At 33.8% G+C, this 72,089-nt stretch overlaps 2 protein-coding genes across 2 annotated transcripts; one reads left to right on the top strand and one right to left on the bottom strand.

The window, feature by feature from the left end:
* Positions 1-29,726: 29,726 nt before the first annotated feature.
* Positions 29,727-30,863, top strand: LOC141659750 (uncharacterized). The gene is made up of 2 exons (XM_074466679.1): positions 29,727-30,139; positions 30,482-30,863. Exons 1-2 carry the CDS (start codon positions 29,727-29,729, stop codon positions 30,861-30,863), a joined length of 795 nt encoding a protein of 264 aa, XP_074322780.1.
* A 14,489-nt stretch (positions 30,864-45,352) lies between these two features.
* LOC141659749 (uncharacterized) lies at positions 45,353-46,162 on the bottom strand. The gene has a single exon (XM_074466677.1). It carries the CDS (start codon positions 46,160-46,162, stop codon positions 45,353-45,355), a length of 810 nt encoding a protein of 269 aa, XP_074322778.1.
* Between the last annotated feature and the right edge of the window lie 25,927 nt (positions 46,163-72,089).

Raw genomic sequence — 72,089 nt, 5'->3', positions numbered from 1 at the left:
GTGGTTGCCGTTGTTTCTTTCTTTCCAAATACATGGGCCCTTAAATGTTGTACTCTTTGAAAAACCTCTTCTCCGGTTAATGGAACAGGGGCGACCCCCTTCTCCACAGTGTTATCAAAAGCTGATTTCTGCCTTCTATAACGATGATTACGGGGCAACCATCTTCGATGCCTCATAATCACCGTCTTACGGTAATTAACCAACCTAGTAGCTTTTGTTTCATCAATACAAATAGTACATGCATTATACCCTTTAATAACATTTCCTGACAAGTTCCCTAAGGCAGGATAATCACTTATTGTCCATAATAAAATGCCCCTAAGCATGAAAGACTCTTTCTTATAAGCGTCGTACATTTGTTTCCCACGCCACAACTCTTGCAGATCTTCTATTAGTGGTTGAAGGAACACGTCGATATCATTTCCAGGCTCAGTCGGTCCAGATATTAACAAGCAGAGCATAATATACCTTCTCTTCATACAAAGCCATGGAGGAAGGTTATAAATTGATAGGAAAACAGGCCATCTTGAGTAATCAGTACGGTTTCCATGAAAAGGATTGAAACCATCGGAAGATAAAGCTAATCGAAGGTTCCTAGTCTCTGATGCAAAATCAGGCCATTTTTGGTCGACATCCTTCCATGTTATTGAATCAGCCGGATGCCTCATTTTACCATCCTTTTGTCGCTCGGTGTCATGCCACGTCATGTCCTTTGCAATATGAGGTGTATTGAATAAATTTCGTAATCTTGGTATCAGCGGGAAATACCGTAGAACTTTAGCAGGGACCCCTTCAAGTTCATCTCCTTTTTTGTTCAATTTCCATATAGAGGCCTTACATACGCGACAAGTAGTTTATTCTTCATCTAAATTACCACAGTATAAGAGACAATTATTCGGATATGCGTGTATCTTTTTATACCCCATTCCTAATGCACATAAGGTTTTTTTTGCTTCATTGAAGGAAGAAGGGATGTTGTTGCCTTCTGGAAGTAAAGAGCCAAGTAATAATAGAATATCACGGAAGCATGAATCAGACATACCATGTTTCACTTTCAAGTTGTATAACTGGACCAGAGCTTTCATCTTAGTGTACCTCTCACATCCAGGATAAAGAGGTTGATGTTCACCTTTAACATGGTTAATGAAATCAGAAGTGTCGGTTTTGTCAGAACTTTCGTCAGAAGATATATCATCGCCGTCGTCCTCGTCACGTTCACCCAATCTTGAGGTGCCTTGATTGATAGATTCCGAAGTGTCGATTTCATTAGAACTTTCTACAGAATTATTCTCCCCGTGCCATATCCAACATGTATAAGTTTGATCAATACCATTTTGAAAAAGATGGTTTTTAACTATCTGCGCTCTCCATGATTTACTATGTGCACAGTTTACACATGGACAACTAATTTTTTCTGCATTATAACCATTCTCAAATGCAAATATTAACAAATCTTCCACTCCTTTTTTGAACTCTTTTGTTCTTCTATCCGCTTTTAACCATGACCTATCCATCTTTTAAAAGTCTGAATAGAACCTCAAATTCATACTAAATTATGAAATCTTTATATTTCCCCAAAATCTTTATAACTGAACCCTAATTAAAGTAAAAAAAGCATCAAAATGAATTCAAAACAGAGGACTTATATAACCAAAATGCATAAATTAAATACTTACATGTCCTTATAGCTTCTTAAAAATGAATTGTGAAGTCTTTATATTTCCCCCAAATCAATATGAACCCTAGTTCAGAATCACAAAAGAATGAAATCATCAAAATGAATTCAAAAGAGAGTACATATAAACCCGACTTTATAAAAGACTGTACTTACTTGTTCAAGTGTGAAAAGAAATTTAAAACCCGAGTTCTTGATGTCTTGGAATCTTGATGTGACATGGATTTGATATCTAGATTTGAGGACTTGAGGGTATGAGCACGATTTTGAGCATAGATTTGAGAGTATTAGCACGAATTTGATCATAGATTTGAGAGTATTATGGATTTGAGAGCACATGGACATGGATGAACGGCCTAACTACCATGTAAATAAATGTGTTCTTGTTCCGACATATACATATGCCTGAACAAATATATGTCTGAAATAAAAAGTAATTAATAATATGTTTAAGTCTCAACTAAATTATTATATAAGAATTACATGGCTCATAAATTAAAATATTTTGAATAATATTAATTCATTTATTTTCTAGGACCACAATAATTTGGATTTTATGTATTTGAATAAATTAATATAGAGGAATAAATTATATAATTTATTAAAAAATAAATAATCACAAATTATTTTAATGAAATAGTATGTCGGTAATAAGAATATCGAATTTATATTACACGAAAAATTGTGAAGTTGTTCTTTAATAGATATTAGTGTAGTTTGAATCGTTTAGAATGTCTTTTTTATCATTTTCAATTTCAATATTTTTTATATTATTAGTGTTAAACGATCGGTAAATAAATCATCTAATTATCTTTAGTTTGTTATTTCTTTTTACAACTTGATCGTATCGACAATTGGGAGTTCCGAACTATATATTGTTTTACACAATGGTGTTTTTGAAAAACTATTGCCCAACACTAGATTATATAGTTGTTTTGTAAACTATTACATATAACTCACTAGTGATAAGTTCGACTTTTTGGAGTTGATATCCCCTGTTTATCGATATTTTCTAAATTTGTAAATATTTTCGACGATCCAATTGTAAGGATGTTTAAATCACCCTTTCAATGATCCAAACATATGGATGTGCTTCGAATATGAATATGATTATCATATACAATATTGATACCTTTTCTATAAAAAGATGTTTCGATGTGTTTTTATATTAATTGAATCTTTCTTATTATGCATATTCATCAAGTATTCTAAACATTATACATTAAACCCTTTCTTAACCCCGAATAATTTTTTTTTATTGTAGGTAACCCGCAGCCGCTACCCTTCAGGTGCGCACTGGGTAAACCCTACGGGCTCACGCAATAGTCTGCAAACCACGTGAACCAAGGTAAACCGCATTTAGCGACAGACTCTAACTCAGGATGCATAATCATAAATTCTCCTCCCGTGGGATTCGAACCTGTGACCAAGAGGATAGTTATCCCCTCTTTAACCAGCTGAGCCAACCCTTGCGGGCAACCCCGAACAATTTAGAAAATTACTCTTTCAACTACTTTGTTAAACTAATTTGTTAACCCCTAGTGATCCTTATATCGTAACCGTAACCCCTTATAAGTCACCTTATCAGTCGACCCTACTTATAAGTTGAATTTACGACTTATAAGCTGATAAGTTGAATGTTAGTAACGACGTACTTTATTCTGAATATATTTTGATTTTTTCTTCTTCATCAACTTTATTTTATAAAGTTATGTTTCAAGATATCAATCTACAGTAGAATCAGATCTCAACGATAGTAATTCTTTTTTCTTATGAATGAAAGTCTTTTTCAGCTTTCAATAAAATAGCTTTACATTTATTTTCACTAAAATCATAATTCAACAATTTAACATCTAATTAAAATTAATGAATTTTGATTAGATTGACATCTTGAAACATAACTTACTTATCAACTTATAAGTCGTAAATTCAACTTATAATTATTAAATATTAAAATTAAGGACATACGGTTTTAGTTTCAGTTTTGGCCAAAAAATGTCCCGAACCAAACCGTGCTCCACCCTAGTTACAACTCCATCTTTAATTATTTTTAAATTTTACAAAGAGAAACTTAATATCCTTAATTATTATTTGTTTAATAAATTTTTATTCACAAACATCTCTGTTAGCGTAATCTACGTTTGTTTATAGTAATATTCTTAATTATTATTATTATTTGTTTATAGTGATATGATCGAAGTGTTCAAATCATATTATCAAACTTTTAAGGTACCAAAAATTTAACTTTTATGGATTACGTCAAATGTTTTATCAACATATGTGCACTCGCAAACATCGAACATTTAAAAATTAAAAGTTTTACAATAGATTAATCTTATTTTTGTTTTAGATTATAGACAACGGTTTAGGACAAAAAACTCTTGTTGGAAAATATATGAGACAACGGTTTCTGTAAGAAACTGTTACACAACTACTATTTAAATAATATAGCATACGATAATGGTATCCTGTAAGAACCGTTATGTGATAGTTGATCTTACAACAGTTACTATATCTCCAAATATATGGATAATTTATCTATATTTTAATTTTTGATTTTTAGGTTTTAAAAAAATTAAATAATAACAGATTTTGTTGATCGTTGGATTAAACAAGATCTGTATCTAGGCCGTTGGTTTGAATTGAATTTTTTTCATTTTCCCTCCCTTTTAAATTTTATCTCCCCCTTTATTTTTTTAGTATCCCCCCGAAATATCCCCCCAAAAACTTTACTCCCCAACAAAATTCTTCCCCATCAGTTACTCCTCGTCATAACTCCCCAACCCACTTCTTCCCCATCAGTTACTCTTCTTCACGGTGATTTTCTTCACACAATCTTCTTCCTCTTCTTCACACAATCTTCTTCCTCTTCTTCCATTCGATTATACTAGTATATTTCTAATTCAATTAGAGACCGTAAAGCCCTCATTTATATTTGGGGGTTTTTGAGTTTTACATGTTTTTAATAAGTTTCTAAAATGCTATTCAATTTATTTGGGGTTTTTTGATTTATTTTAGAACTCTAAAACCCTCTTCAATTTATGTTGGGGTTTTTTATTTTTAACTCAATATTTTATGAGATTTAAATGTTGCATGCAATGTTTATGGTATTGTGGAGTGTCTTTACTTTATGGAATGTTATATGCAATGTTTGATGGTATTGTGGAGTGTCTTTGATTTGTTTTATTATGTAAATTTTGCATGCAATTGTGGAGTGTTGAGTGTTGATGATGAAACCCCTGTTTTTAAACTATAATTATCTCATGATGAAACCCCTGGTTCTTGCTATTCTCTTGTTTTTTGTTCCAAATGGATATTAACAGGGTGCTAATTTCTGTTTGAAATCTTGTAACTATGTTAATTTCTTATTTTTTGTTTCATGATTCTATTGACTTTTGAGATGAAATTACTGGTTTGTTTGTTACTCTCTGCAGTCGATTAGTTAGTTGAATGTGCCCTGTGCTACTGTCCTATAATAAATGGATAATTTATCTTTATTCACATGCCGTAAGTTGTACGATTATAAGCTAGATTTTATTGTTGGTTGAATGTTTGTTTGTGTATATCTCTGGTTAGTTTAGGCACTCAAAGTGTGTCATTTTAAGTAAAATTTATAATATGCTTTTAAGTTGGAAAGTTAAGATATCTCAGATGGTTATTCTTTGGTTGTTTTTAGGTTCTTTTACCTGTAATGTCTTTGAGTTTTATTGAGTTTACTGTCATGTTAATGTTGTACTTATTCCTTGTTTGTGTACTTTATAGGTTATGGCTACTCCTAAGAAGAAGACCAAGGCAGATAAGGGAAATTTGAAAAACAAAGCGTCTCACAGGAATGGGTTCAAAAAGACACGATCTTCACCCCATCCAAGGACAATGAGTGTGCTAATGGCTTTAAGAAAGATAAAGTCCACGAATTGCGAGACCTCCACTCCATTGAGTTCTCCCCCAAAAACTGTGAAGAAGGCCATTTCTGAAAACTTACAAAAGAAAATATCAAAGAAAAGAAAATGAGAAAAAGTTGTTACCAAACCGGACAATACTCGAGGACTAAAACTATTGAAGCGAGGCTGTGTAACGATGCACCGAATTGTGAAACGCAAGATCCGAGGGATCAAACTTACTGTGTCTTTTAATGCAAAAGGAGAGCCATATGGTGAAGTAGGTAAAGAGATGCAATCATATATTGGAGTTTTGGCAAGAACCAAAACCCCGATCTGGCATGATTCTTGGAAATGTGTTCCTAAAGAGACAAAGACAAAAATTTGGGACTGTGTGCACGTAAAATGAATATAAATAACTTCCATCATTTTAACTTTTATTTTTATTATTTGTTCTTTATTAACTAGCACCTTTTAACTTTAAATTTGTTGGTATATGTACGTAGATGGCTTATGTAGTACCTAAGTCTGCAAAAAAGTTGGTATTCAGATCGGCCGGGGCAAAATGGAGGGAATTTAAATGTCGGATGACCAAGTACTACATTCTTCCTTATCTGGATCAACCTCAATTTTTTGCACATCCTCCTGCAGATTTTACTTTTATAGAAAAATCACAATGGGACATATTTGTTGCTGATCGCACGTCGCCTGAGTTTCTGGTATATTTCTACTTAGCTTTATTCATTTTAATATTTACTTACTTATGATCTTCTAACCTTATTACTGCTTTTTATGAAGAAAATTCATAAAGAACAACAAGAAATAAGGAAGCTGAGTAAATATCCACATCGAATGTCTCGAAAAGGTTATGCTAATCTCGAGAATGAATGGGTTAGTGAAATGAAACAACATGCACATTTTTTGCTTCATATTAATTTTACAAGCAAGTTTATGTTATTACTAAGGTGATCCTTTACATGTAAATGTAGACTGAATCTCATCCAGATTCAGAGGAAGTAGATCGGTCGGACACTTGGATCCTAGCAATGATGGACGAAGATGGTAATTTTTTAAATGATGAAGTTGCAGAAAAAGCTAAGGAAATTGTAAGTTATTAATATAATTGTCCATTCTATTTCATGCACATATTTGTGTATAATTTTAATAAATTATATACACATGAAGCCTTTCTATAGTTTATTTTTTTCTATTACAATGTATAATTCGAATTAGTGGTCTCTAGTTTAACTTAGTATTTATTTGTATGCCTTTACTGCTAGTAGCATGTTGATTGTATCATATTTAATATTAGTAATTAATTATATATTTTAATAATCCCCTGTTCAATAAGATAGTCAAATACACATGTTTACATTGAAAATTGGTTCATAATATTAAATGTCTAGATTTTGTATTATGTGTTGGTTAATATTTTATTTTAATATTTTTTATCCTTGGATTAGTTTGTCAATGAATGTACTTACTAGGTCCCCTATACCACCAAGTAAACTAAGTTGTCTCTTGTGCTTGCAATTGAATCTATTAAATTAAATATATTAAAGGATGAATGTGCTTATAACTAGTAAAAACAAATTGTTGTTAGTTGTGTAATATTTTAATTAAAGGATGAATGTGCTTAAATGATGTATGTGCTTATGGTAAAAACTGTTACTGAATTTTTTGTAGAAAAAGATGAAGGAGGAGGTTAAGGAAGGAAAGCTTAAAGCTGAAGGTACTAATGATGTGTTAACAATGGCGCTCGGTAAGCCTGAGCACGGAGGCAGAGTACGTGGTCAGGGAATTCATGTGAAGCAGTCGTTTATTTTGATATTCCGAGGGAAAAAAAGCGAGGACAGTGGAAGAAAGGGTACGTGAGGCAATTCAAAAGTACATGACATAGGAGACTCCAAAAATTATTAAAGAGAGAGATGCATTTTGGGCTGCTGAATTTGAAAAATACAATGAACATTCATCGAAAAATGGTGTACAACATGATGGTAGTCCGAAACCAAATTCCCAGCAGGCAAGCTGTCACTCTAAGGGTGGGGTTGATGTGGATGTGGATGTAGGTGATCATAAAAATGTGACATTGATAGATAATTTGTTTGTGGATTTAGCGGCGGAGCTTGAGGATAATAAAAAGGTGGCGGGTGAGGATGATAATGGAAGGGTTGTTGAGGAAATGAAAGTGGATTCTTCGGGTGGTTCTGTATGCCGATTGACTGTTGGATCGTTGAGCAACATTGTTGCTTGTGCAATAATTGATGAAGTACGCGTTCCCGAAGGACATGAGAAGACTATGCATGGAGTAAGTCTTGGAGAAAAGAACGCAAGGGTGTCTATCACTAAAGTCATTCAAGGAGATGCTAAGATTCCCTTCCCTATCGGGGATGAAATTTTGATTGTTCAAGAAGCCATGGGAACTTTTATTGCATGGCCGAGAAACATGATAATTCCAGGAAACAATAGCAGTACTTCTCATGTTTTGGCCGCCAAGGTCAGAATGCTTTTTTAGTATGGTTAATATATGTACTATGTGTTTGTTTAGTCTAATTTTTAATTAATTTTATTTGCAATTGTTTTAGAAAACCAAGAAAGCCCGTGCTAAGAAAATGAAGAAGACGTATAAAGTAATTGAAGATGTTGAACCAGAGCATGTTGTTCAAATTATTCCAAATTATCCTTCTGCAATGAAACGTTTGTGGACATGGGCAAAGGAAGCCTTGAGTGGTGGCCGAACAATTTCTTTTGACCTAAGCAAAGAAGCATTTGGCTTTACAAAGTGGCAAATCATGTTTTTATCTGATATACATGCAGTGTGCTCTGGAGGTGAAATGGCCGGCTCTGTCATTTGCCTTTTTATTGAGTAAGCTTTTCATTCAAAGTTTTTTTTTCAGAGTATGTAGCCTTGGAATAAATATGACAATCTTTACTAAGGACTGCTTAATTTAATTTGTACCTTCTTGAATGAATATGTGAAGAAACATAAGATGGTCAACATGATTAGCTTTGTAGATCCGGGCACAATCGGTGCCATTGGATGTGGTAGTGCAGTGCAGAGGTCGCGTGAATTATGTACATGATTTAAAGATTCTAGGAAAGGGCAGCATTTTCTCCTGCCGTACAATGATGTATAAGTATTTTTACTATCCCAAGCTATTAAGCTGTTAAGCCTTGCCAGTTTTTATTAATTTTTTTCAAGAATTTGGCTTTTATTTTTAAGGAATGGGTTCAATTGTATAGTTAAACTCGATAATATTTGTTGTTGAAATTTATATTAATTGCACTGGTTCAGTATAAACGTAATCAAATGCCTTGACAGTTTTGAAGTTAATATAAAAGTAGTCAAATGGCTTACAGTATTTAATTGATTTTATTACTAGATGTTAGGTTTGTTTCTAAGACGGGGGAAATTGTATAGTTCAACCTCATAATATCTGAAGTTCAAATTTGATGATAATTGTATAGGTTCGGTTTTAAAGTTGATTTATTTACCGGAATTTAAATTTTATCAGTATGAGCCTTCAATTTTTGATGTTATACCTGATCATGTTTATTACAGTAAATTACACTCTACTAGTATCACATTTTGGATTATTTTTCAAAAATAGTGAGTTTAAATAATTTTTAGGTTGATTTTAATTCAATAGAAATGTAATTTTTTTTATGATATTTAAGTTGTTTGAGTGACAAAAAAACATCAAATTTAGGCTTTACTATTTAACAAGCACCTCTGTTTATTTTTCGTAGCAACCACTGGACCCTGACAGTTGTCAATCCAGACGCATAGGTAGTCTACTCTATGGACCATCTTAAACGCCGAATTGCAAATAGAGAATGGGTGGATGTTGTCGACAAGTAAGAGTTCAGGTTATAAAATTTGATTATTAAGTCTTGACTTATAAATCTTGTCCGACCATATTTTGTAGTGGTTATTTTATGTTTTGATATATCTCGTTTTGGTTACAGTGCCATTAAAATGTACAAGGAGGATTTGAAAAAGGTTCCGAAGAAGAAAGTATTGTGGGAGAACATGGCGGTATTTATTTATTTTTGTGATCATATATTAATTATATTATTAAAGGAGACTGGATATTTTAAATGAATTTTTGTTTGATATTTTAGGGAGTTCCAGTGCAGACCGGGAACAAGGATTGTGGCCTGTATGTGATGCGATACATGATGGAAATCATTCATGATAAGGAGCTGGACTTTGCTAATAAGGTGACAATTGACTATCTATGGGCCTTTTCATCCACTTTGTATTTACTCTTATAAGGGCAGAACATGTTACTTATACAAAATTTTGGATGATATTTCAGTGGCTGCGTAGATCAAACCTGGTTTACACTGAGGATGACATCAACGAGATCAGGGTTGAGTTTGCAAAATATTTTTTGAATCATTGTGCAAGCTAGGTCCTCGCCTTTCTTTTCTTTTGAACTTATCGTAAACTGGATGTTTTAAGTATGTAGTTGGTGACAAGTAGACTCGTTTGAACTTATCGTATATTGACAAGTAGACTCGTTTGAACTTATCGTATGTTGACAAGTAGACTCATTTGAACTTATCGTAAAGTGGATGTTTTATGTATGTAGTTGGTGATAACTAGACTTGCGATAATGTATTTTGTGTTCGGTGGATTGCTGGTAGTTTGGTAGGTAGCTCTGGTTGTTTTGGATTGTTGAACGGATGGATTATGGTATGGTATGGATTATGGTATGGTAGTGAATTGGTTTTGTTTTGGCGGGGGCCTAGATTATGGTATGATTTTGTTTTGGATTATGGTATGGATTATGGTATTTTTATTTTGGCAGGGGACTATTTTTTGTGGTTTTTTATGTAGCTGGTTTTAATTAAATATGAAATTGATATGCAAAATGCATATACCTAATAAGATAATGGTTTTTTAAAACAAAAGTAAGCATTGTATCATTTTCGGACAACGGTTACCTCAAGTACATAATTTTGTCAAAATATAAGTCATTGTCTAAACAACAATTTAATAACACTAGTTAGTTATTAACTGTTGTTTGAACTATGAAGACATGACTTAGAATATAATATAAAAAGAATTGGTTTAAAAGGTTTTACATAACTGTTGCTTTAGATAAACCATTGCTTAAATAATAAGGAATTGGTTTTGAACTTTTTCTTGCCATTAACTCCCTGTTGTCTATTACTTAGTAAACTGTTGTGTTACAAATGTTTCTTCAATTGTTCCCGAAAAGTAATCCGTTATCTCTTTTGCAATATAACACCACCCTAAAACTGTTATCTAAAAGATACTTATATTACTACCTCTGAAAATAATTGTTGTTGTTCTGTTATATAAATAATAGATGGATAAAATAACTGTTGTTTGGAAAAGATATTTAAAATTGGAAAGAAAATTTAGAACTTTCTCTTGATGTAAATAAACCGTTGTTTATTACTAAGAAAACTGTCATGTTAAAAATATTCCAACAATAGTTTTTCTAAAACAACCGTTGTGTCATCTAGATTGTAACCAGTGTTAAACACTGTTGTTGAATCTCCCTTATTACAACTGTATTAACAACCGTTGTCCAACCTTCGATCACACGAGTGTTGGATAGACAACGGAAAAACTACCTTTCAGACAACGAAAAAAACAGTTGAATGATTGAAAAAATGTTATAGTGTATCGTATTCGTAGCTTCACGTCAACACTTTCATACTGGTAATGCTCCCGTTATCAACTTTACAGTCGTAAAGTGGAACAGGTTATCCAATAGTCAATAAGTCCACTGACGACACATCACATTGTTATTACAAATATATCACATCGTCATAATACCATTATCTAACTTCAAGAAATCTCCAGATCCATAATCTCCTCTAATTCCCTTTTCAATACTCATCTAATCCATCCCACAACTAATCACGGGAGACCTAATCACTAATAGCTTCTTGTAACCTGATAACAGCTATCCTCCGGAACACTTGAATCTTTTTCCTAAACTTCTTCTTACCTTTATTTGTATCTCAATACTCACCATTCACTGCAACTCCCGAATCCATACTGATAGGTACAATTGCTTTATAGGACAAGTTCTAAACTGGGGGTATAGAACAGGGTGTAGAGTAAACTGAAGAGATACACTCACAACCGAATGTCTAGTAAAATAAGAATAAACGAATAGAGGTTCTTAAATAGGTAGTCTCATAACAAGAGGTGGTAGAATAGCGTAGAATAACTTAAAGAGGTGCATTGTCATAACAGAAGGTAGTACAATTAATGCGGGTGGAGGAACAAGGTGTAAATCCAATCTGAGAGAAGATGACGATCCTCGAACAGAAAGCTCCAAACGATCAAATAACACCGGGAAATCAAGATCCGCCATTGTCGTTGTCTGGAAATCACGTCGCAAGCTGAGAATCCCGAATCGCAATACGAATCATGCCGGAGACCTACTATACCATCGCACTCAACCTCACAATGTCTTATCTTTCTATTTCCTATTCCTAATCCTAACCCTCTACCCAATCCCGACAATCTAGGCTTGTTTCAGTGACTTATAACCTATAGCTATGATACCAACCTGTGGCGCCCTCCAAACCCGGGTCAGAAGTTTGGGGTCCACAACACAAATACAATATATCAACCTGCATATGAAATATTAATTGCAATGACCCTGCTTTATATAACCACGGATCGCAACAGGTTAAAGTATGAAATCAAGCCACGACCTTAACTTTTATTACAACGTACCAAATCCCAACTAATTTAACTTACAACTGACAATAAAATTATCCTTACAATCTTACTATTTCACTACCGCAATAAGCTCCTGCTAGCTCGATCCAACTCAATTTGGAATCCTAGCTCGTACATTGAACTGGGAAACCTCGCTATCAACCATATCCTTCTTAACTGTAGAATACATAAAAAGATTCGCAAGAGTGAGCTAACTAGCTCAGCAAGTCATAATAATGATGATTGAGATTATAGAATGATCAAGTGAGATAATTCAGATGAATCAAGTTTCTTTTTAACTAATTATTAGAATTGGATACTAATTTTAAGTTTTAAAAACCAAGGTTAGGCTGCTGATCAGTCACGCACTAACCCTGAGCGAAGCACACAGCTCGGCTCTACGAACTGGATCCAAGGCACATATTGGCCTAATTCGACCACGAATCTGGTCTGACCACGAATCTGGTCCACATAAAGAAAACTATCCAATTCTAAAATAATTCAGTATAATAAACAATGTAATTTAATAAGCCAGATCATAATCAACAGTAATAAAGCTTTTGTATAAAAACGCAATGCGATTCACGAGTATCATAAAGGTATATCAAGGTATGTACGAGAAACGGTTTTCAGCCTGTAAAAGGATTAGGTATTAGACAAATAATGGTTTTCAAGGTATAATTCTTTGATGTTATAAAGAATGGTTGGAGTATAAAAGTTTCTGTGTTTTCAAACAATTTTGCTTCAGTGTTTGGTGTTTGGTAGTTATACATTTGGGGAGCAGTGTCATATTTGGGTGGCTTGGTATCCGAGAATCAATAAATGTTGGTTTACAAAGAACAAGGCTTATGGCTCAAGATCAAGAAAATTGGGATTCAAGGTTAAATAGTTTAAAACACTTGCAATATAAAACATGATTTATTTTGAGTAATAACAACATGTTATGAGAAAGTTCATAAATATTTGCAATATATCTCGAAGAAAGGTTTATAAATACTTGCCTTACATGGCTTTACAACTATTACTGATCAACTCTGGGTCGACTCTGTCGTTCAGGCTTTATTGTCTATCCCCTAGATCCCATTGGATTCGACTTCGACACTCAGGTTTTTTTGTTGAAACTCTACTGAGCTCTCCCATTGATCACTAGGTTATCTTTAGTCCATCGTCCACTTTCAGGTTCCCGACTATAACCTACAGGGTCGAAATACCATACGTTAGACGTCTATGTATGCTTGACATATCCTCGATACAAATTTTACCCCACGATATTCAAACCCGACTCGTAATTATATATATTATATTAACACACGCAACAAATAGGGTTCACAATCTCAAAAATCGGTTCTGTGTTCATTTTCAGAAAATACATATATTCTTTATTTTATAAAATCAGGGTTATCGATTTGGCAAAATAGTTTATCACATCGCACCACCAAGTTTTGTATAAAACACACACACATATATATATATAGTCTCTCGATGTCCCGATATTTATTGGATACGTTCCCATATTTACGTAATTCAGTTTCCCAGAAATCGGACAGCGTCTCCTTTGTTTATCGGACTTCCCGTCGAAACATCAATCGGCGTCAAATCTCAAACACAATAATCGCAACAATTATCCAATTATTTTTTCAGACCAACAATATTAATCAAGATCCATACAATTTCAAATTCCAACACAATCATAATTATTAATTATTACTCGTATTTTATTTTCATTTATTTATTTTCAAAATATTAGGACTCAGATATATATCATCATCGTCCACCGTCCGCTCATAGAAATTCATCGCGGACGGCGATAAAATTCGACAGTGCCCGAATAATTCCGAGTTTCCACACGAATTTCGGCGATAAATTAATTTCTTGCACGAAAATTATTTATTTCACAAAATACAGTCAAATATTTCCCTGCAAAAGCAATAATAAAGAAATTCAGAATTAACTGAACCAAGTAACAAACGGCAACAACCGGATATCCTACACGCGCCACACACGTGGCAAAGGGGCGGCGGCGAAAATTAATCACCGGAAATAGCAATATAGCACAATAGCAACACAGGCAACACCACAATCAATCAGCTGGACACCACATATACATATACACAGGCGTATAGATATACAGATATACAACCTACAAAACCAACCTAAAGTAATGGCCGGAAAAAGAGGACGACGGCCGGAAATTCAACACGGCAGGAGCAGAATTCACCTGAACAGGGGAAGGGGACAACACATACATGAAAACAAGAAAGGAAGAGGGAGGAATAAGGATGGGAGAGTGAATAAAGAGAGAGGCACGGAGAAAATTGATCGAGAGTGATGTATCGAGTGTGATGAAAACAAGCACAGGGAAATACTTTGTGTATGTTTTGTTTGTTTATTTTTATTTTCTTTTCCTACCAACACTGCAATGCCACGCTTCAAAATGGCTCAACATAAAATAGACACGTGTCAGCCCATAGCCTAATAATCAGAAACGTGTCATGCCCTTCCCCGAAAGTCCAGTTTCGGCTCGAAATTTGCAATTTAACGAATTAAGTTGTACTTAAAACAAATTTGGAAAATTACGATAATAATCATAAAATGTTATAACTATCCCGAAGTTAGTAAAAACATAAATTTTGAAATTTTTAAACAATTTCTAAAATGCAATTTGTACCTGCTTTTTAACAATTAACGAAATAACGCGCGGGTGAAATTAATCCTTAAAATTTCCAAAATAATTTTATAATTCTCGAAATATTCCAAACTTAAATAATCACGAGTTTTATAATTTTTAAAGGATTCTGGAATTAAATACAGATTTTACAATTAAATGTAATCAGAAAATCATACAGGGTTAAATAATTGATAAAATATTGATATCTAATTTTCGTAAAATCCTAAAAATAATTATTATAAATATAAAATCATAAAACTAATTTTAGATACAATCCAAATATTTACAGATTTAAAATTGTAATAAAATCACTTTTAAAAGTAAAACAGAACAATAGAACAAAATTTTTAATTACAGATTCCAATCCTTTATACCAATAAATCATAGACAAATAGTATATACCAACACACTGCTGTCAAAACCAAGACACATATTTTATTTAATAATTTCCATAATAATCACATATTTAAATAATTCAAAAATACACAAGTCGTTATAACTAACGTTAAACAAAGACTTATTCAAAAACTACTCGTAAAAACTCTCCAGGCCAGGCCATGACCGAGACATGATATAGCAGCACGACTTAGACAAATAAATAGACAAAGCAGATAACTTCAAGTTTGAATTAATACCCCAATAGACTCCCCCTTAATTTAAACTTGTCTCAACACAGTTTCTTACTCCAAGTATACTCCTGATCACTTAATGCCTTCGTGAGAAAGTCAGCTCGTTGTTCCTCTGAATGCACATATTTCACAATGATGTCTCCATTTTTAATGCACTCTCTAATAAAATAAAATCTAACGTCTATGTGCTTGCTCCTTCCATAAAATACAGGGTTCTTCACCAAGTCAATGGCCGACTTGTTATCGATAAACAGCATCACAGGTTGAATGTATTACCCAGTAACTTGTGTCAACAATTTTCTCAATCATATCGCTTGACATGAGGGAGCTGTTGCTGCCATAAACTCAGCCTCGCATGAGGAGAGTGTAGCAGACTTCTGTTTCTGCGAATTTCATGTTATCAAGCTTTTGTTTAGATAGAAGACCATACCGCCCGTGCTCTTCCTATCTTTTACATTTCCTACCAGATCGCTGTCTGAGTACCCAATTATGCTTTTAAAATTTGTTGAATCCACCAGTTTGCCTCTTTCATCCTTGTTGATGATCTCTTTAGGATGCATCAAAATTCTAGTGGGATTACACTAAAACATTCCAGCCTTGTGAAGTATCTTCTTTGCATATCCTTCTTGTTTTAGACATATATATCCATCTCCTTGCACCACCTCAATACCCAAGTAATACGTGAGCTTGCCCAAATCGCTCATGTCAAAACTCTTTGTCATTTGAGTTTTGAATTCCTCAATAGCCTCAACACTTGTACCAGTGACTAGAAGATCATCCACATAAACTCCAACGATTAAAATTTCACTTCCCACATGCCTGATATACACCGCTTGTTCATATGCACACCTTATAAATCCCAGCCCTTCTAGACACTTATTAAGCTTAGAATACCAGGCTCTTGGAGCCTGTCTTAGTCCATATAAAGCCTTGAATAGGCTATACACGAGATGTTCTTTTCCACATTTCATGAATCCTTCAGGTTGCTTCACAAATACTTCCTACTTGATCTCTCCATTAAGGAACGATGTTTTGACGTCGAGATGGTACACCTGCCAATTACCTTTAGTTGCAAGTGTCAGCAACAGTCGTATTATCTCGATACGAGTAACAAGTGCAAAAACCTCATCAAAATCCACATCCTTCCTTTGCATATAGCCCTTTGCCACAATTCTGGCTTTATGTTTTGTGATTTTACCTTCTGCATCTCATTTGATGTTATATACCCATTTCAGATCAATTGCCTTTCACCCTTTGGTAATTCTGTTAACTCCCCCGCTTGCATTGTCTTCCTCCATTCACCCTCTTTAGCAGCTTGTGATTAATTGACTGGTTTATCTATGCCCATAAGATATAGTTCGTCCTCCTCCAGTTTTATTGGTTCAGTGGCAGCATAAATTTCACTAAGTGCTTTGAACTTTAGAGGTGGTTCATCAGTCTCAGGCCCATACTCTGATATGCTCAAACTTTGACCTGTACTGTCTTCATCTTCAGGGTTATCACTTGCTTCATGCATTCTTTGCATTGTCTCTTCAACATCCGTGTGCTGAGTTTGTAAAGTCGACATCACAACAAAATTACCAGTATTAATCTTACATGCATCTTCAGTTTCACACCAATTCCACGCCTTTTTCTCCTCAAAGATCACGTCTCTACTCACGTGTATCTTTCGAGTTTCAGGATCTAGCAGCCTATAGGCCTTTGTACCGGGTTCCCTACCAAGATTCACTACTGGTCTACCTCTATTGTCAAGCTTTTTCAGATTTACATTCCGTTCCTTCATATGTGCCATACATCCAAAGACTCGCAAATGATCTATACTTGGCTTTTCATTGGACCATGCCTCGTATGGAGTACCACCAGTTACAGCACGGGTTGGAAGTCGATTCAACAAATATGTTGAGTGCCGAACAGCTTCCCCCAACATATAGTTTGGCATCTTCATCTCCTTTAGTAAACTTCGCGACATCTCAATTAGGGTCCTGTTATGCCTTTCGACCATGCCATTCTGCTGTGGCGAGAATGGAGCAGAAAAATGGCGAGTATTCCCAGCTTCATCACAATATCGAGCAAAATCCTTTGAGGTAAATTCCCCACCATTGTTTGTTCTAAATGTACCAATCTTTTTCCCTTGACTATTTTCGACTAACACACGAAACTTCTTGAAGGCATCAAGAGCATCATTTTTATTTTTCAGAAGATAAGTCCACATTACTCGACTATAATCATCAATTAGAACAAAGATATATTTATTACCTGCAGGCGTGCTTGGTGAGATTGGGCCATAGAGATCTCCATGCACCAACTCAAGAGGTTTCGTTGCGATGAACTTCAATTGGCTAGGAAAAGATTTTCTGTATTGCTTTGACATGAGATAACCAGTACACACCTCTTTCGGTTGTTTCATGACATGCATTCCCAGCACCATATTATCCGTGGACATGAGTTTCATGGCCTTGAAATTAACATGACCGAGACGAGAATGCCACAACCAACTCTCATCTTCACATCGTGACATCTAGCATTGTAAATCGCTGCTATAGATTATAATTTTGTACAATCTATTTGTTGAACGTTTAACTTTCATAAGCAAATTTCCTTCTTGTTCTTTAACCCACAAATAATCTCCTCTAATAGTGACATTGTATCCCTCTTCTGCAAGTTGCCCAAGGCTAATAATGTTAATACGTAAAAAGGGAATAAAATATACCTTGTTCAACGTTCTGATTTCTCCATTCTTGCACTTCAAAGAGATGCAGCCCTTTCCTTCAATTTGCACAACTGATCCATCCCCAAATTTAACTTGTCCCACTACACTTTTGTCCAATTTGTCGAACTTGGATAATTGTCCTATCATGTGGTTACTAGCTCCATTATCTAAGTACCACATATTGGATTCCATTTGGCTTCCAACATCACCTTGACTCAATTTTGGCTTTACCTGTTCTTCATTGATCAAAAATACCTTCTTTTCATTTTTCTTGAGTTCCGCCAAGAGGAGTGCAGGTTCCTCGTCAGGGATCTGTGCCATGTGAGCCTCTTCCTTTACATCCTTGTCATATTTTGGCTTTCCACACTCGATGGCATAATGTCCATAGGCAAGGAAATTGAAACAACGCACCTTACTTTTATCACGACTGCTTCGTACACCTTATTTCCCTCGAGTTCTCTGTGTATTAGTTTCACCACTACCCCTGTTACTTCGCTTAAGCCACTGTTCTCTTGTCAACAGTAACTTGGACTCATCTTTCTCCCTTTCAATCCATTGTTCCCTAGTTAGAAGGAGTTGATTACCTCCTCTGTCTGTCGATCCCTTTAGATGCTCTTCATGAGCCTTCAACGACCCTACCGTCTCTTCGAATGTCATAGTATCCAGGTTGCCAAATTGCTCTATGCTAGAGGAAATTTGCAAAAACTTGGTGGGCACTACCCGTAACAGCTTCTTTACAACATAACTTTCAGCAATTTCCTCTCCCAAAGCTCGTATGTTTGTAACTAATCCAGCCAATTGCATGCTGAAATCATCGATGGTATATGTTTCCTTCATAACCAATGACTCGAATTCAGTTTTCAATGTCCGCACCTTTGCAGTCTGGACGCATTCAGCTCCTTCACACGTCACTTTGATGGCCTCCCATGCCTCCTTTGCTGTCTCTTTATCAGCTAGAGATATCAATATGTCCTCGGGTATAGCCTGGTATATCGTAGCCAGGGATAACTTATCCTCTTTCTCTTCAACCACAATTGTTTTCAGATCCTTCGGTGATATTGCATCCTAAACTCCATGGGCCAGCAGATTAACCTTCATTTTCATGGCCCATACTGTGTAATTTGCTCGTGATAGCATGGGATAGCTCAAGCTGATCATTCCGTTCTTAATTTTCCGTGCCTCCATCATTTGTGCCTTTGGCATACACTTGGTCATCCATATGTCGCCTAGCTCCGATACGAGAATATTGACACTACAATTTAAACACAAGCCATATTCAGAATGTATGATTGTAAAACAGAGAATGTAAGCGTTGAACAGCTTAAAGATTTTATTGATACTCACTTCAAAACTTAAACAAAACACAGCTACAAAGTATCCTACAAAATAGGGACTACATAACAAACCTACCTAGACTAAATTGTTGACAAATATAAATGAATATATATGTATAACCTGTTTGTATGTTTAGCTGGGAAAGCAATATGCCTGTGAAAGCGTTTTTCTATTATTTATGCAGAATGAAAGTTACAAGGATAATAAAGCAAACGATCACATGAATCGTGGCTACAGAATAGGATCGATCTAAACAGATACTTAACAAACTCCTACAATCAAGCTAACGACCATAGACCTGTTCAGCCTCTACTAATGCATAACAAATAAAACACAAGATAATAAAAGATATGACAAGTTTAAGATTATTCCAACACTCTCCCCCTTAATCTTGAACTTGACTGCTAGCAACATAAGCTCAAACATGTCTGTCTAATTCTTTGACCCCCAGAAGTTTTCTCATGTTTATGAACTTGATCTTTGCCAGAGCCTTCGTCATGATATCTGCCTTCTGCTCATTGCTGGTTACATGTCGAAGAACTACTTCGCCTCGTTCCACACACTCCCTGATGAAGTGATAGCGCACATCTATGTGCTTGCTTCGTCCATGAAACATAGGATTCTTAGCAAGATTTATTGCCGAACGATTATCTATGCATATCACAACTGGACCTATGAAATTGGAAGTAAACTGACTCAGCACATTTCGTAACCAAATGGCTTGACATGCTGCAGCTGTAGCAGCCATGAATTCGGCCTCACATGATGACAAAGCCACGACTCGTTGTTTCTGTGATACCCAAGTGATAACACTCTCGTTTAAGTAAAACACCATTCCACCTGTGCTACGTCTGTCATCCACTTGTCCTGCCATATCGCTATCTGAGAAGCCTGTTAACACATTATTACCACTGTCTTCAGAATATACTAAGCCAAACTGTATCGTGCCTTTCACGTATCTTAGAATTCGTTTAACAGCGTTGAGATGCAGTTTAGTAGGTCTCTCCATATAACGACTTACTATCCCCACACTATAAGCAATGTCTGGTCTTGTATGGACCAAGTAACGTAGCCCACCTATCAAGCTTTTAAACATGGTTGCATCAACTGCTTCACCTCCTTCATCCCGAGTGTATTGTTCCTTTGGATCCATAGGGTAGCTTGTAGGATTACACTCAGACATGCCTGCTTTCTCAAGAATCTTCCGAGCGTATCCAGATTGTTTCAAGACAATGCTTTCCCCATTTTGCTCCACTTCAATACCCAAATAGTAACTCAATTTTCCTAGGTCACTCATCTGAAATTTCTGACCCATCTCTTCCTTGAAAGTTTCAATCATCTGAGCATTTGATCCCGTGATAAGTATATCATCCACGTACACAGCAATTAGCAGTGTTTCTCCTTGCTCCTTCTTTGTGTACACAGCTGGCTCATGAGGACATCGAACAAAACCCAAACTTTCAAGACAGGAACTCAGTTTTGCATACCAGGCGCGGGGAGCTTGGCGAAGACCATACAATGCTTTCCTTAACTTGTACATGAGATGTCCCTTGCCTGCCTTCTCGAATCCTTCCGGCTGAGACACATATACATTCTCCTTAATATCTCCATTCAAAAACGCCGTTTTTACATCGAGGTGGTGAACAGTCCACTTATTCTTTGCTGATAAAGCGAGCAACAGTCTCACAGTTTCTAGACGTGTAACAGGAGCATAAACTTCATCATAATCAACCCCTTTCTCTTGAACATAGCCCTTTGCCACAAGACGTGCCTTGTGCTTAATGACATTTCCATCCGCATCTTTCTTTAGCTTATAAATCCATTTCAAACCAATGAGTTTCTGACCAGGTGGCATCGCTGTTAATTCCCAGGTTTGGTTTTCCTCAATAGATTCCATTTCCTGCTTCATTGCTTGCATCCAATTCTGATCAGAAGCTGCTTGCTTGAAATTAGTTGGTTCATCAACTCCCATAAGATACAATTCTTCACTTGTCTCTATTTCTTCTGAAGCATCATAAATCTCTCTGAGAAGCCTAGTCTTCTTTGGCTCTGTGCTATCATCGTAATCTTCACGATTGAGTCGATTGGCAGGTGGTGTCTGAGTAGGTGGTGACTGAACAGATGATGACTGAGCAAGTGGTGACTGAGAAGCGTAACCTTCGTTTTCTTCATTCAAGTCAGAGGAGTAAGTGTCATGTTCAGTACCTTCTTCGTCCTCATTCAAGACTGTGAACTGCTCAGACAATTCTTCTTCACTGTCATTCTCGTTCCATGCCCACGACTTTGTCTCTTCAAATGTTACATCACGACTGCAATGGATACGATTATTTTCAGGGTCATAGAGACGGTAGCCTTTAGTACCTGGTTCTTTTCCAAGGTTGACAACCTTCTTGCTGCGATCTTCCAATTTTTGCATGTTGTTCCCAGGTGTTCTCATGTATGCCAGGCAACCAAACACTCGAACATAACTCAAATTTGGCTTTTGTTCGTACCAAGCTTCGTATGGTGTCTGTCCAGTGAGAGCACGAGTTGGAACTCTATTGAGAATGTATACCGCGTGTCTAACAGCTTCACCCCACAACTTAGTAGGTAGCTTAGCCTCTTTCAAACAGCTCCTGGCCATCTCTACCACCGTCCTGTTTCGACGTTCAACCACGCCGTTTTGCTGTGGCGTATATGGTGTGGTGTATTGTCGTTCTATCCCAGCCTTTTCACAGTATTCCTTGAATTCATTTGAGGTGAATTCACCCCCCCTATCAGTTCTGAACACCCTGATACAACTGCTAGCTCCCTTTTCAACTTGTGCTCGAAAAATCTTAAAGTACTTAAAGGCTTCATCCTTCCTTTTCAGAAAATAAACCCACATATATCGACTATAATCGTCAACCAATAGAAAGAAATACCTGAAGCCCGACGCTGTTTCTGGAGTGATTGGACCACAAAGATCCCCATGAATTAAGTCAAGAGCTTTGTCAGCTTCATAACTTGCCTTGGCTGGAAATTTCTTTCTCGTCTGCTTTGTCATCAGACACCCATCACACACGTTGCTTGGCTGGTTTATCCTTGGCATACCTCTCACCATCTTCTCCTTAGACATCAAGTGCATCGCTTTGTAATTCACGTGTCCGAGACGAACATGCCATAAGCGAGATAGCTGGTCCACTCTAGACATCAAACACTCTCGTTTGCCGGTTTCTATAATTATCTTATATAGACGATTTGGAGAACGTTTCACCTTCATCAAGAGCCGTTCTTGTTCATCATAAATCCACAAAAAATCTCCCTTTATCATTACTCTATTCCCCGTTTCAGACATTTGTCCCAAGCTTATGATATTATTGCATAAACTTGGGATATAGTAAACATCAACTAATGATTTTTCCTCTCCGTTCTTGCACAACATCGTGACAGTCCCTTTGCCCTCAATCTTTACAGTGGAGCCATCTCCGAAATGCACCTGCCCTGTAACACTTTCATCCAGCTCAGTGAATTTCCCTTTAAAGCCTGTCATATGGTTACTCGCACCATTGTCGAGATACCACAAGTTTGAATCCCCTGTCTTTGTTTCATTTCTGGAAAGCATAGATTTCATAAATGTACTCTTGTCTGTGAACAGCACCTTTTGCTCTTCTTTCACACTTTTAGCCAACAACAGGGCTGGCTCGTCGTCTTCTATTTCAGCCATGTTCGCCTCCTGTCTAAAATCTTTATTCTTCTTTGGCTTTCGACAATCCACAGCAATGTGGCCATATATACCACAATTGTAACATTTTACACTCGACTTATCTCGCCCTCCTCGACTTCTAACACCAGATGAACCTTCTTTATTTCTTCTGAGCCATTCTTCTCGTGTCAAAAGTAATTTTCCCTCATTTTTCTCACGTTTGGCCCATTCTGCTTCTGTCAATAATAGATTGCTTTCCTTCGTTTCTGTCTTTCCCTTCACACGTTCTTCGTACGCCTTCAAAGATCCCACAACTTCCTCCATGGTCATGGTTTCAAGATCGCCAAACTGCTCCAAAGTGGATGTAATGTGCAAAAATTTTGCAGGTGCTGCCCTCAGGAATTTTTTCACCGTATATGCTTCGTTCAATTCTTCTCCAAGGGCTCTTATGTTTGTCACGATTCCATTTATTTTCATATGGAAGTCATCGATCGTTTCATCGTCTCCCATGCTTAATGCCTCAAACTGTGACTTCAGTGTTTGTATCCTGGCCTTCTTCACCTTTTCGGCTCCTTGGCAAAGAGTTTTGATTGCCTCCCATGCATCTTTCGCTGTCTCCTTTTCTGCGATAGCCAGAAGAATTTCTTCTGGAATAGCCTGATAGATCATGGCCAGAGCCACCTTATCAGTTTTGTCATCAACTGCACCCTTTGGGTCCTTCTCCTTTGGGTCCTGTGCTTCAATAGCATTCCACACACCTTGTGCCTTCAGATATACCTTCATCTTGAGTGCCCATGCCGTGTAGTTGCTTCTAGCCAACATTGGATAGCTCAAGCCTAACCCCGACTTGCCCTTGTTGCCCTCCATCCTCTTTCACGTCCACCCAGAACTCCCGCTCTGATACCAAGTGTTGACAAATATAAATGAATATATATGTATAACCTGTTTGTATGTTTAGCTGGGAAAGCAATATGCCTGTGAAAGCGTTTTTCTATTATTTATGCAGAATGAAAGTTACAAGGATAATAAAGCAAACGATCACATGAATCGTGGCTACAGAATAGGATCGATCTAAACAGATACTTAACAAACTCCTACAATCAAGCTAACGACCATAGACCTGTTCAGCCTCTACTAATGCATAACAAATAAAACACAAGATAATAAAAGATATGACAAGTTTAAGATTATTCCAACATAAATCAACTACTAATGTTAAGCAAATACTTATTCAAAAACTACTCCTACAAACTCTCCAGGCCATGACACAAGATATAGCAGAACGACTCAGAAAAATAAATAGACAAAGAAGATAACTTCAAGTTTGAATTAACACCCCAACAACACACATCAGCGGATTAGAATGGAATTACGGGTGTGAGATACGAGATATCATATAGGCAAGAAGGAGATTAGATGATTTTCCAAAGACCTCTTCATCAAATGAAAAATCAATTGTAACAAAAGTACTTAATAGCTACATTAACAAAATTAGCTATATTTATATTAGAAACTAAAGTATGATAAATCATCACTTAGATATTTGAGTTTTGATATAATGATGTATCACCCGTACCCCACTATTATATTCACCAATAAATATAAACATACATGATTAAAATTGATAAAGAAAAATAAAAATAATGGCAAAAAGACTTTGCAATCCCATCTCCCATATGGTTAAGGATCAAATTAGCTCAAGTTTCCAAATTATTGAAACAACTCATTGCATTCACAAATGCTCAACAATATAACTAAGCAATAATATGAAAGAAAATTGTATAACTAATATTCTTCAATTACTATGCATTTCTATATCTATGAATACAATTGCTAAAAATCTATATAATCTAAGGATTGTTCATCAAACATCATCATCTTAAAAAATTAATTTTAATATAATGATGTACCATGAACATCCTCAACTATAACACATTTTTATTTACAAATTTAAATATTTTTACACTATCATTATATGAGAGGTCTTCTTACTATCATTCTATACAAGAATACATAAAAAAAGACACTCTATGATTTATAATTTGTGTATGAGGAACATAGATTGTGTATGTATTTATAGTAGAAAACAGGGATATGAAAAAAATAAGTCAATAACATTACCATTGATTTCAAAGTATAACTGGATAACATCAGGAAATACAAATTTCATAAATACTCATTTAATTTGTGATATTGTATACAGCTCAAAAAAATAAAGTACAATTTTTTACTTATATTTATATATAATATAGTTGGACTTTTTTGTTATGACAATAATATGAAAGACACATTTTTTATTAAATAATATGCAATTTTAATTGATGAGAGGTATTTATATATTTAAAAATAAATTATTTGAATACAATGCACAATACACAATATACTTATTTTTTTAATGTTATGTACAATATACTTATTATATGGATTTGATAAACTATAACACATTTTTATTTACAAATTTAAATATTTTTACACTATCATTATATGAGAGGTCTACTTACTATCATTCTATACAAGAATATATAAAAAGAGACACTCTATGATTTATAATTTGTGTATCAGGAACATAGATTGTGTACAGTAGAATACAGGGATATGAAAAAAAATAAGTCAATAACATTACTATTGATTTCAAAGTATAGCTAGTTAACATCAGGAAATACAAATTTCATAAATACTCATTTAATTTGTGATATTGTATACAGCTCAAAAAAATAAAGTACAATTTTTTACTTATATTTATATATAATATAGTTGGACTTTTTTGTTATGACAATAATATGAAAGACACATTTTTTATTAAATAATATACAATTTTAATTGATGAGAGGTATTTATATATTTAAAAATAAATTATTTGAAAACAATGCACAATACACAATATATTTATTTTTTTAACGTTATGTACAATGTAACTTAACAACAGTATAAAACAAACATTTTTAAATATTATGCAATTTTGGATAGTAAGAGATAGTATATCCAAAAATAAATTATTTTAGTAGTAAGGGGCACATTTTTTTTACAAAAACGATCTCGACAAATATTATATAAGTAGTAATATATGAATATGTATATTTGTGGATAATATATTTGTAAAGTGAAACAATGATTTTTAGATTATTAAGATATATGCATACTCATTATTTATTGGTGGTTCACCAAAAGGATATATGAGCTTTTTTGAAACTAGATGTCCATAATGGAAGGGTAAATGACTAATTGTTAATTGGCTCAATATAATATTATTTTAATTTCTTTAAAAATAAATTGAATAGTCCTCTAAGTTTGCAAAGTTTTTTAATTAAAGCTTGAATATATTTTTTTTACGAACAAAATGAAGAATTCATTAAAACATTGAACCCTAGCCGTGACAAACCCGTCAATTGTGAAACAAAAAATGAGATAACCAAATAGCTGTTTTGTTTTCAGATTGTTTAATGCATAGAATATTCAAATTCTTTAATTTAAAAAGTATTACAATGACATCTCGAGTAATTCAACCAACATAAATTCCGAAATTAGTAGTAACATAATTGACCTTCACATAAGCATCATCTTATATCAATTGATATTAGAGCAACAAAAGCCCCTAAAATATGAACACTTTTTTGTTGTGAAAGGTGAGCTTTTGCGATATCCATCACGGTCTCAGATATGATACAAGCCTTACAGATCTCAAAAAATATCATATAAATCCTTTTCAGAGCGGCCGAAACCAGCAACAAAAGACAAAATAACATCTGAATATAAAATACTAACATCCCAAAAAGATGGGCACGACTAACAACCTTGATAACAAGGTACTCGACAAGATCTCACCCAAAAAGACTTAGATCTTTGTTTTATTGAGAAAATGATAGATAAATAAAGAGGATATGGGAGAGCGAAGGGGGGCTTGATCGATCGATGGATGAAGGTTGAAGAATGGAGAAGTGGTGGCTAGAACTCTAGTTTCGGGGGTCGACTCTCAAAACCCTAATCTTATTTTGCGTTAAAGTTTTATGTGTGTAAACTTGAATATCGTTTAATTCTCAATAAATTAAGATTTGAATGTTATTTAATCATATATTTCTGAGCGTGAATCCACAAAATTTAGCCGCATCAAGTCACCAATGCCAAATTTTTTACATAAGTTGTAGACATATGCCTCGAATAAATGGATGGTCTCTAACATTTTCAAGGATTAATAAATCAATTATATTATAACTATTTACTTGTCAAGCTTCTTTAGCTTCTTTACAAGCTATATTTTAGTAATCATTGCCAATTTGTCATTATTTACTTTAAAGATTACCCTGATGAAGCCTTTCATTATTTCTTCTAATAGCTTTTTTATACAACTTATCACATAATTAATATAATATATATTTTACTAATTAGAAAATAAATAAATATATCTGGGTATTAAAGTATGCCCAAGTCTTTTAATGGTCATATATACACGGAAATGGTGATAACTTATGTAAGATTTTATGATGGTATTGTTGTTTAATAATAGAAACTTTCTTGCGATTGTCCAGAGAATACACAAATCAATAATGATACACATCTAGTCTTCAAAACATGTTGGATGCATCTATCATCGAAATCAAAGAACACGATCTTTTAATGTTTGTATGTACAGTTAGAGCATGCTACTGAGTACTTATAAGCGTCCTTGCAAGCACCAGTTTTGTTCGATGTGCATAGGACCATGGAATGCACATGATCCTAAGGTGTGTAATGGTTATTAGGATACTGTGAGGAGAGGAGAATGTGAAGTTGTTAGGCTTAGAGCATCGGTTCACGAATACATCAAGAGATATGCTCAATATTATGAAAGGTGGGCTGTAAATGAAAAGTCAAGAGAGAAAGCATTAGCAGATCTAAGCGAGATATAAAATAAGAAACTTCAGGAACTCGAGAAAAAATATTGCCAGCGAGAACACCTAAGCATTTTTATGGAAACTTGGGAGAAATTTTTTGAATAAAGGTGATTGTTAAAATGGACTTATATTTATTGATATTCTATTCCACCAGAAGCATATATGAAAACAAAACTATTTGAGTAACCACAAGGTGAGGCTGGGGTGGCTTTAGAAAGGCTCCATGATTATGTAGAGAATAAGCTGCTAAAATACTTTAGGGATGAGGTTGGCTCAGAAGAATTTAATAAAAAATTTCGTAAGGAGCTTATAAACTTAACTAAGGTAACTGGAAGATATTTTTCAAACTTTCTAAAAGGATTACAAGAAAAGTGTAATGTTATGGTCACAATCATTTAGGGCAGTACAATATTGACACTGCCAGGCATCTGTCAATTGGACATGCTTTTCTTTTACTAGAGTTTATAAGCTCTTTACAAATTTTTTTATTAAATTCTTCTAAGCTAGCCTCATCCCTAAAGTATTTTAGCAGCTTATTCTCTGCATAATCATGGAGCCTTTCTAAAGCCATCTCAGCCTCAGCTTCTGGTTACTCAAATAGTTTTGGTTTCGTATATGCTTCTGGTGGCATAGAATATCCATAAATATAAGTCCATTTTAACACTAGCCTTTATTCAAAAATCTGCTCCCAAGCTTCGGTAAAAAAACTTAGGTGTTCTCGCTCACAATTTTTTTTCTCGAGTTTCTGAAGTTTCTTATTTTATATCTCGCTTAGATCTGCTAATGCTTTCTCTCTTGACTTTTGATTTAAAGCCCACCTTTCACAATAATAAGTATATCTCTTGATGTATTCGTGAGCCGATGCTCTAAGCCTAACAACTTCACATTCTCCTCTCCTCACAGTCTCCTAATAACCGTTACACGCCTTAGGATCATGTTCATTCCATGGGCCTAGTCATATCTAACAAAACTCGTGCTTGCAAGGATGCTTATAAGTACTCAGTAGTCCAGCTGTACATACAAACATCAAAAGATAGTGTTCTTTTATTTAGATTATATATGCATTTAACATGTTTTGAAGACTAAAGGTGTATCATTATTGATTTATGTATTCTCTCGACAATAACAAGAAAGATTCTATGATTAAACAACAATGCCATCATAAAATCTTACATAAGTTATCACCATTTCCCTGTATATATGACAATTAAAAGACTTGGCCATACTTGTTGGAAGTAATCTAAATGTTTTATTTGTTTTATTGTTTAAATAAATCAGCTGGTCACTAGTATTAGTATTGCAGTAAGAGTAGGACTCCGGAGTTGTTAGGATGTGTAGTCAGGAGAATAAGTCTTGGAGAAAACTAAGGTGTTTAGCCCTGGTTTGTATCTATCAGTTTAGGCTCAGTAGTTTTAGATAAATTTGCTTCAGTTGCATTTGTTTTTAGTTAACTCTCTCAGATTGTAAAACTCATCAGTTATCAATATAGCTGCTTTCATTTCTGTTTAACAATATTGTTTTTGTCTATATTTTACACCTGGTATCAGAGCTTCACTCGATCGCAAGCCACACTTCAAGCAAATGGAGACCAACAAGGGAAAAGAAAGTTCTTTCAGTTTAAGCTACCCAATTCTAACTAAGACAAATTACACAACATGGGCTATGAAAATGCGTGTGTTGATACAGGCCCATGGTGTATGGGATGCGGTTGAACCCAAAGACACAAATGCTGCAATTGAAGACAAGATGGATAAGCGAGCTTTGGCTATTATATATCAGGGGATAGGTGAAGATCTGTTAATGTCAATAGCTGACAAAATGACCTCAAAGACAGCTTGGGAGGCAATAAAAACAGTTCACCTTGGAGCAAACAAAGTTAAAAAGGCGAAAGCTCAAACTCTTAAGGCTGAATTTGAGTCTCTTGTCATGAAAGATACAGAACAGCTAGATGATTTCTGCATGAAGATGAATAGCCTGGTGACCAACATCCGGATGTTATGAGAGAAGGTTGAGGAGACATATATCGTCAAAAAGCTCTTGAGAGCAGTACCTGTGAAGTTTCTTCAAATTGCGTCAGCGATTGAGCAATTTGGAGATTAGGAGAAAATGTCCGTAGAAGAAGTTGTGGGATCCCTCAAGGCACATTAGGAGAGAATATACGGACAGAATGAAGTGAATAACGGCCAACTCATGCTTACTGAAGAGGAGTGGTCATGACATGAAGGCACTGAGACCAAACTGTTGTTTACACGGGATGAATGGTTGAAGCGAGCTAACAAATGAGGAAATTGGGGCAATGGAGATTACCGTAAGGACGGTCGACTGTTTCGTGACAGGAGTAGAGGCAAATGTTTTAACTGCCATAATCACGGATATTTCGCTTCTGAATGCCCTAAGCCAAGGAGAGACAGAGAACAACGAGCTGAGGCATATCTGACTCAAATCACTGATGATGAGCCTGCATTGCTTGTGGCTGAATTCGACAAGATCGACAACAACAGAGGCACTAAACTTAATACGGAGGAGGACAACATGTGGTATCTAGACAATGGTGCCAGCAGTCATATGACTGGGCATCGTGGAAAGTTCAAAGATTTAGACGAAACTGTTATGGGTCAAGTGAAGTTCGGTGACAGGTCTATGATACACATAAAAGGCAGAGGAACTGTGAAGCTTGTGTGTAAAAATGGTGAAGAACGTGAACTGAAAGATGTATAGTATATACCAACCCTCAGAAATAACATAATTAGCCTGGGTCAGTTATCCGAGGAAGGTAATCGAGTTGTTCTTGATGGAAACATATTGTGGGTATACACCGCAGATGGGAAACTCTTAATCAAGGTACAAAGAGGTACGAATAGATTGTACAAGCTATGTGTCAAGGAAGTTCGAGGTGACTGTTTACTATCAATGGTGGAAGATGAGACATGACTTTGGCATCTACGCCTTGGTCACGTCAACTTTCCAGCTATACAACTTATGTCCCGGAAATAAATGGTTTATGGCCTACCCAAGGTGATACAACCAGCAGGAGCATGTAGTGGCTGCCTCATGTCAAAACAATCTCGTAAGCCATTCCCTTCTCACTCTGTTTTTTCTGCGAAGCGTGTTTTAGAATTAATACATGGAGATTTATGTGGCCCTATCACTCCCATAATACCAGCGGGGAATAAATATTTTATGTTGCTAGTTGATGATTTTACTAGAATGATGTGGGTTTACATGCCCAAAGCAAAATCTAAAGCACTGATAGCTTTCAAGGGTTTTAAAGCTCTAGTTGAGAATGGTGTTCCACCAGGAATCCGAGTATTATGGACTGACAATGGAGGAGAGTTCTGCTCAACATAGTTCAATAAATTTTGTGAAGAGATGGGCATTATGAGACAGCACACAACACCATATTCTCCGCAACAGAACGGGGTGGTCGAAAGGCGTAATAGAACATATGGGCAGGAATATGCTAAAAGAGCGGAATGTTCCATCTGAAATGTGGGGAGAAGCAATTAGATACAAAGTTTATGTACTCAACAAATTGCCCACTCGAGCCCTCTCAGAAATCACGCCTCACGAGGCCTGGTATGGTGAAAAACCTCATGTTGATCAGCTTCGTGTGTTTGGGTGCGTAGCTTACATGAAAATTCCAAATGTCTATGTTAAAAAGTTGGACGACAGAAGCAAACGAGTTGTGTACTTCGGTAGAGAACCGGGAACAAAGGCCCATCAGCTGTATGACCCAACCACAGGAGTTATACATGTCAGTCGGGATGTCTGTTTTGAAGAAGAGAAAAGCTGGTCCTGGAATCATAGTGAATTGACAAGTGCCGAAGTAGGAAAGTTCATAGTAGTGGGAATAGAAGATATTGAACCTGAGGCTGAAACCGCAGACAGTGAAGACACCATTGTGACCACACCGCAATCAAGCAGCCGTACCTCGAGTCAGAGTCAGACTGTAACTCCTCAAACTTATGCGTCTGTCATTCAGAGTACTGAATCTAGATCTGAAACAAATGAAGGAAGTATCTCAGCTACCTCGAGCGAAAGCAGTGCACCTCTGAGGTTCAGAAATATGAATAATATTTATGCTCAAGATGAAGACTTAAAGTTAAAAGAGGAATTGCACTTGTTGAGCATCGATGAACCTATGTTATATGAGCAGGCTGCTAAGAGTTGAATTTGGAAGGACGCAATGAAAGCTGAACTCGATGCTATCGAGAAAAACCAGACCTTGGTTCTTAAAGACCTACCTAAGGGGCATAAAGCCATCGACTTAAAGTGGGTTTTCAAGGTTAAGAAGGATACTAATGGCGAGGTTGTAAAACACAAAGCTCGGTTAGTGGCAAAGGGTTATGTTCAGAAACATGGGATAGATTATGAGGAGGTTTTCGCCCCGGTTACACGGCTTGAAACAGTAAGACTTTTACTAGCTCTTGCGGCAAAGAATTCTTGGGAAGTACACCATCTTGATGTAAAATCAGCTTTCTTCAACGGAGAATTGCAGGAAGAGGTGTATGTCGTGCATCCTAAAGGGTATGTTAAAAGAGGACAAGAGTCAAAGGTGTATAGGTTGTTAAAGGCCCTTTATGGTTTACGTCAGGCACCAAGGGCCTGGTATGCCCAGCTCAATAAATGTCTTCACAAGTTGGGGTTTGTAAAATGTTCGTTTGAGCACGCTGTTTACACTAGGAGAGATGGAACCGAGTCACTGGTCGTTGGTGTCTACGTTGATGATCTTTTGATCACCGACACCAGTACTTCACACATAATCAACTTCAAGGAGCAAATGGGCAGGGAATTTGAGATGTCTGATTTGGGACAACTCACTTATTATCTTGGTCTGGAAGTCGAGCAAGGCCAGGGGTTTATTGAACTAAAATAAACGGCTTACGCTAAGAAAATTCTGGAGAAGGCGAGTATGAGTGACTGTAATCCTGTCAGATATCCTATGGAACCAAAACTGCTGCTGCACAAAGATGAAAATGGTGAACCTGTGAACCCGACAGAATTTAAATCCATAATTGGAGGTTTGCGCTATCTAGTGCACACCAGGCCTGATAGCGCCTATACAGTAGGAGTCGTCTATGTACGAGGAACCTTGGATTTTGGATTACTGTACAAGGCTGGAAAAGGTAACTATTTGCTGGCAGGTTATTCAGATAGCGACTTGGCAGGATGTGTGGACGATCGTAAGAGCACTGGTGGAGTGGCGTTTTAGTTGGATTACAGTCTCATAACTTGGATTTCTCAGAAACAAAGATGTGTTGTATTATCATCGTATGAAGCAGAATTTATGGCAGCCACAGTAGCTGCATGTCAAGGGATATGGCTGCAACAAGTTCTTAGTTACATTTCAGATGTTGAGCCCGGGCCTGTCATGTAATATATCGATAATTGTTCTACTGTTGATCTCGCCAAGAATCCGGTCTTCCACGGTAGGAGCAAGCACATAGACATTCGCTATCATTTTATATGAGAATACCTGGAACAAGGTCTGATCAAAATTAAATATGTCAGCACAAATGAGTAGCGTGTAGACATTCTCACTAAAACACTGTCCGTAGAAAAGTTTGAGAAAATGAGGAACCTGTTGGGTGTTAAGTAACTCAAGTCAGTTTAGATTAAGGGGGTGTATGTTGGAATTAATCTAAACATTTTATTTGTTTTATTGTTTAAATAAATCAGCTGTTCACTAGTATTAGTATTGCACTAAGAGTAGGACTCCAGAGTTGTTAGGATGTGTAGTCAGGAGAATAAGTCGTGGAGAAAACTAAGGTGTTTAGCCCTAGATTGTATCTATCACTTTAGGCTCATAGTTTTAGATAAATTTGCTTCACTTGCATTTGTTTTTAGGTAACTCTCTCAATTGTAAAACTCATCAGTTATTAATATACCTGCTTTCATTTCTGTTTAACATATTGTTCTTGTCTATATTTTACAATACTTGAATATCCAGATACATTTATTTGAATTTCTAATTAGTAAAATATATATTATATTAATTATGTGTTAAGTTGTATAAAAAAGCTATTAGAAGAAATAATGCAAGACTTCATCACCATAATATTTAATGTAAATAATGGCAAATTGGCAATGATTACTAAAATATAGCTTCTAAAGAAGCTAAAGAGGCTTGACAAGCTTGATACGTAAATAGTTATAATATCAGTAATTGATTAAGCCTTCAAAATGTTAGAGACCATCCATTTATTAGAGGCATATGTCTATAACTTCGGAAAATTTGGCATTGGTGACTTGATGCAGCAAAATTTTGTGGTTTCAGGCTCATAAATATATGATTAAGTAACACTCAAATCTTAATTTATTGAGAATTAAAAGATATTCAAGTTTTAATTAAACAATTTTGCAAACTTAAAGGACTATTCAATTTATTTCTAAAGAGATTAAAATAATATTGTATTGTGACAATTAACAATTAGTCATTTACCCTTCCATTAGGGACACTTGTATAGTCCAGTGTCAAAATAGCTCATATGTCCTTGTGGTGAACCACCAACAAATCATGAGTATGCATATATCTTAATAATCTAAAAATTATTGTTTCACTTTAAAAGTATATTATGGATAAATATACATATTCATATATTACTACTTATTTAATATTTTTCCTTATCCTTTTTGTAAAAAAATGTGCCCTTTGCTACTAAAATAATTTATTTTTGGATATACTATATTTTGCTATCCAAAATTGCATAATATTTAAAAATGTTTGTTTTTTATTGTAGTTAAGTTACATTTTACATAAGATTAAAAAACGTATATTGTGCATTATATCCAAATAATTTATTTTTAAATATATAAATACCTCTCATCAATTAAAATTGCATAATATTTAATAAAAATGTGTCTTTCATATTATGTTCATAAGAAAAAAGTCCACCTATATTATATATAAATATATGTAAAAAATTATACTTTATTTTTCCAGCTGTATACCTATCACAAATTAAATGAGTATTTATGAAATTTGTATTTGGTGGATGTTATCCAGCTGTAAACATACCTTATACTTTGAAATCAATGCTAATGTTATTGACTTATTTTTTCATATGCATGTATTCTACTATAAATACGGGCACAATCTATGTTCCTCATACACAAATTACAAATCAATGAGTGTCCTTTTTTATGTATTCTTGTATAGAATGATAGTAAGAGGACTTCTCATATGTTTAGTGTAAAAATAATTAAATTTGTAAACAAAAATGTGTTATAGTTTATCAAATTCATATAATTTTAGGATGTTCATGGTACATCATTATATTAAAAATAATTTTTTTAAGATGACCATGTTTCATGAACAATGCTAAGATTATATAGATTTGGTTTTTTAATAGTTGTATTCATAGAAAATTAGTGATACAATTTTCTTTTATATTATTGGTTAGTTATATTATCGAGGATTTGTGAATGCAATGAGTTGTTTCAGTAATTTGGAAACTTGAGCTAATCTGATCCTTAACCATATGTATGGGAGATGGGATTGCAAAGTCTTTTTGCCATAATTTTTATTTTTGTGTTTATCAATTTTAATCATGTATGTTTATATTCATAGGTGAATATAATAGTGGGGTACCAGTGATACATCACTATATCAAAATTCATATATTTAAGTGATGATTTATCATACTTTCGTTTCTAATATAAATATGTATCAATGGTAGAAAAATAATTAGCTAATTTTGTTAATGTGGCTATTAAGTACTTTTGTTACAATCTATTTTTCATTTAATGAAAAGGTCTTTGAAAAATCATCTAATCTCATTATTGCCTATATGCTATCTGGTATCTCACACCCGTAATTTCATTCTAATCGGCTGATGTGTGTGTAATCGGTTTTATAAATTTTCATTTGACATGTAATAGTGGACTACCACATAATGAGTTTTACTTATGATACTAAAAAATATAGCTTGACAACTTTCAAATGTGGTATAGGAGTGTTACAAACTACTATTTAAAAATGCTAGTTTATTATGACTACATGTCAAATGAGAATTTTTGAAATCAATTATCCAAGGGTCTACATATTAAAATGAACTCCGGTGTCTGATACTAAATAACACTATGAGCTGCAGGGGATTGAAGTTTCTACTTTATGATGGTGATATGTAAGTAAACCGGATATATATAATGACTTGTAATTTAGAAATTCAGTTTAATTAAATTAATTTGATGGTCCTCTCTTAGTAAAATGAATAATGATACGATGAATAGAGGAGGTAACTCAAAATTATAGGGAATGCTAGGATTGATTTGCAAGTGTTGTGATGGAACCATTGGAGAAGCCGTCTGCATAAACTAAACAGGTTGAGTCTTGCTCTAGTCTGCATTGTAATCCATGGAAGTGACCAAGACCAATTTATACTTATGGTCCGTTTACAATTTTCTCTAAAACAATTGGTTGAAACATCAAAGAAGCACATATATGTGAGTGAATGCATAAATTGTATAACATTATATTTGTAGATTCTTCACTTTATTTAACAGCCTCGCGTATATTTCTTTCTATTTTTGCCTATGTTCATTTGTGCTTTGAATTATGTCTATATTCTCAAGCGAGTCTGGATATGAAATTTAATAATAAAAAAGAATACGAAATTGATAGGTTTCATTTATGACTATACAAATATGTACTAATGGTATGTCACCATTTACATGTATAATAATTTGAATTGTGAGTAGGGAATTGGACATCTATCGTATGAGGATGTTTCTGTTTGTATTTAATGAACGTGTTCGAAGTGGATTGGTAGCTTAATCCATTTGTGGTTTGAGATGTAATGGACGTTTGCAGTTCTTCGGCTCCTCATCAAAAATCAATTTCTTAATGTGTATATTCAATTATAATTTACAATAATATTTTAGCTCCTAATATGCTTGACCCCCAGGCCACAACCAACGGTTAGAAATTAAGAGGTGTAAGGTAAGTGCGTTGTCGGTGAATTACAAAAGAAACCATAATGAATACTTTAAAATAGTTTGTGCAATAATCGTCTAAAAAGGAAAGATAGATAGACAAGTATTTGCTACCAAATTAATGTTGTTTGCTATAAAAGCATTGCTCTCCGACATAAACTATGTGGATTAAAGACAAAAATCAGACAACGGGATTTTTCAAATCTTTTTGTGTTACTTGTTCCTCTTTTGGGGGTGATAGAGATTTTTTAAACTATTTTTTGGTTTTTACCCATGATGGCATTTAGTCTAGTTGTATGATTCTCTCTTAGGGCGCGATAGGTTCTTAGTTCAATTCCCGGAATTCCCTTTTTTCCTGACTATTTTAATTTGTTTTTCATTGCCCAACTTATCACATAATACTATAAGTCTATAAGTAGTTTTCCACTTTCATATGAGATGTAGAAGACTTATAATTAAAGAATCAGAACTATATATTTAAACTCTTTAATAGACAAAATAGATATAGCTGAAGAGCTCAATGTGATACTCCGTTTTTGTTATTGAGAACTAAAGATTACAAGAAGTACTTAAACATAAACAAGAGTTACTGATTCCTAAAAAATAGCAACTTCATTCCTACTCCTGATCTACTACTCCACGATCCTATAAAATAGGAAATAAACACCTGACTAGGCCTTAGTTGCAGACTTGGCTTAATAGCTAATTTATTTAAAAACAAACTTCAAAATATAAAAACTAAATTTAAATTAAAACCAACAAATACCCCCTTAATCTAAATTTGGTTTCTGCAAGTTCTTCATGCCAAGCAGTGCCCGTAGTCTCTCGAACTTGACAGTGGCCATAGCTTTAGTCAAGACATCTGCACGCTGATCTCCAGTTCTAATATGCTCAACCTTTATCTCGCCTTGCTCAACACATTCACGAATATAATGGTATCATATATCAATGTGTTTACTTCTCCCTTGGAACACAGGATTCTTAGCTTAATCGATCGCTGATTTGTTGTCTATATACAAGACCTACCTTCTCCTCTGTAATATTTCCCAACAAATTTCGTAACCATATACCTTGACAAGCAGCCGACGTAGCTGCCATAAATTCTGCTTCACATGATGATAGAGCTACGCAACGCTGTTTCTGAGACACCCATGTAATCAAACTCTCATTTAAATAGAAAGCCATTCCCCCAGTAGATTTCCTGTCATCTATTTGCCCCGCTAGATCACTATCAGAGTAACCCGATAATATGTTATTTCCACTTCCCTTTGAATAGATTAGACCAAAACCAAGCGTACCTTTCAAATAACGGAGAATTCACTTCACAACATTCCAGTGCATGACCGTGGGTCGCTCCATCTTGTGGCTTACAATTCCAACAGGATAGGAGATATCTGATCGCGTATGAACTAGATATCTCCGACCTCCCACAACACTTTTAAACTCAGTTGAGTCTACTGGCTTTCCGTTTACATCCTTGTGCAGCTGTAACGTTGGCTCCATTGGATATTTTGTAGGCTTACATTCACCCATACCACACCTCTATAGCAGTTTCTTTTCATATGAAGTCTGCTTTGGCTCGATGAACTCTTTTCCTTGGCTTACTTCTATTCCGAGATAATGAGACAATCTACCAAGATCGCTCATATCAAATATCTGACTCATATGTTCCTTGAACGAGTTTATTAGTGATATGCTGGTTCCTGTAACCAACAAGTCATCTACATATACTTCAATTATCAATGTTTCATTGCCTACCCGCTTCGTATATACTGCATGCCCATATGGGCATTTAGTGAAGCCCAGAATTTCCACGCCCAGAATATCAAAGTCCATACAACGCTTTCAGTAACTTGTACACTATCTATTCCTTGCCTTTTTACACAAAACCCTCTGGCTGCATAATATATACATCTTCTTGCAAATCACCATTCAAAAAGGCTGAATTAACATCAAGATGGTGGACTTCCTCGCAATGTTTTGCTGCTAACGCCAACAATAAACACACAGTTTGAAGACGGATTATTGGCGCAAACACCTCCTCAAAATCGACTCCCTATTTCTTCACATATCCTTTTGCGACAAGCCTCACTTTTTGCTTCACCACGTCTCTTTCAACATTTTTCTTTAATTTGTAGACCCATTTTAAACCTATTGGTTTCTGGCCACTGGGAAGCTTGACTAACTGCCATGTATTATTTCTTTCAATAGCTTCTATTTCGATTCGCATAGCATCATTTCAAGCCTGTTCTTTGGTGGCCTGAATATATGTAACTGGCTCCTCGACCCCCAAGAATAACAAGTGCTCATCTTCCGCCTCTATTTCCTCTGTAGTGCCATAGATTGAAGACAATGTTCTGAAACATTTTGGTGTGTTGCTTGCACCTGATGTCTGAGAACTGCTGCTACCTGTCGATATTGATCCACTGAATGGGAGTGTCTCACTCGACTGGATTGATATAGTCTGGGTAACTGGTGTTGCAGGTTCTTCTACCTCCTCTGTATCAGCTTCACTAAAGAACTGAGAATGGGCTTCATTTGTTTTTCCCACGATGTTCCAAACCCACGACTTTGACTCCATAAATTTTACATCTCTGCTGACAGACACCTTCTTTTTGTCTGGGTCATACAGTCGATGGACTTTTGTGTCGGGCTCCCGTCCAAAGTACACAACATATTGACGGCGATCATCCAATTTTTGAGTATGCACCGATGGTACCTTCATATACGCACAGCAACCAAATACTCTGAGATGAGAGATATCAGGTTTACTCCCTGTCCAAGCTTCATAGGCTGTATAGCTTGACAAGGCTCATGCAGGCAATCTGTTTAGCACGTATCCTGAGTGCCTTACTGCTTCGCCCCAGAATTCTGACGGTACGCCCTTCTCCTTTAAAAAAACTTCGTGCCGTGGCTATAACTGTTTTATTTCTTCATTACACCCACCATTTTGTTGTAGAGAATAAGGAGCAGTATATTGCCTAAGGATTCCATCATCTTCACAAAATCTTTTTAATTTCAGGGAACAAAACTCACCACCTCTATCAGTACAGAGAGTTTTAATTTTCTTGTCTGACTCATTTTCAACCGGTACTTTAAATTTTTTAAAACCTTCAAAAGCTTCATATTTGGTCGATAGAAAGAAAACCCACATCATACGACTGAAATCATCGACTAAAAGTAAGAAATACCTCTTTCCAAATGGGGTCGGTGGAGAGATTGGTTCGCATAAGTCACCGCGGGCAAGCTCTAACCCTTTGCTAGATGCATAGTTCGTCTGAGAGGGAAACAGAGTCCGTATTTGCTTCGCCATGAGACATCCCTTGCATACTTCAGTAGGTTGAAGTAATCTGGGTAGACCCACAACCATATCATTTTACTTCAAGGTGGACATTACATTAAAATTGGCGTGGCCTAGGCGACATTGCCATAGCCATAAGTCTTCTTCCATCTTTGTATTCTGTGTATATAAGCAGGCACCTGGTGACTCTTCTAGCATAATTTTATACAACCGATTCACTGACCCCTTAACTTTCATCAACGCCCTCCCATCTTTCTCATAAACCCACAATAGCTCACGAAGCATTACCACCTTGTTTCCTTCTTCCGACATCTGTCCAAGACTTATAATGTTGTTACAGTGGCATGAAATGTAGAACACATTATCAAATATTCTTTCTTATTCGTTTTTACACTTGAAAGTGATTGACCCTTTCCCTTTGATATTCACGGTTGACCCGTCTCCAAACTTTACCTCACCTGTTATTCCTTCATCCAGCATCGAGAATTTTGTTTTATCTCTGGTCATATAATTACTAGCTCCATTGTCCAAGGACCATACTTGTGACGTTCTCTTCGTTGTTGGGTCTTTCTCCAATCTCGGGATTACTTTCTCCTCGTTCAGCAACACCATTGTTGTTTTACTTTCATCTAGCTCAGACAGCAATAATACAGGCTCGTCATCTTTGATTTCCACCAGATTTGCTTCAGACTTTTGATTTCTTTCTCGACGAGGCCTCTTGCAATCTGCAGCATAATGCCCCAACATAATACAGTTGAAACACCTCACAGTGCTTTTGTCTCGACTCGTGCCTTTGAAACCACGATCACCTCGCGAATTGCTAGTCCCATCAGTGTTGCCTGTACGCTTCAGCCAGTCCTTGTAATATCCGGGATATAGCGTATAATTATTTTTATCAATAAATAATTATTATGTGATTATTATGTGATTTTTGGTGAATTATCTGATGATTGGTGTTGATATGTGGATGTTTATATGTGATAAAGTATAGGTATGTTAATTTTATTATGTCCAGAATAAAATATAGATAATTGTGATATTTTTCTGGTAATTTTTGGAGGGTTATATGATTTTATATTAATTTATGAATTTATTAATTATTTTCTGAATAATTACAAAACTATTTTATAAAGCCGGGAATCTTCCAACTTCAACCGTTTTTACGTTTTTACTACGTGAAACTCTTCCGAAAACTCTTTACTAACCTAATCTGGTAATTCCGGACATTTTCCGTGATTTGACTTTTTCAATCCGGATTACGGTTTGACCCGTGCGCATCCCGGCGCAAGATTTTCGATACAATTATTATTTCGGTGAATCAACAAAACCCGTATTCTCGAAATACAGGATATTATTACATTATTTTTGTATAAAGTTTTTATAAAAAGCTCGGTTTGGATAATTATCCCATACGAGTGTCAAATCGGATCCTTTTTGCAGTTACTTAGCTGCTAAACAACTAATTTATCGATCCAAAATGATCCAACACGAACCAATATTCCTTAAATATATATAGCCCTTTTATTATTTCATTTTATTCGTATAATCATAATCCATTAGTAAAAATATAGAAAATACAGAGAAAAACACTAAAATGTTACGTTCTTTAGAATCAAACGCACGAACGTATGCGTTATCGAACTCCGATTCAAGCGTGCAATATATCAAATCGAAGCTCTCGAAAAACCCATTCTGAATCAATCATCCATTTTTGTGCAGGAATTAAGGTATTTTTTTTATTTAATTTTTTTAATTTGAATGAATTAAAGTTTAAATTAGGAATTTTTATTCTTGATGTTTTTGATGTGATTTGATGGTATAATCATGTAGACAATTTTCTCCTGACAAATTTGGTATATAATATGTCAAAAATCGAGTTCAATAACATATAGAAATTGATGTTTAATTATGAACACTTGAAAATTAGGGTTTATGTTCATGAATAAACTCAATCGAAATTTGGGATTTTTATAACGGTTGATTCTAGATATGTTTGATGAGTACTAAATATTAGATCATTTTATGAGCAATCGAAACATGTAAAGAAATCAAAGTTTGGACACCGGAATGAGTTCGCCGGAAAACCTTCGAACTCGCTGGCGTTAATGGTGAGTTCGCCGGGGAACTGGTTCTAGGGGTTGTAAGCGATACAAAGGAACGTCCCTGGGTTGCTGCTAGGGCCAGAATTTGTTTGATATGCAGAATCATTTAACCCGGTTCGTGTTTGCTGTTAAATTGCCTCGCTGGATTCTTTCCCCGGCCGCCGTATTCTTCAGAATCAGGTGACCCATTCGGGTCAATTTTGACCCGGGGTTCGACCCGGTTTTGATCTGTTGTGGTTCAAATTCATTTATGAAATTATGTTTTTACAAGTTGACCCCCAAAGTTTCTGTAATCTTGCAAATAATGGATGCATGTTTTAAAAACTTCCAGAAAATGGATTACTGTTTTGAAAATGATTTGTTTAATTATTTTAAATTAAGAAAATTGTTTTAATTTATTTATTTATCCAAAAATAGATCTGATTTATTTTATTAAATAATTTTAATTAGTTTTTAATTTTTTTAATTAATCGATTAATTTAATATTAATTGATTAATTCATTTAATTAATTATTAGCTAATTTTAATTTATTTAATAATTGGATTTAATTTTTTTTTTGATTTAAAAATTCCGAAAAATAGTTTCGAGCTTTAAAATATTATTTTAAATTATTTTCAAGGCTTAATAATTATTATAAAATTATTTTAAAGCCAGATTCGAGTATTCGCACCCTGTTATTTAATTATAAAATGATTCGGATACCCATTTTAATTCTGAAAAATGTTCAAGAATTAGTTTTAAATACCTGGAAGATCATTTTGACCCCGAATCTTTTTTGAAAAATTATTTTGATCGAATATCATGTATGCTATGTGCTATGTGCTATCTGATTGATGTGTTATATGCCTATGTGGTTATTATTTATTTGGGTAAAATGAATGGTAGATAAAAGCTTATGACGTCTATGTGATGATTAGAATGATATGAGATGGAGTATTGATAGATACTTGTGATGCCTAGCAGAGTAAGCGAGGCATAGAAAAAATAGCCAGTGATCATTAAATAGAACTGAAGTGTAGAAAATAAAAGCAAGTGATCGAGGAATAAAAGCAAGGCATAGAAAAAAAGAAGGAAAGTGATGGAAAAGTAAAACTGTTAGATGGGTACAAGTTGGAAATCATCGGTAATAAAGCAAGTACTTCTGAACCTTCTTCAAGATATATTTCAAATATTTTCAAAATTCCTCATAACATGTTGCTAGTATTCAAAATAAATCATGTTTTATATTGCAAGCGCTTTAAACTATTCAACCTTGAACCCTGATTCTTATTGATCTTGAGCCATAAGCCTTATTCTTCATAAACCATCGATTGTTGAATTCTCAGATACGAGCCAGACACATACTATACTACTCCAAAAATATATATCTACCACATACTGATTACCGATATTGAATTACTTGACATATCAACCCTTATTCCTTGTTTAACAGAAGACCAATCCTTGTAACCCTTAAACCCTTGGTCTTATACCAACCCTTTCCTTAACATACCAACCCTTTCCTTAATTGAAAGCCAATCTTTTTGAAATCTTTGTTATACCTTCATGGGATTGTGAATCACCCTATACTTCAAGATAAATGTTATTTATGATTCCGCTTATTGAATTATATTGGTTATCATATTTAATTATTTTAGAATTGGATGGTTTTATAAATGTGGACCAGATTCGTGGTCGGACCAGATTCATAATAGGCCAATGCGTGCCTTGGATCCAGTATATAGAGCAAAGCGGGGAGCCTTGCTCGGGATTAGTGTGTGACTGATCAGCAGACTAACCTTGGTTTATAAAATGAAAAGTGAATATCCAATTCTAATCATTGCTTAATAAGAAACTTGATTCTTCTGAATCATTTCAATTGGTTATTGTTTAACCTCAGTTATTACTATTATGACTTGCTGAGCTAGTTAGCTCACTCTTGCAAACCTTTTTATGTTTTCAATAGTTGAAAAGGAAATTGTCGGTAACGAGAATTCTCAGTCCAGTGTGCGAGCTAGGATTCTAAGTTAAGTTGGATCGAGGTAGGATTCAAATGATAAACCCACATGTAATGACTGAAGTCATGAACTAGTAAAAAGAAATACTTGAATACAGAACCAGTTTCTGGAGAAATTGGCCCACACAAGTCTTTGTGCACCAATTCAAGCACATTCTTAGCTCTGAAATTTGTCTTGACTGGAAATTGCTTTCGGGTTTGCTTTGACATAAGGCAAACATCACACACAGTATCTGGTTTGATCGTCTTTGGAAATCACTTCACCATCTGGTTCTTGGACCTTAGAGACATGGCTTGGTAGTTTACATGACCAAGGCGAGTGTGCAACAACCTAGAATCTTCATCCGATTTAGATTCAATCTTGTATAGTCTGTTTATTGGCCTCAATAACAATCTTGTATAGTCTGTTTGTTGATCTCTTGACTTTCATCAACAGTCTTTCTTGTTCTTGTTTGTCAAAAACCCACAAGAATTCTCCTCTGAGTACCACTTTGTTGCCTTCCTCTGACATTTGCCCCAGGCTGATTATGTTATTTCGTAGACTTGGGATGTAGTACACATCGTATAGGACTTTCATTTCTCTATTTTTGCATGCCAACATCACGGTACCTCGTACTTCTATATCGACTGTAGACCCATCTCTAAGTCTGTGAACTTTACCTTACACCCAGTCATATGGTTGCTCGTGCCATTGTCGAGATACCACATATTGGACTCACTAGTTTGCTCTCCATCTTTTTACAGTAAAGAGAATATTACCTTGGTCTCATCCAATATCAATTTTGATTCATTCTTGTCATACTTTGCCAATAACAATGCTGGTTCATCGTCGTCTACAGCAGCCATATATGCCTCTTGTCTCTGCTCCTTCTTTCATTTAGGTTTCCGACACTCAGCTGTAAAGTGTCCATAGACATTGCAATTAAAACATTTTATCTTATTTTTATTAGAATTTCCACGGCTCTTCAACCCTGTTGACCTTTCAGTATTGTTGCATTTTTGCCACTCCTCTCGAGTGAGTAGTAGTTTTCCATCATTATTTTCACGCTTTGCCCACTCCTCTTCAGTGAGCATCAATTGAGTTTCCCCGATCTCTGGTTTTCCTTTCACTCTTTCTTCGTGTGCCTTTAGTGATCCAACAGCCTCCTCCACAGTCATTGTGTCAAGATTCCCAAATTGTTCTATGGTAGCTGTGATGTGTAAAAATCTGGAAGGGACTGCACGTAGGAGTTTTTTCACGACATATGACTCCACCATGTCCTCTCCTAATGCCCGTATATTCATTACGAGTCCATTCAACCTCATGTGAAAATCATCAATGTTTTCGTTATATTTCATGCTCAAATTTTCAAACTCAGATTTGAGAGTTTGAATCCTGGCCTTCTTAACTCTGTTGGCACCTTGATGTATGGTCTTTATCATTTCCGATAAGTCCTTTGCCGTTTTCTTTTCTACCAATGAGAGCAATACATCTTCAGGTATGCCCTGATACAACATTTCCATGGCCACTTTGTCTGTTTTGTCTTTAATGGCAGCCTTGGGATCACTTGGTTCCATTGTAATCCATACCCCTTGTGCCTGCATGAAGACTTTCATCTTGACAGCCCAAGTTGTATAGTTACTACTTGTCAGCATTGGGTAACTCAAGCCTATTGACCCTCCCTTGCCTTTGTTCACCTCCATCGTTGGTATTGTTCCTTGACAGTCACGACCATTCCTGCTGTGATACCAACTCTTACTAATAATAAATTTACACCCTCAGCAAGTATAATAATACCTAACTGTTTGTATATGCTGAAAAGATTTACTCGACTGAAATTTCTTCTTATCCAAATGAAAAGCAATACATTACATATATAGAAATAGCAACTGAAACTGAAGCATATAAACTAGGACATGATCCAGATTAAATCCTAATACAACTCAACCACTGCTGACCCATTCTCAATCCTACAAACACGTTAACATGTTCGACTTATTCAAACAAATGCTACACTACACACCTCAGATAGAACAATATAAAAACTAAACAAATATAAATATTTGAGATTAATTCCAACAGTTTTGAAGACTACACCTGTATCTTTATTGATTTTTGTATTCTCTGGACAATCACAAGAAAGTTTCTATGATTTAACAACAATGCCATCATAAAATCTTACATAAGTTATCACCATTTCATTGTATATATGACCATTAAAAGACTTGGCCATACTTTAAACCCAGATATATTTATTTGATTTTTTAATTAGTAAAATATATATTATATTAATTATGTGTTAAGTTGTATATAAAAGCTATTAGAAGAAATAATAAAAGGCTTCATCACGGTAATCTTTAAAGTAAATAATAGCTTACTAAAATATAGCTGGTAAAGAAGCTTGACAAGTAAATAGTTATAATATCATTGATTGATCAAGCCTTCAAAATGTTAGAGAGCATCCATTTATTCAAGGCATATGTCTGCAACTTCTGTGAAAAATTTGGCATTGGTCATGACTTGATGGAGCTAAATTTTGTGGCTTCACGCTCATAAATATAAGATTAAATAACATTCAAATCTTAATTTATTGAGAATTAAAAGATATTCAAGTTTTAATTAAACAACTTTGCAAACTTAGAGGACTATTCAATTTATTTCTAAAGAGATTAAAATAATATTGTATTGAGCCAATTAAGAATTAGTCATTTACCCTTCCATTAGAGACACTTGTATAATCCAGTTTCAAAAAAGCCCATATGTCCTTTTGGTTAACCACCAACAAATCATGAGTATGCATATATCTTAATAATATAAAAATCATTGTTTCACTTTAAAAATATGTTATCTATAAATATACATATTCATATATTACTACTTATTTAATATTTGACCATATCCCTTTTGTAAAAAAAATGTGTCCCTTACTACTAAAATAATTTATTTTTGGATATACTATCTCTTACTATCCAAAATTGCATAATATTTGAAAATGTTTGTTTTCTATGGTAGTTAAGTTACATTGTACATAAGATTAAAAAAAGTATATTGTGCATTTTATTCAAATAATTTATCTTTAAATATATATATACCTCTCATTAATTAAAATTGTATATTATTTAATAGAAAATGTGTCTTTCATATTATTGTCATAACAAAAAAGGTCAACTATATTATATATAAATATATGCAAAAAATTGTACTTTATTTTTTTCATTCCCCGATGTTATCCAGCTGTAAACATACCGTATACTTTGAAATCAATGCTAATATTATTGACTTATTTTTTAATATCGCGTGTATAATACTATAAATATACACAATTTATGTTGCTGATACACAAATTACAAATCATAGAGTGCCGCTTTTATGTAATCTTGTATAGAATGATAGTAAGAAGACCTCTCATATTAAGATAGTGTAAAAATATTTAAATTTATAAACAAAAATGTGTTATAGTTTATCAAATCCATATAATTTGAGGATGTTCATGGTACATCATTATATTGAAATTAATTTTTTTAAGATGATGACGTTTCATGGACAATCCTTAGGTTATATAGATTTTATTTTTTAACAATTGTATTCAGAGAAATAGAAATGCATATTAATTGAAAAAATTAGTGATACAATTTTCTTTTATATTATTGGTTAGTTATATTATTGAGGATTTGTGAATGCAAATAGTTGTTTTAATAATTTGAAAACTTGAGCTATGGGAGATGGGATTACAAAGTCTTTTTACTGTAATTTTTATTTTTCTGTTTATCAATTTTAATCATGTATGTTTATATTCATTGGTGAATATAATAGTGATACATCACTATATCAAAATTCAAATATTTAAGTGATGATTTATCATACTTTAGTTTCTAATATAAATATGTATCAATGGTAGAAAAATAATTAGCTAATTTTGTTAATGTAGCTATTAAGTACTTTTGTTACCATCTATTTTTCATTTGATGAAGAGGTCTTTGGAAAATCATCTAATCTCCTTGTTGCCTATATGATATGTGCTATCTTACACCCATAATTTCATTCTAATCCGTTGATGTGTGTGTAAGGGATTTTATAAATTTTTATTTGACATTTAATCTTGGACTAGCGGATAATGAGTTTTACTTATGATACTAAAAACTATAACTTGACATCATTCAAATGTGGTATAGGAGTTTTACAAACTACCATCTGAAAATGCTAGTTTATTATGACTACATGTCAAATGAGAATTTCTGGAATCAATTATCCAGGCATCTAACATATTAGAATGAACTCGGGTGTGTGATACTAAATAACACTGGGAGCTGCACCCGATTGAAGTTTCTACTTCATGATGGTGATATGCCAAGTGTTGTGATGGAACTATGTGACTGAATGCATAAATTGTATAATATTATGTTTCTAGATTCTTCACTTTGTTTAACATCCCGAAATTTAATAATAAAAAAGAATATGAAATTGATGGTTTTCATTTAAGACTTAACAAATATGTAATAATGGTATGTCGCCATTTACATGTATAATAATTTGAATTGTGAGTAGGGAATTGGACATCTGTAGTCTGAGGATGTTTCTGTATGTATTAAATGAATGTGTTCGAAGTGGATTGGTAGCTTATTCCATTTATTGTTCGAGAGGTGATGGATGTTTGCAGCTTTTCGGTTCCTCATCAAAAATTAATTTCTTAATTTCTATATTCAATTGTAATTTATAATAATATTTTAGATCCTAATACGCTTGACCCCCAGGCCACTATAAAGAGGTATGAGGTAATTATAATTCTAGTGAATTACAAGAGAAGCCATAATGAATACTTCAAAATAGTTTGTCCAATTATCGTCTAAAATGGAAAGATAACTAGGAAAGTGTCTGCTTCCAAATTAATGTTGTTTGCTACAAAATTAATGTTCCCTGACATAAACTCTTTCGATTAAAGACAAAAACCAGGCAATGGGATTCTTCAAATCCTTTTGTGTTACTTGTTCCGATTTTAGGGGTGATAGAGATGTTCTAAACTATTTTTTGGTTTGAACCCATGTTGGCATTTGGTATAGTTGTATGATTCTCGCTTAGGGAGTGAGAGGTTCCGAGTTCAATTCTCAGAATTCCCCATTTTCCCGACTTTTTTAATTTTTTTTTATTGCCAAGCTTATCACAAAATACTATAAGTCTATAAGTAGTTTTCCACTTTCATATGAGATGTAGAAGACTTAAAATTACTTCATAAAAATTCTACTACATTCACATTCCAATCAAACAAACATCAAAATATAGGAATTGTCCAACATAAATAAAGCAAAATCTAAGTAATATGAAAATTTAATGTAAAAACAAAACCAGTTCACTTGCAAACAAAGCAGTAGCAACTACTAAATAAATCTCTAAAATTAAGCTGACTTGAAAAATAAGAATTTTTTTTTATCTCGCTGCCTTAAACAAACTCTTACCTCGAAGTTTTTGAATGTTGTCTCTGTTTTACCCCCCCTTTACGCACCAAGCACCCTTAGCACATGTTATGGTCACAATCATTTAGGGCAGTATTGTAATATCTACAATATTGTGTATAATTATTTTTATCAATAAATAATTTTTATGTGATTATTATGTGATTTTTCGTGAATTATCTGATGATTGATGTGGATATGTGTATATTTATATGTGGTAAAGTATAAGTATGTCAATTTTATGATGACCAGAATAAAATATAGATAATTACGGTATTTTTCTGGTAATTTTTGGACTGTTATATGATTTTATATTGATTTATGATTTTATTAATTATTTTCTGAATAATTACAAAATTATTTTATAAAGCCGGGAATTGTCCAACTTCAACCGTTTTTACGTTTTTAGAACCTGAAACTCTTCCGAAAACTCATTCCTAACCTAATCTGGTAATTTCAGACATTTTCAATCCGGATTACGGTTTGACCCGTGCGCGGCCCAGCGCAAGATTTTCGATACGATAATTATTTCAGTGAATCATCATAACCCGTATTCTCAAAAGATGGGATATTATTATAATATTTTCGTATAAAGTGTTTTATAAGAAGCCCGATTTGGATAATTATCCAGTACAGGTATCAAATCGGATTATTTTCGCAGTTACTTAACGACTAAGTAACTAATTTAACGATCCAATACGAATCGATATTCCAAAAATATATATAGCCCTTTTATCATTTCATTTTATTCGTATAATCATAATCAGTAAGTAAAAGCCCGTAAAATACAGAGAAAATATCGAATTCATACCGTGTTCTTGAGAATCAAATGCACGGATGAAGGCGTTATCGAACTCCGATTCTTGCGTGCAATATATCAAATCAAAGCTCTCGAAAATACCTTTCTGAATCAACAATCTATATTAGTGCAGAAATCAAGATATTTTTCTTATTTAATTATTTTATTTCGAATTATTTATGGATTAAAATAAGAATTTTTGTTCTTAATATTGTTTGTGTGATTTGATGCTTGAATCATGTAGATCTTTTCTTCCTGATCATTTTGGTATATTATATGATGAAATTGGAGATCAGTAACATGTTTAATTTTGAGTTTGATTTTCGAATTTAAAAGATTAGGGTTGAATGTTCTTAATCAATTTTTGGGTATTTTTAAACCATAAAATCTGGGTTGAAATTGAAAGCATCATCATGTAGATCGTTTCATTTTCAATCAAATCATGGAAAAAAATCAGATGTTGGTAGTCGCTTTAGTCTCGCCGGCATTCTTGAGCTTTCGCCGGTAAAAATGGCCTTTCGGCCGGAATCAACGAGTTTTAACTCGTCTGTAGGTTCTGGCTGCTGGATTGAATACGTGATTTGAAGTGCAACTGCCTTGGAGGGAAGATGGGACCGTAATCCTGCAGATTGGTCACCGATTGAACCTTGCCGGAAACGGCAGTTTATCGAATTCTGGGAGGATAATCCGGCGGGTCGTCGACCCAGTTGCCGACCGGTTTACCCGATTGCCAAAGCCTAGTTTTGACCCCTGAAACCCATTTGCAAATTGTAATTTTTGTTTCTGAATTTCTTTTATTTAAAAATGGTTTTAAAATTCTATTTTAATTTCTAAAAATTCATTTTAAATTCTAAAAATCAATATTTAAATCTGAAAAATTATTTTTAAATTGAAATTAAATCTAAATTATTTATTTAATTAATTTTAGTTAATAATTAATTATTTAATTAGTTAATTAATTTAAAAATTAATTGATTAATTAATTTAATTAGTTATTAATTAATTTAAATTGATTTTATAATTAGATTTAGTTATTTATTTTTGATTTAAAAATTCTGAAAAATAGTTTCGAGCTTTAATATATTATTTTAAATTATTTTCAAGGCTCGATAATTATTATAAAATTATTTTAAAGCAGATTCGGGTGTTCGAACCCTATTAATTAATTATAAAATGATCCGGAAACCCGTTTAAATTCCGAAAAATGTTCAAAAAATCATATTAAATACTTGGAAATTCATTTTGACTCTGAATCTTCTTTGAAAAATTATTTTGATCGAATATCTTGCATGCTATGTGCTACGTGCTATCTGATTGATGTGTTATATGCCTATGTGGTTATTGTTTGACTGTTTCGGTCATAACTTTTAATCCGTAAATTGAATTTGGGTAAAATAAAGGGTAGGTAAAAACTTATGACGTCTATGTGATGATTAGAATGATATGAGATTGAGTAATGATAGATACTTGTGATGCCTAGCAGAGTAAGCGAGGCATAGAAAAGAAGGCCAGTGATTAGTAAATAGAACTGAAGTGTAGAAAAAACAGCAAGTGATTGATGAATAGAGGCAAGGCGTAGAAAAAGAAGGAAAGTGATGGAAAAGTAAAACTGTTAAATGGGTACAAGTAAAGTTGGAAATCATCGGTGATAAGGCAAGTACTTCTAAACCTTTGTTCAAGATATATTGCAAATACTTTCGAACTATCTCATAACATGTCGCTATTATTCAAAATAACACATGTTTTATATTACAAGCGCTTTAAATATTTAACCTTGAACCCTGATTCTTCTTCATCTTGAGCCATAAGCCTTATTCTTCATAAAACATTAATTGTTGAATTCTCAGATACGAGCCATACACATACGATACTACTCCACAGATACATATTTACCACATACTGATTTCTTATATTGAATTACTTGACATACCAACCCTTATTCCTTGTTTAACAGAAGACCAATCCTTGGAACCCTTGAACCCTTGGTCTTCTACTTTCTAATTTTTCCCTTGATTGAAAGCCAATTTTTTTTGAATTTCTTGTTATACCTTCATGGTATTGTGAATCATCCTATGCGTCAAGATAAATGTTGTTTATGATTTAGCTTATTGATTTACATCGGTTATCATTTTCAATTATTTTAGAATTGGATGATTTTATAAATATGGACCAGATTCGTGGTCGGACCACATTCATGGTCATAATAGGCCAATGCGTGCCTTGGATATAGTATATAGAGCAAAGCTAGGACCCTTGCTCGGGGTTAGTGCGTGACTGATCAACAGCGTAACCTTGGTTTTTAAAATGAAAAGTGAATATCCAATTCTTCTGAAACATTTCAATTGGTTATTGTTTAACCTCATTTATTGCTATTATGACTTACTGAGCTAGTTAGCTCAATCTTGTAAATCTTTTTATATTTCCAACAGTTGAAAAGGAAATTGTTGGTAATAACAATTCCCAGTCCAGTGTGCGAGCTAGGATTCCAGGTTAAGTTGGATCGAGCTAGCATGAGCTTTATATTGTAGATGAGTTATGCAAGATTGTAAGAATGATATTATTATCAGTTGTAAGTTGAACTAGTAGGGTTTTGGTACGATGTAATAAAAGTTAAGGTTGTGGCTTGTTTTCATACTTTAACCTGTTGCGATCCGTGGTTGTGTAAAGAAGGTTCAATGCATATAATATTTCATATAAAGGTTTATATATTGGGTGTGTGTTATGTGAACCCCAGACTTCTGACCCGGGTTTGGAGGGCGTTACAATTTGGCATCAGAGCCATATGTTATAAGTCACTGAAACAAGCTTAGAATATCGGAAATGGATAGAGGGTTATGACTAGGATTAGGAAATAGAAAGATAGAACATCGAGAGGTGAAGTGCGAGTGTATAATAGGTTTTGTTATGATTCGTGATGAGATTTGAGATTCTTATCTGGCGACGTGATTTTCAGATGGCAGTGATGGCAGATTATTTTATTTTGGTATCGTCTGATCATTCGGAGCATTCAGTCGGAGGACCATCATCTGATTCATACCCTGCTCGTCCACTAGTGTTAGCCATGTCATATCCTGTTACGGAGATTGAACCTTTTCATGTTATTATCTCATTCCCTGATGCGAGACAACCTATTCGAGACTCCCCCACATGTTGATTCTAGTTCTATCGGATGTTCAGCTCTGAGTGCATCTTTTCTATCTACCCTACACCTTGTTCTATATCATCAGTTTAAAACCCGTCATATAAAGTAACAGCACCTATGAGGATGGATTCGAAAGCTACAACATATGGTGAGTACACGAGGTATTAAGAAGAGTGAGAAGAAACCTAGAGAGAAGATTCGTATGTTCCGTTGAATAGCCGCTACCAGGTTATATGGAGCTACTAGTAAGTATTCCACCTATGATTATCTTATGGAGTGAGCTAGATGGATTTTAAAGAAGTTTGGAAAGATTGGAAATCGAGAATTTTCGTGGAAGTACATGATGATATTATGACCAAACATGATGCGTATAGTAGTAATGTGATGTGATATTAGTCGACCTTTTTTCTAAAATGGATTTAATGATTACTGAATAGACTTATTATACTTATTAATCGTAAGAGATGATGATGGGTGTGTTACCAGTATGAAAGACTAGAAGTGAAGTTACGAATAAAATAATACGCAATGGTAACTGGAGTTTTGTTGACCAATGAAGGCAAAATGGACCCAATAAGGGGTAGAAGATATATGGAAATGAATGGGCTTTTATATGATTGTTTTCCTAATTGGATTCCTTGTGATAGTTGAGAAGGGCGACAACCAACTCATATAGTGATAACGACCAGGTGTATGATTTTTAAAATTTTAAACCAGGTTTTGAAAGAGATTGTCTTAACAATTTTTTTTTTCTAAAAGACTTTTAAACAAAACAAGTTTTAAAAACTTGGTTGTTCAATTACTCCATGGGTTTCTCGACTGTTATAAGATTTGGATTATTTAGAAGATTACTTGTTCAAAAAGTTAGTATGGTTCGTTTAGAAGGCCAAGTGGACCCGCTAATATAGAGAAGGTTTAATTGTTCCTAGCAGAAAAATGTAAATGTTGTTTGATAAACAGAACCAATGTACGGAGAAACTGTTCATCCAATTTCTGAGATGATTAGAGTTCGAAGAATTCGTCAATTAACAAGAAGCCGAGTATGAGCAAAGAAGATTGAGAAAATTTCCAGACTTTTCTAAAGGAAGAATGTTATTAGTAAAGGAGGCGATATGTTGAACGATCAACAACAAAAGCGAAATTTGAAGTTATGATTGTAAATCTCGTAATACTGCAAATAGAGTCGAATTATAAATATGGAAGTGCGGCACTAAAGATATAATTATTCTAATGATCCATTAAGAAGGCATGTTAGAGAACTTTCTAAAGTTAATATATGACTCAGATTGGAATATATTGATCGAATCAGCATTGAAGCTGTAAATAGATGAAATGTGGATGACGACCAATGCTATCATCCTTTTTTATAATACCATTCATTCTTATGAATCTTGAATAAAGTATGAACCTCGTTCATAATCAGCTCTATGAGGTGATAAGAAAATTGTTGTATTCCTTTCAAAATCATTTTTCCCTCAAGTTTTATCTTCTGATTGAGACAAGCAGTGTTATGGTTTGACGCTTTGTCGAAATGACAAAGAGTCTGGTGGGACGCCACCTAATCATGTGCTGTATGCCATATAGTATGAAAGACTGGCCATCTTGAGTACAAATATGGTTATCTCACTCATATCCAAATCATCATTCATTATTTCCTCTTCAATTATGATTTCTTGATTCATGGATCTTTTTGATTATATTTTTGTACTCTTATTCCTTATAAAAGGTTTCCAATCAGAATCATATACACAAATTCCTTCTTGTGTAAGGTATATCCTTTGAATATTTTAAAAAGGACGTGAAATGAACCCGTGTAGCAAATGGAGTTATATGATGAGTATGGATAATTACAAGCCAACAAATGGTGGACATTTATGTGCAAAGAAGAATCATTATGCCAGTAACGTGGTTATCGCGAAGACATCAAATCGGAAGCAGAAATCTATATACATGATACATTCTAAGTCTGAGATTTTAGCGTAAATTGAAGTAGTTAGCAAACTGTATGAGGTGAATTAACTAGAAAAAAAATAGAAATGTAAAGCTGCGTATATCAGATAAGGAAAATGATTGATTGGACAACGGAAGCGAATGAAGAAATTCTTAATAATAACCAGATAATCGATTAAGATGTTGTGAAGATGAAGCATACCTCAATCATGTGGGAGATATTTGTCATCAATATTCAAGATCGAAGAAATGCTAGTTATGAACAATCTCTGAATGTGTTAATCAAGGAATAGTTGGGCTTTCCCCACTCAAGTAAGTGAGTTATGGTAAATTTGATACTTATAACTAGGTTAGCGAAGAAGGTTCAGTATAGAAAGACATAAGGGGAGATGAAGGTATGGTGATTTGACCGCAACAATTTTTAAGAAGTGATGCTTTAAAACCAAAGGAATTATTTCACAAGATTATAATAGTGTTGGTTAAGACCACGTGCTGGTTATCAGAAGTTGAACAAGCTGACTAATAAGAATACGTGTATATTTTTAAGGATGGATAAATTATTAATTAGAGAGCTTGAATTTAAACACGAACTAAAAGAATTTTTAATTTGTAATTGTACTCAGCAGTGATATTCTATTATAATCAGAAAAATGAGAAAAAGATATGGTATAATAAGAATTGTTCGCTATAATCTTAAGCTAAACTAGAGTCATGGGTTGTATTGATTAATATTACATGAGGTGGTGAAATGGTGAGTTTAGAAAGTGGTAGCGGATTGGTATATGTGAGGATTGATTGTTGGTTGTTTGATTGATTGTTGGTGTCGGCTTGAGTCCGACTGGTAGTCAATAATATAAAGGAGATGCTGCCCAAATTTTCAGAAAATACCCTACTTCTAAAGATAGAAAGTATACTTCCGTATGTTATTTATTTTCATGTAGATACTCCAAACAATTATGATCTCAGTTCTTGAAAGAAGTTGTTACAGTCAATTCGACTATATATATAATTGGTCTTTGATTTCATTTAGCTAGTCATCATTTGGTGCAATTGATAAATTAAGTAAGTTAATTGGGTAATTTTACCAATTAATGGTCAGTTAGATGGAAATCAATTCCATTAAGTCAAATTTTGATATAGTTTTCAAATCCAAAATTAAAGCAATGAGGGATTGGGAAAAAGTAAGGACAACAGTAGAATTCGGGAATTACTGCACGTGCGTGAGGCTTTACTTAGATGAATATGCCCTTTATAAGGGACAAGAGAAATACAAAGTTATTTGTATGGACAAGTAAGGAGAACGTTTTAAGAACTAAAGATTTAAGATAGAGCAAAGAAAAGAAAGAAAGGAAAGGAAAAAGGGAGGTGGAATGAAGAAGAGATTAGTACCTACACCAATATGGATTTTATTAGTCAATCAAAGAGATTTTATCATGTGCAATAAAGTTTTAGTAAAGGACGTCTTGTTTCCAAATTATTTTGATAATCATACAATAAATGATTTATCAAGTAATTCTGGTTTGGATAAAATGTGAGATACAATTTTAGTTTAGTTTCTGATTGATGTTGATACTTAATTTGTTGTTAAATATCGAAAGTGGTATTAATATAGATAATTGATGTTTACTTCAAAATGGGATGTCGTGAGCATCAAAGTTCGTATTGATATCTAATTTGATATAACATCAAAATGAGTATTAAGGTCAAGTGTTCGGTTTGAATGAGTTATGAAAATAAAGAACGGAAATAGGAGAGGAAGTGGAATCAAAGGGTGATAAAGAAACTTTATAAGATGCCAGGATATAGGTAAGATATGGGTAATATGAAAGACAAGAGTAAGGTGAGAAACTTACGAAACATTTGCAAATTGAGATAGGGAATGCATCCCAGGAGTACGATCAAGTACAAAAGGCTAAAGGGAAATATCTAGTGACTAGACGTGAAGAGAAAATGGGGGAAAACATAAATAAATGTTATACCTACCCAAGAATTAAGGCGGGGCATGAAAGGCTAGATGAATACTTTTCGCCAGGAGACGTGGTAGTGAAATCACCTGAAAACTAAAGGTGAGGAAAGCGTTAATTGCATCATTATCGATAGGTTATCTAAACCTAATCATTCTCTTTATTTAATAAAGAGTCTGTCCAATAAGTGGGTTAGTTGCTGCTTAAGGAAATGGTGGTACGTCATCAGATCATTTATTGTAAATGATCAATATTGTTTGATTTGAGATTTGACAGGATTATTCAGAATTCGATGAATTATGTCAAACCAGAATAGTATATACCACTCCTAGATGAACGGGCATTAAGTAATGCGGAACTAAAAGATAGGAATTTGGCTCAACGTCGCTAACTCAAGTGATTCAATTTATTTCAAGAATATGATACAAGGCATAGATGTGAAAGAGGACTTTCTGATAATATGGCATAAAGAAAGAATAAGTGTTATATGTGACTAAACGTCAGGAAGAGCATTACATCCAGTTTCGTATGAAAACTTCCTAAAACCAAAGTAAATAATAATATAGGTTAGATTATGCGGGTGATGCCTCAAGATTAGTAAATTGTCTTATAAGTAATAAGAGATGTTCGCTCGGCAAATATACTCAAATGTGATTCAAGGAAATTAAGATATGGTGATAAGTTTATGCGGCAATCATATCCACTCAAGCTTTCTCGTTGATTCTTAATTCGAAAGTAATTTTGAGAACGTTGGAAATTGAACGCTATGATTTCAGTATATCATTCGCAAATAGACATGAAGGTTAAGGGAACGATTAAAGAGCCTTGAAGGCGATTGGAAGCGATTACAAACTAGGTTAATTGAACAAAGAAACATGTGGGAATGAAGTTCAACAACCAGTTATATTGGAAGCATTCATCAGCACGAATTACTAGAAATAGAAAGAAAAGAGAATTAATATGCATTATGCCGATCCTTTAGAAACAATGAATAGGTAAGTTAAATGTAAGTGGGCTGGCTTCATCGCCAGAGGTATAACTGGTTCACAGAGTATTATGTGTGTATAATCAGGAAAAATAATTAAGCTCCATCATATATATATAATGGGGACTTAAGTTGAATTATGTGAGCCACTAAAAGAGTATGTTATCAGCAAGAGGTTGTTAAGTAATGAGTGATGCTACGAGTAAAAGTTTACGAAAAGTTGTAAGTTTGTGGAATTAACTTGGGAAAATAGAAGTGAGATACTTGAGTGTATCATTATCTGATCCTTAGTATGATTCTGAGGACAAAATCATTTTAAGGGGGGAAGGATGTAATATCCGAGATATTGCGTATAATTATTTTTATCAATAAATAATTTTTATGTGATTATTATGTAATTTTTGGTGAATTATCTAATGATTGATGTGGATATGTGGATACTTATATATGGTAAAGTATAAGTATGTCAATTTTATGATGACCAGAATAAAATATAAATAATTACGGTATTTTTCTGGTAAAGTTTGGACTGTTATATGATTTTATATTGATTTATGATTTTATTAATTATTTTCTGAATAATTACAAAATTATTTTATAAAGCCGGGAATTGTCCAACTTCAACCGTTTTTACGTTTTTACAACCTGAAACTCTTCCGAAAACTCCTTCCTAACCTAATTTGGTAATTCCAGACATTTTCCGTGTTTTGACTTTTTCAATCTGGATTACGGTTTGACCCGTGCGCGGCCCGACACAAGATTTTCGATACGATAATCATTTCGGTGAATCATCAAAACCCGTATTCTCAAAAGACGGGATATTATTACAATATTTTCGTATCAAGTGTTTTATAAGAAGCCCGGTTTGGATAATTATCCAGTATGGGTATCAAATCGGATCATTTTCACAGTTACTTAAAGGCTAAGTAACTAATTTAACGATCCTAAACGAACCAATATTCCAAAAATATATATATCCCTTTTATCATTTCATTTTATTCGTATAATCATAATCAGTCAGTAAAACCCCGTAAAAACATTGAATTAATACCGCGTTCTTGAGAATCAAATGCACGGTTATCGAACTCCGATTCAAGCGTGCAATATATCAAATCGAAGCTCTCGAAAATACCTTTCTGAATCAACCATCTATTTTAGTGCAGAAATCAAGGTATTTTTCTTATTTAATTATTTTATTTCGAATTATTTATGGATTAAAATAAGAATTTTTATTTTTGATGTTGTTTGTGTGATTTGATGCTTGAATTATGTAGATCTTTTCTTCCTGATCATTTTGGTATATTATATGATGAAATTGGAGTTCAGTAACATGTTTAATTTTGAATTTGATTTTCGAATTTAAAAAATTAGGGTTGAATGTTCTTGAATGTTCTTAATCGATTTTTTGGTATTTTTAAACCATTAAATCTGGGTTGAAATTGAAAGTATCATCATATAGATCGTTTCATTTGCAATTGAATCATGTAAAAAAATCAGATGTTGGTAGTCGCTTTAGTCTTGCCGGAATACTTGAGCTTTCGCCGGTAAAAATGGCCTTTCGGCCGGAATGAACGAGTTTTAACTCGTCTGTAGGTTCTGGCTGCTGGATTGAATACGTGATTCGAAGTACAACTGTCTTGGGGAAGATGGGACCATAATCCTGCAGATTGGTCACCGATTGAACCTTGCCGGAAATGGCAGTTCATCGGATTCTGGGCGGATAATCCAGCGGGTCGTCTACCCGGTTGCCGACCCGTTTAACCAATTTCTAAAACCCGGTTTTGATCCCCAAAAACCCATTTGCAAAATGTAATTTTTGTTTCTGAATTTCTATTATTTAAAAATGGTTTTAAAATTCTATTTTTATTTCTAAAAATTCATTTTAAATTCTAAAAATCAATATTTAAATCTGAAAAATTATTTTTAAATTGAAATTAAATCTAAATTATTTATTTAATTAATTTTATATAATCAATAATTATTAAATTAGTCAATTAATTTAAAAATTAATTCAATTAGTTATTAATTAATTTTAATTGATTTAATAATGAGATTTAATTATTTATTTTTGATTTAAAAATTCCGAAAAATAGTTTTGAGCTTTAAAATATTATTTTAAATTATTTTTAAGACTCTATAATTATTATAAAATTATTTTAAAGTCAGATTCATGTGTTCGAACCCTATTAATTAATTATAAAATGATCCGGAAACCCATTTAAATTCCGAAAAATGTTCAAAAATTCGTATTAAATACCTGAAAAGTATTTTTGACTCTGAATCTTATTTGAAAAACAAATTATTTTGATCGAATATCTTGCATGTTATGTGCTACATGCTATCTGATTGATGTGTTATATGCCTATGTGGTTATTATTTGACTGTTTCAGTCATAACTTTCAATCCGTAAATCAGATTTGGGTAAAACGAAGGGTAAATAAAAGTTTAAGACGTCTATGTAATGATTACAATGATATGAGATTGATTATTGATAGATACTTGTGATGCCTAGCAGAGTAAGTGTGGCATAGAATAAAAGGCCAATGATCAGTAAGTATAACTGGAGTGTAGAAAAAAAAGTAAGTGATTGATGAATAGAGGCAAGGTGTAGAAAATGAAGGAAAGTGATGGAAAAGTAAAACTGGTAAATGGGTACAAGTAAAGTTGGAAATCATCGGTGATAAGGCAAGTACTTCTGAACCTTTCTTCAAGATATATTGCAAATATCTTCGAACTATCTCATAACATGTCGCTATTATTCAAAATAACTCATGTTTTATATTGCAAGCGCTTTAAACTATTTAACCTTGAACCCTGATTCTTCTTGATCTTGAGTCATAAGCCGTATTCTTCATAAACCATTGATTGTTGAATTTTCAGATACGAGCCAGACACATACGATACTACTCTAAAAATACATATCTACCACATACCGATTTCTGATATTGAATTGGTTGACATACCAAACCTTATTCATTGTTTAACAGAAGACCAATCCTTGGAACCCTTGAACCCTTAGTCTTCTACTTTCTGATTTTTCCTTGATTGAAAGCCAATTTTTTTAAATTTCTTCTTATACCTTCATGGTATTGTGAATCACCCTATGCTTCAAGATAAATGTTGTATATGATTCAGCTTATTGATTTACATCGGTTATCATTTTCAATTGTTTTAGAATTGGATGATTATATAAATATGGACCAGATTCGTGGCCAGACCAGATTCGTGGTCATAATAGGTCAATGCGTGCCTTGGATCCAGTATATAGAGTAAAGCTAGGAGCCTTGCTTAGGGTTAGTGCGTTACTGATCAGCAGTCTAACCTTGGTTTTTAAAATGAAAAGTGAATATCCATATCTAATCATTGCTTATTCACAAACTTGATTCTTCTGAAACATTTCAATTGGTTATTGTCTAACCTCAGTTATTGCTATTATGACTTGCTGAGCTAGTTAGCTCACTCTTGTAAATCTTTTTATGTTTTCAACAGTTGAAAAGGAAATTGTTGGTAATGAGGATTCCCAGTCCAGTGTGCGAGTTAGGATTCCAGGTTAAGTTGGATCGAGCTAGAATGAGCTTTATATTGTAGATGAGTTATGCAAGATTGTAAGAATGTAATTATTATCACTTGTAAGTTAAACTAGTTGGGATTTGGTACGATATAATAAAAGTTAAGGTTGTGGCTTATTTTCATACTTTAACCTGTTACGATCCGTGGTTGTGTAGAGAAGGGTCAATGCATATAATATTTCATATAAAAGTTTATATATTGGGTGTGTGTGTTGTGAACCCCAGACTTTTGACCCGGGTTTGGAGTGCGTTACAAGTACAATATTGACATTGTCAGGCATCTGTCAATTGGACATGCTTTTCTTTCACTAGAGTAATATCAACTTCAGATAGCCCATTTTCTAATATTTTTAGAAAGTTTGAAAAATATCTTCCAGTTACCTTAGTTAAATTTATAAGCTCCTTACGAATTTTTTATTAGATTCTTCTAAGCTACCCTCATCCCTAATGTATTTTTGCAGCTTATTCTCTACGTAATCATAGAGCATTTCTAAAGCCACCTCAGCCTCACCTTGTGGTTACTCAAATAGTTTTGTTTTCGTATATGCTTGTGGTGGCATAGAATATCCATAAATATAAGTCCATTTTAACACTCGCCTTTACTCAAAAATCTGCTCCCAAGCTTCCATAAAAAAGCTTAGGTGTTCTCGCTGACAATATTTTTTCTCGAGTTTTTGAAGTTTCTTATTTTATATCTCGCTTAGATATGCTAATGCTTTCTCTCTTGACTTTTCATTTACAACCCACCTTTCATAATAAGGAGCATATCTCTTGATGTATTCATGAGCTGATGCTCTAAGACTAACAACTTCACATTCTCCTCTCCTTATAGTCTCCATATAACCATTACACGCCTTACGATGATGTGCATTCCATGGTCCCAGGCATATCCAACAAAACTCGTGCTTGTAAGGACGCTTATAAGTACTCAGTAGCATGCTCCAACTGTACATACAAAAATCAAAAGATCATGTTCTTTGATTTCGATGATAGATGCATCCAACATATTTTGAAGACTAGAGGTGTATCATTATTGATTTGCGTATTCTCTCGACAATCACAAGAAAGTTTCTATGATTAAACAACAATGCCATCATAAAATCTTACATAACTTATCACCATTTTCCTGTATATATGACCATTAAAAGACTTGGCCATACTTTAATACCCAGATATATTTATTTTATTTTCTAATTAGTAAAATATATATTATATTAATTATGTGTTAAGTTATATAAAAAAGCTATTAGAAGAAATAATGAAAGGCTTCATCATGGTAATCTTTAAAGTAAATAATGGCAATTTTGCAATGATTACTAAAAGTTGATCCCCGAAACTAGAGTTCTAGCCACCACTTCTCCATTCTTCAACCTTCATCCATCAATCAATCAAGCCTCCCTTCGCTCTCCCATCTCCTCTTTATTTATCTATCATTTTCTCAATAAAATAAAGAGCTAATTCTTTTCGGGTGAGATCTTGTCGAGTACCTTGTTATCAAGGTTGTTAGTCGTGCCCATCTTTTTGGGATGTTAGTGTTTTATGTTATCATATTATTTTATCTTTTGTTGCCCTGAAAAGGATTTATATGATATTTTTTGAGATCCGTAAGGCTTGTATCAGATCTGAGACGGTGGTGGATATCGCAAAAGCTCACCTCTCACAACAAAAAAATGTTCATATTTTAGGGGCTTTTGTTGCTCTAATATCAATTGATATAACTGATAGTTCAGAACATTGGGCTACACATGATGCTTATGTGAAGGTCAATTATGTTACTACTAATTTCAGAATTGATGTAGGTTGGATTACTCGAGATGTCATTGTAATACTTTTTAGATTAAAGAATTTGAATATTCTATGCGTTAAACAATTTGAAAATAAAACAGCTATTTGGTTAGCTCGATTTTTGTTTTACAATCACGGTATAATTGACCGTTCGAGGGTTTGTTATGGTGGGGGTTCAATGTTTTAATGAATTCTTCATTTTGTTCGTCAAAAAGAAAGATATTCAAGTTTTAATTAAACAACTTTGCAAAATTAGAGGACTATTCAATTTATTTCTAAAGAGATTAAAATAATATTGCATTGAGCCAATTAACAATTAGTCATTTACCGTTCCATTACGGACATCTAGTTTCAAAAAAGCCCATATGTCCTTTTGGTGAACCACCAACAAATCATGAGTATGCATATATTTTAATAATCTAAAAATCATTGTTTCACTTTAAAAATATATTATCGAGAAATATACATATTCATATATTACTACTTATTTAAAATTTATCCTTATCGTTTTTGTAAAAAAAATTTGCCCCTTACTACTAAAATAATTTATTTTTGGATATACTATTTCTTACTATCCAAAATTGCATACTATTTAAAAATGTTTGTTTTATATTTTTGTTAAGAAACATTGTACATAATATTAAAAAAATAAGTATATTGTGCATTGTGCATTGTATTCAAATAATTTATTTTTAAATATATAAATACCTCTCATTAATTAAAATTGCATATTATTTAATAAAAAAATGCGTCTTTCATATTATTGTCATAACAAAAAAGTCCAAGTATATTATATATAAATATAAGTAAAAAATTGTATTTTATTTTTTCCAGTTGTATACACATATCACAAATTAAATGAGTATTTATGAAATTTGTATTTCCTCGATGTTATCTAGCTGTAAACATACATTATACTTTGAAATCAATGGTAATGTTATTGACTTATTTTTTTCATATCCCTCTATTTTACTATAAATGTACACAATCTATGTTCCTGATACACAAATTACAAATCATAGAGTGTCCTTTTTTATGTATTATTGTACAGAATGATAGTAAGAAGATCTCTCATATAATGATAGTGTAAAAATATTTAAATTTGTAAACAAAAATATGTTATAGTTTATCAAATCCATATAATTTGAGGATGTTCATGGTACATCATTATATTAAAATTAATTTTTTTAAGATGATGATGTTTCATGAACAATCTTTAGAATATATATATTTTTAACAGTTGTATTCATAGAAATAAAAATGCATATTAATTGAAGAAAATTAGTGATACAATTTTCTTTGATATTATTGGTTAGTTATATTATTGAGCATTTCTAAATGCAATGAGTTGTTTTAATAATTTGGAAACTTGAGCTAATTCCTTAACCATATGGGAGATGGGTTGTAAAGTCTTTTTGCCATTATTTTTATTTTTCTTTATCAATTTTAATCATGTATGTTTATATTCATTGGTTAATATAATAGTGGGGTACCCACGATACCTCACTATATCAAAATTCAAATATTTAAGTAATCATTTATAGTACTTTAGTTTCTAATATAAATATGTATGAATGGTAAAAAAATAATTAGTTAATTTTGTTAATGTAGCTATTAAGTACTTTTGTTACAAATCTCACACTTATATTTTTATTTGACATGTAATCATGGACTACCAGATAATAAGTTTTACTTATGATACTAAAAAATATAAATTGACAACATCCATATGTGGTATAGGAGTGTTACAAACTACTATTTGAAAATGCTAGGTTATTATGACTAAATGTCAAATGAGAATTTTTGAAATCAATTATCCACTAGTCAACATATCAGAATGAATTGGGGTGTCTGATACTAAATAACACTGGGAGGGGGATTGAAGTTTCTACTTCATGATGGTGATGTGCCCGTAAGTAAACCCGATAAATATAATCACTTGAAATTTAGAAATTCAGTTTAATTAAATTCATTTGATGGTCGTCTCTTTGTAAAATGAATTGTAAAATGAATAATGATATGATGAATAGAGGAGGTAACATAAAGGAAAGCTGGGATTGATTTGCAAGTGTTGTGATAGAACCAATGGAGATAAACTACACGGGTTCACTCTTGCTCTAGCCTTTAGTGTAATACATGGAATCCCCAAGATCAATTTATACTTATGGTCTGTGTACAATATTCTCTAAAAAAATTGGTTGAAACATCAAAGAAGCACATATATGTGACTGAATACATAAATTGTATAACATTATGTTTATAGATTCTTTACTTTGTTTAACATCATCCCCTAGATTCTTCACTTTGTTTAACATCATCCTCTATATTCCTTATTGTTTCATTTTAAAAATATATTATCTATAAATATAAATATTCATATATTGCTACTTATTTAATATTTGACCTTATCCTTTTTGTAAAAAAAATGTGCCCCTTACTACTAAAATAATTTATTTTTGGATATACTATCTCTTACTATCCAAAATTGCATAATATTTAAAAATGTTTATTTTATATTTTAGTTAAGTTACATTATAAATAACATTAAAAAAAAGTATATTGTGCATTGTGCATTGTATTCAAATAATTTATTTTTAAATATATAAATACCTCTCATCAATTAAAATTGTATATTATTTAATAAAAAATGTGTCTTTCATATTATGGTCATAATAAAAAAGTCCAACTCTATTATATATAAATATATGAAAAAAATTCTACTTTATTTTTTCTAGATATCACAAATTAAATGAGTATTTATGAAATTTGTATTACCTCGATGTTATCTTGCGCTAAACATACCTTAGAGTTTGAAATCAATGGTAATGTTATTGACTTATTTTTTTCATATCCCCCTATTCAACTATAAATACGTGCACAATCTATGTTCCTGATACACAAATTACAAATTATACAGTGTCCTTTTTTATGTATTCTTGTATAGAATGATAGTAAGAGGACCTCTCATATAATGATTGTGTAAAAATATTTTAATTTGTAAACAAAAATGTATTATAGTTTGTCAAATCCATATAATTTGAGGATGTTTATAGTACATCATTAAATTAAAATTAATTTTTTTACGATGATGATGTTTCATGAACAATCCTTAATTTATATACATTTCGTTTTTTTAATAGTTGTATTCATAGAAATAGAAATGCATATCAATTGAAGAAAATTATTGAAACAATTTTTTTTTACATTATTGGTTAGTTATATTGTTGAGGATTTGTGAATGCAATGAGTTATTTCAAAAATTTGGAAACTTGACCTAATGAGATCATTAACCATATGGGAGTTGGGATTGCAAAGTCTTTTTACCAAAATTTTTATTTTTCTGTTTATCAATTTTAATCATGTATGTTTATCCGAGGTAATATTTGTGCTTGTATGGGTATAAAATGGAAAATTAATTCTAGAACGACACACCTTTGATGAAATTTTAGAAGCATCAGGTCGCTAGCTTCCTTCTCAGGTTCTCGAATATAATATTCCATGTCCTTTTCTATCCTTTCTTTTCCCTTTCTCTTTGTGTTAGCAGATTTCAAGGAATCTGCTAGTGTAGGAAAATTTAGAGCTATTAAAACTTTATTATTCTTTTTCACATTTTTAGCTCTCTGCATTTCGTATGCGGTCAGATTCTTTTCATATTCTTCAACACGCACAACTATCTTTTTGTTTGTTGGTGTTAAAGGGGGTGGAGGGGGTAAACACGAAACCTGCAAGACAGTTGCTTATGATGTTGCCAATAATTTAAAATCATACAAATAATTCTAAAAAATGCATGTTGCCAATGTATTTCTTATAATTACCTCAGACTGATTGTTTCCCTTATATTTGTCTTCATGTGATGGATCATTTAAAACTAATTTCCTCCTAGCACTTAGACAACTTTTAATCACACTTGCTTCAGTTATTTCTTGCAGCTTATTCAGTCGTGGCGACTTTCTAGTAGGCGTTTTTATTGTCTTATCAACAGGAACAAATTTCTTGTTCTTTTGTTGTTCTTGTTGTTATTGTTTCAAGTGATGAGCAGTAACGTACTTGCGCTTCGTTGGCTTTTGAGCTAAAAACCACACAAAAATTGAGTTATAGGAGTGCATAAACCATATTTATAGATATATTGAATGCATAATTTAGCTTAAATACATGCAATAATATTCTTCCTTGGCTGTATAACTACATGAGGCTGCATTTGCTTGAGTGGTTCAGTCTTACTATCAAATACCGTATCGACAAAAAAATCTACATGGTCGCCACTCTTTACTTTATCCACTATTGTATACAACTCAGCATCATTACCCACCATCTGCCAGCCCCCGGACTCCACGCCTTTGTTAACATAAATAACTCCAATTTCCGAATATTGAAGGTCCTCTTTTACATGCTCCATCAATACTGTGAAAGAGAACACATCAGAACTGATGCCCTCTACCACTATTTGTACTCCACCAATATATCGAATTTCATGAAATTCGCCTTTGTGATGAAATCTGAGGTGCAAGATTTTATCTTCCATCCTAGAGAAAAAGCAGAAAACAACATTAAAACAAGTTGAATATGAACAAATAACTAAGTAAGAAATCAAAATATATTCGCAACTCAGCAATAAATACACTAACCATTTATCTACTTAGAAGCAGTTAATTTGATGAAATAAATGGGAAATACAATAATGATGCAATTAGCAAGATATATAATGAACATATTTAGAACAAGTTACTCATTAAGTATCAAATAATTAACTTAAGCCTCCTTTTCGACTATATTTAGAACAAGCAAAATATATAATGATTCAATTGCATTACAATTTTAACTAGTCTATTATTCAGATTCTAAAAAAATATTTTAAGCATACTTTTCAACTTCTTTATGGCTCGGCGCGGAAATGTGTTGACGGGACATCATCTCTACGCCAACTAAAACTGCTGACTTCATTTTCCATTCCAGCACCACATTGAAATTCATATAAGATTGGATCATTTTCATCTTCATTTGTATGTTCACTCTCGAAGTTAGACCAGTCCCTCGACAATCTCTTGATAATATTATACATCATTTTTTTTGTTGGATCTTGTACATAGAATACTTGGTGAACTTGTGACGCCATAACGTAGGTATCAGACTTGTGGAATAATCTGTTAAAGTTTACTCGAGTCAGACTATATAAGTCTTTTTGCTCTTGATACCAAGAATAATTAAATAATACAACATTAAATTCTCCCAAATAGTCAACTTCAAATATGTCCTCAATTGCTCCGTAGTAATTGACATCCCCAACCAGCGGGTTCTGATCTTTCGAACTTGCAAAACTAGTCGTCAACGCAGTCAAGAATACACCACTATTTTGTGTCATACATTTACGATCCCTATACGTCGTATGGAATCTGTATCCATTAATTATATATCCATTAAACCTTTTAAGTGTTGGATTTGGTCCCATTGTGAGGACTTCTAATTCTTTTGAAACCTTTTTTTCGGCAACTTTTTCCTTCAACCACTTCCAGAAATCGTCAGTATATTCTCTCTCCATCTTGTATTTTTTTAGGTTTGTTTGACCATCAACAAGAGCTCGATGCTCCCTACAATAATCGGGTTTCTTGGTTAGAAAGTAAATAAATTACATATTACTTTCAACTTACTAACACAATTTAGAGTTCGTAAACATACTCAATCAAACTCTCCATTTCTTGGTTTCCATAATTGAACAAGATATATTGATGACAAGCTTTCAATTCAGAATCTTTTAAGTGAACGGATGTCCCATCTTTGTTTCTTCTTGTACCAATATGATATTCTGATTTCTATGGACAACTTCCAAGTATGGTAGATAAATTGTTAGCTTCTTTTCCCTCGTCGCCATTCAAGAATCATAAACAAAAGGTTAAACACTCATCTGCTAAATAACCCTCAGTAATGGAGCCCTCATGCTTGCTTCTGTTACGGGCATAGGACTTCAATTTAGCAAGATATCTCTCAATTGGAAACATGCACCGTAAGTGTACTGGTCCACCTAACTGTACTTCTCTGCATAAGTGAACTAGTAGGTGCACTATAATGTCGAAAAATGCTTGTGGGAAAATTGTTTCAAATTGACAAAGAATTTCAATAATTTCTTGTTGCAACCTAGAAAGCTCACTCAAATCAACGACTTTGGCCCAAATACCTCTTAGAAATGCACCTAATCTAATAAAAGGGACCACAACCTCAGGTTTTATTGACTTTTTCACGGCAAATTATAACAAAAAGTTCAGCATAAAATATGCATCATGGATCTTATAACCGGTTACTTTTCTCTCCTTCGTGTTCACAACCATGTGGCAGTTTAGCATTTTTCAGCACAGTGCAGAATATATCCTTCTCCTCCTTTGTCATATCAAAAATTGTAGGAAAAATTTCAACATAGCTCCCGTCACTTGATTCAACGGGATGAAGATCCTTCCTCATTCCCATTTTTTGTAAATCATATCGAGCATTGACATGGTCTTTTGACTTGTGAGCAATATTTAGCAAAATACCAATTATGTTGTCACAAATATTCTTCTCGATGTGCATAACATCAAGATTATGCCAAGTAAATTGTGACTCCAATATGGTAAATTAAAAAATATTGACTTCTTCTTGAAAGGAAAATCAATCTTACGCTTTTTTTGCCCTAGTTTTCCCCCAAACTGATTTCTAAAGCCCGATAACAATTTCACACAGTCTGTTACTGTCAAAATTTCAGGGGTGACTCCCATTTCAACTTCGCCGTTAAATCTTTTTTTATCGAACCGCCACTTATGATCGGGATCCAGAAACTTCCTATGGTTCATGTAGCACATCTTTTTACTATGGTTTAGATACATTAAAGAAGTCTCGTAGTTGCAAACGGGACTACCGAGTTTACCTTTGGTGCTCCAACCAGATAACATTGCTTATCCGGGGAAATCGCTGATGGTGCAGATGACACCGGCACGTAACCTAAAATGTTGACCAGTAAATACATCATAAGTTTCTATCCCTCCTTCCCATAACTCTTTTAACTCGGCAATAAGAGGTTGCATAAAAACATCTATATTATTTTTTGGAGATTCTGGACCAAAAATGAGTGTTGAAAGCATAAGGTTTTCTTGACGCATACATAACCAAGGAGGCTGATTATAGTTAACCAAAATTATTGGCCAGGTGCTCTGTAAAGTATTCATTGTTCGGAATGGATTGAATCCATCAGCAGCGACACCCAACCTAAAATTCCTAATTTCACACGACAATTGAGGATACCTAGTATCCATTTCCTTCCAAGCTTCGCCATCTGCTGGATGTCTAAGTTTCCCGTCATTTTTCCGTCCAACTGCATGTCATGTCATTATTTCTGCAAACTCCTTACACATAAACATCTGTTGCAGTCTTGGCTTTAGTGGAAAATATCTCATGATATTTGTCAGCACTTTATGAATCAACTTCTTTGCATCATTGTCACGGGTCCCTTCTTTTTCCACTATGGTCCACCTTGAAGCACCACAAGTTTTACAGGAATCCTCTTTTTCATTCTCACCCAATACAACATGCAATTATTAGGACAAGCGTGTATTTTTTTATAGTCGAGACCTAGATCTATAATGAAAGTTTTTGCGGCATTGAAAGATAAGGGTATGTGTGCCTGTGGAAAGGCTTCTCTTATCAACCCTAGTATATCCCCAAATCCCGAATCTGAAATCCCATGGGCACACTTTAATGAATACAACCTAATGATAAAACTTAATCGCGACAATTTTGCGCAACCTGGATATAAAGGCTGGTTTCCCTCCTCGACATGGCGATAAACATTTTTGACATCGTCATTTGGTCCACTAGTACAACGTAACATCTCATCTAGGTTATTTCCAAAACTCACATTGGTTTGAAAATCCATATGTTGTTCATCCCTATTTTCGTCGTTCTTAAGTGAAACCTCATAAATTCAATTAACATATAATTGAGATGGACCACTCCAAATAAGATGAT

This window comes from Apium graveolens, chromosome 5, assembly GCF_009905375.1.
Source record: "Apium graveolens cultivar Ventura chromosome 5, ASM990537v1, whole genome shotgun sequence".
NCBI lineage: Eukaryota > Viridiplantae > Streptophyta > Magnoliopsida > Apiales > Apiaceae > Apium > Apium graveolens.
The sequence above is the reverse complement of the archived record's forward strand: the minus strand, read 5'-3'. Positions and strand labels throughout refer to the sequence as shown.

Bases quoted from the DNA above. Each gene is read 5' to 3' on its own strand.
- LOC141659750 (XM_074466679.1), top strand. From the start codon at position 29,727: ATGGAGACCAACAAGGGAAAAGAAAGTTCTTTCAGTTTAAGCTACCCA. The intron at 30,140-30,481 runs GTTATGAGAGAA...GTTTCGTGACAG, and splicing joins CTGGTGACCAACATCCGGAT to GAGTAGAGGCAAATGTTTTA.
- LOC141659749 (XM_074466677.1), bottom strand. From the start codon at position 46,162: ATGGAGGTGAACAAAGGCAAGGGAGGGTCAATAGGCTTGAGTTACCCA.